The sequence below is a fragment of the Hevea brasiliensis genome, unplaced genomic scaffold (assembly GCF_030052815.1).
Source record: "Hevea brasiliensis isolate MT/VB/25A 57/8 unplaced genomic scaffold, ASM3005281v1 Scaf53, whole genome shotgun sequence".
Lineage (NCBI taxonomy): Eukaryota > Viridiplantae > Streptophyta > Magnoliopsida > Malpighiales > Euphorbiaceae > Hevea > Hevea brasiliensis.
Genome location: NW_026615062.1, coordinates 82,627 through 154,715, shown reverse-complemented (window position 1 = coordinate 154,715; position 72,089 = coordinate 82,627). Strand labels below are relative to the sequence as shown.

The window sequence follows — 72,089 nt, the reverse complement described above, 5'->3', positions numbered from 1 at the left end:
AATTTACTAAACATTTAATGCCATTTCAAATATATACAAGTAACTTTTCAACAATATAAGTCAAAAGCATAATACACATTTCATGCACTTTGTAAATGAATTTTTAAAGAATATTGATGTTGTTCACAAACCTTATACGAGTCGCCTCTTGGCCTTGGCTCGATGTTTCAGGTTCTTTCCCGGTATTCTTTTCCACTGAAACACACAGTTTCACAGTGTTTCAGTATCACAACTTATCATAAATCCAAAAATGAATTCAAATCTACTTATACCAAGCTTAAATATTATAAACTTAACGTTCTTTAAAATTTGTATTTCGGGGTTACTATTCACGATACTATTCAAGTCAATTTGTTGACTTTCTAAGGCTTAATAGGTATGGAAATTCTAATTTCACCCACATCCCACATTTTAGTTACCTAATTTGTTGGTTTTGGTTCTTTTCTCAAATTTTAAGTCTTTTAGGCAAAATTTCAAAATTTCAGTTTTGGTGTCCTGTTTTGTACTGTTCCATTGGTTATGTTGCTGTTAGAATTTGGTTGAGTTTTCTTCATAGAAGTTGTTCCTTATTGCCTTAAATTTATTTCCCTCTTTGAACCACTCTATTTGGAGTTTTGTAGCCTAAGTTATAGCCATTTGAACATGGCTAGCCGGATTGATCTAACCCAGATTTTTTTGGCACTAATTTGGTTATGGCAGTTTTAGGTCACTAATTTTGGGTGGCTAAAGGACTTGGTTAAGGGCATAATTTGGACTTGTGTTCTTCATAAACATTGTAGGTCTATGTCTTAGATTTCTACTGGTAAATTTCAGGACATTTGGACCTACCTAGCCCATGTTATGGCTAAATGAACAAATACTGTTCATTTGGTCATTTTTGTACAAGTTAGTGTGCCCAATTCCGGATTTAACCTAATTGTTTACTAAGTTATGGTCATTTTCTAGGCATGATTCCTAAATGAAAAATGTGTTATTTTGTGTCTAGTTTCATTCCCAATTGGCGTCACACCAATTGGGTTCATAAATTTTCAGTTTTGGTCCCTGAAAGTGACCTTGGTCATGCTGCCTACAGAATGACCATATCCAATCTGAATTTCAATTTGGTTCTAACACTTCCTACACATCACAATTGGTCATACATGACCATTTTTCAACTCAAATAAGGCCAATAACATCATTTGGTCAATTCTCAAAATTTTCTTCAATTTTTCACATGTTCAAAACCCTAGCTACATATAAAGTTCAATCTAATGCAATTTAAAGTGTGTATTCATGTTCTACACACCTAATTCACCTCAAATAACCATTCAAAACCACCAAACTCATTCATATCAAACCCTAACCCTAGCTGGACGAATTTCTATTTGGTCCCTCAATAATTGTTTTTGTTTGAATTTAAGTTAAAATCTAAGTTAACTTAACTAAGAACATAGAAATTTAACAAAAGAATTCAAATTTACATACTAACCTTTGTTTGATTTTCCAATCACTAATTTTCTTCCTTTTTTCTTCTTTCTTGCTTCTTCAATCTCCTCTTCTAGTTGGTCTAACAAGTTCTTATGGTTTATTTTGGGGTCAAAGTGGGTTGAAGTGGTTGAAATCAAGCTTGGATGCAAGCTTTCAATGGAGTGACTATGGTGGTTTAAGAGAGTGGGGCGGCAACTAGGGAAGAAGAAGACTAAAAATGATTTTTTTTTCTTTTTTTTTTTTATATATTTTATGTCTCATTTAACAAGAATTGACTTGGTCAATTATGTAGGGAAATTAAAATGGATTTTGATGTCATGATGATGTCATCTAATAATGTAATAAACTTTTTCTTTTTTTTTTTTTGCATTTATTTTTCTTTAGTTCTTTAATTTAATTCTTGATCCCGAAATATTCTTTTCTCCAATTTTATCAGACAGTTAGGTCAGGAGTCAGCTCTAGGGGTAAATTGACCAAATTGTCCCTCGCTGGTTCGATCCGATTTGCAAGTAATTTAATATTTCTTCCGGATCCCTGACCTAATTATTTGACCTGCTTAACAATTCTTTTTCATGATTTTCTCTTTTCCACTGTGTTCGCAATAGTCCTAAGCACTACGGCGTCATATTTTACGATTTGAAATTTGAGTTTAAATTGACCTCGCAGTCCTTTCCTAGTAGGTCACCCATTGCTGTGACTCTAGGCTCATTTAACTTCTTGTGTTCTATTTTTCTTATTTATACTTAACTATTTGACAAATACTAATTATTTGTTTTCAGGGCTTATCTAGTTGTCTTAGATGTGGTTCTAATCCCCTTAATTATCCGGACCGACAACGGTCACCGGAACAGTAAAATATACCAGGCTATACAAATAGGGGTGTTACATTAAACACTAGAATGGTAAACTTAAAATGAAGTAATCTATTTTGGAACAATTCTGGAATTAAGATTGCACACCTGAATCTTGCTATGGATGTTACCTTATTTATTTACTAGTTTTGAGATCGTTTACCTTGATGGAAATCAGTCGTAAGGTATCCTAAGTCCTCTCTCAAGGTACCTAGGGTGTATTCTAATTAACTTAAACCCAACTTTCGTGGCAATCAGATTAATTAAAATCCCTTAAGGTCTTTGACTAATTTTGAAGTTCCACAAAGGTATCAGCCTATGTCTAGGTCAGAATTCCTAGGTCCAAGATCTTGATTTTCTAATATTAATCTTCACCTTTTAGTCCTTCAATTAATCTCTACAATTAATACTAAGTGGGTACCAGCACATAGCATGCATTAAGATCACAAGAAATTAAATCAAGGAACAAATCTCAAATCCAATAAATAAAATTTAAGGTTTATCCATAACAATTATTATAAGCATTACTCTCCCAATTCCAGGATATAAAAACTACTCACTCTTGGTGAGTTCAACAAACATCATGATAAAAGGTAAAAACAGTAAAAAGAAAATTTTGTAGAAGAAATAAAGCAATAAAAATCTATCTAGGGAGATGAAATGAAGGAACCGAAGAGAGTTTACAGCTTTGATCTTGTGGAGCTTCAGCTGGAAAACTTCTTTTGGTATTGATGTTCTTCTCCTCAAGATGGCTGGAGAGAGTGCAGAATGTGAGTTTCTCTAAAACTCCTAAAAGTGCTGTCGAAAGATAAAAGAGAGAGAGCCAGCCCCTTTTTCTGATGTTTCCTCTTCTATTTATAACAGTTGCTCTAGGGTTAGGTCATTTTGAGTCCAAAAGGCTTTAGGAGTCTCATTTGAATCAGAAAACAAGAGAGGGAATTCGAGTTATAAAACTGGCTGCTGCATAGTACACAACCAGTGTGTCACTACACGGGTCTCGACATATAGGGCCATGTAACTTACTGGAGTGGAACTGCAGAGTCTTGCATTGGCACAAAGAGTTACATGGGTCTGTGCCAACTACACGGGCCTGGTTACACGGGCTGTGTACTTTTGTTCCCATAAGGTTCTTCAAGCTTACGCCCAGTAGAGACTTACACGGGTCCCTGCAGATTACACGGGTCTAATTACACGACCCATGTACTTTTGTTTCTCCATTGGCTATCTGGCTTTCTCCTAGCAGAAAGTTACATGGGTCTGGGGCTTGGCTTACGCGACCCGTGTACTTTGTATCAGCAACAATACTCAGTCTCTTGGCCTCTCCAAGCTTCCTTTTGCACTCCTATACTGTAGGGCTTCACCCAAACACCTGAAATGATGCGAAAAACATGGAATTAAAGGCTAGACAATAGAAATTACAAAAACTAATGAAATCAATTGCTATGCATGAAAATACTTGCCTAAATGCTATGAGATAGTATACAAACATGCTTAAAAACATCTATACAATTCAAGTGTATCAGTATGGTTGTCAAATACATTCTCCATGAAAAACTTAGGGGAGGCAACCTATATTCTTAGAATTCACATCTATAGAGATAGAGTAAAAAGAATAATTGATTTATCCTAAAGTCTATACTTGGAAAAGGTGTTAAAGAGGTTTAACATGCTTAATTCCAAGAGAGGATTGTTACTAGTGAGACATGGTATCCACTTTTCTAAAGAGATGTCTCCAAAGACAACTGAAGAAAGAGATAAAATGGCCAGGATTCCATATGCTTCGGCTATTGGAAGTTTGATGTATGCAATGATGTGTACTGTAACACCCTTATTGGCATAGCCTGGTATATTTCACTGTTCCGGTGACCAGTGTCGATCCGAACAATTAAGAAAATTAGAACCACATCTAAGACACTTAGATAAGCCCTGAACGCAAATAATTAGTAATTTCCAAATAGTTAAGTATAAAAAAGAAAAACATAACACAAGAAGTTTAATGAGTCGGGAGTCACAGCGATGGGTGACCTTTTCGGGAATGACTGTGAGGTCAGTCTAAACTCAAATTTCGAACCTTAAAATGTGACGCTGTAGTCCTTAGGACTATTGCGAACACAGTGGAAAAGAGAAAATCACAGAAAAGAATTATTAAGCGGGTCAAATAATTAGGTCAAAGATCCGAAAGAAATATTGAATAACTTACAAACCGGATCGAACCGGTGAGGGGCAATTTGGTCAATTCACCGCTAGAGCTGACTCCTGACATAACTGTCCAATAAAATTAGAGAAACAAAATTTTTGGGATAGAGAATTAAATTAAAGAACTAAAGAAAAAAAATAAGATGAAAATTTCAAAAAGAAAGAATATTATGACATCATGCATTACCTAAGCATGATGAAATAAATTTTAAATTTTATAATTTGAAAATTAAAGGATAATCATTTAAAGAGACAATTTAAATAGATTTGAAATTATTTTTGGATTTATGATAAATTATGATACTAAAACATTGTGAAATTATGTGTTTCAGTTGAAAAGAATACCGGGAAAGAACCCGAAGCATCGAGTCAAGGCCAAGAGGTGACTCGTATAAGGTTTGTGCATAACATAGAAATTTCTGTAAATTTTCTTCTGCAAATTGTTTTGAATGAATTGTGATATTAAATTGTGACTTAATTGCATTGAAATGTTTATTATGCTTTTGACTTAAATTGTTAAAAGTTTACTTGTATGTGTTTGAAATAGCAGTAAACATTTGATAAATTGATAAGATAGTTTTGAAACCACAGTGTCATGACCATATATTTGAATGTCTCACTAGCATGACTAGTGGGACAAATTAGTTTTGAATTTTGATTCCTTCTCTGGTTGAAGTGTTGAGGTGTGTGCCAGTAGAAGAAGAAATTTGAATGGATATCCATATATTTGAGCTAGCTAGCCTTGTGAATTCTCATAAGCCTTTGGCTATTAAGATGAATATGTTTCGAATGGCATGATATAACTGTGTGTTTTTATGCAATTGATTTGAGAATTCCTAAATGAAATTGTTTGGACTAAAAGTTTATAAATCATGTTTTGCATCTGCCTTTCATTTTCAGTAATGTATTTGAATAAATGTCATTTAAATTATGCATAAATATTATTTTAGTATGTTGTGCACCACTGAGTCATAGTACTCAGCGATGGCTGTTATTGCTGTCGCATATATAGAGACTAGAGGAGCAGCAGAGTGAGCTGCTGAGGATCTTGGAGCCACCTTTCTTGAAGTTTGTCGGGCATATTTTATACCCTGATTGTAATATTTATTTTGATGTATGTAAATGTATGTACATGTATAAACTGGTCATGAGCAGTTGTATAGAGTTTGTAATAATATTAGTTTAGATTTTCTCATGTATATTTTGGATGATGAATGTAAATTATTTTTACTTTAATAAAAAATGAATGGAATTATTGAGTGTTATTTTTAATGACAATTGAATTGAGAATTGATGTTGAAAAGTTTGTTGAGGTAGTAGTGAGTTTGATGAAAAAGAATTATTAGAAGTATTTTTACAGGTTTTTGAAGAACTATTTTCTTAAAATACAGATAGCACTCTGCCGAAATTTTTTCAAAATTTGCGGACAAATAAAAATGGACAAAAATTTTAACTAGCTTTTAAACTTCTATTAAATGTAAGAAAATGCTCACCACTTCCAAAAAGTAAGAAAATGGTTTTAAAATCCCTTATAGGGTACTTAATCAGTTATCGATAGGTAAAATTCGGTAGCTCATTAGGTATTCTACGGGATCATGTTATGCCTTACAGAGGGGTAAGGTGTGATATGTTTTAGTGGTATCATAGTAAATTTTTTGAAATATGTTTTGACATGTGAATTTATGTCTTTTCTTTGATAAGTACAACTGCTCAATGTCCTTATTTGTTACATACAGTGCATTACATCATAAATATGAACTGACAAAGAGAAATCTCCTTGTGTTATTTGTTCAGGAGATATCCTAATTCAAGACTGAAATGGAAGAAGGGATCGCTATGTTGAGCAGTCAGTAGAGGCTGAGGCCCAAGGGGAAGCCCCAGCTCTCCAAAATGTCAGTGGGTCGGTGGCACCAGCCCCACAAATGTCGCAGTTTCCTACACTGTTCACCCAGCAAATGGCTGCGATATTTCAACAAATGGTTGGGGGTATGCCTACTCAAGCTCCACCCCAGACTTCTATAGTGCAACCTCAAGCTCCACTTAGACAATATGACAAACTGTTGAAGTATGGGGCGACAGAATTCAAGGGTATAGTAGACTCTTTAGAGGCAAAACAGTGGCTAGAGAGAGTGGATAGAGTGTTTAAAAAGCTGCACTGCCCAGATGAACTAAAATTTGAATACTCAGTGTCCTTGTTGCAAGGGGATGCATATGACTGGTGGAAGACCATCCCCCATAGCTTGGATGAACCGCCAATATTGACCTGGGATGACTTCATCAGAGAGTTCAGACAGAAATATGTCCCATATGCATATGTGGATTAGAAACTACAAGAATTTCTGAGTCTAAAGCAAGGCAACAGATCAGTGGCAAAGTATGAAAGGGAGTTCTCCCACTTAAGCCACTATACTGGGAGTCTCCTGTCTACCAGCAAAGAAAGGTGCAAGAGATTTGAGACTAGTTTGAAGCCTAGTCTGAGGATGCAAGTAGTCGGATTCAGACACAGTAACTTCTCAGAGCTCATCTCTCAAGCACTTGAGTTAGAAAGAATTGAATTAGAAGCAACACCAGTGAAAGAGAAAGCAGAGAAAACTGAGAAATCAGAGAAAGATAAAGGGCAAAAATCAGTAGAGAAAAGTGCCAGTGGTATATCTGGAAAGAAGAAAAAATTTGGGAGACCAAGCAGAGGTAGAGGTGGAAGGTTTGGAAGGGGCAGATTCTCTAGACAGAGACCCCCTAGATCTGGTCAGCAGTCGACCAGGGGTTCATATCCTCCCCGCCCCTGTGAGACATGTGGTAAGATTCATGGGGGAGAATGCTATTGGGCAACAAGAGCTTGCTTTAACTATGGAGGCAAGGACCATCTTGCTAAGGACTGCACCAGTGCCCCTAGATTTGGTCCAGGTTCTACTACTGCAGAAGGTTCTATTCAGAGTCCTACTACCAAAGGTTCACAACCGGTTAGCAGAGGAAGAGGCAGAGGTAGAGGCAATGCTTCTGGCAATCAGGGTACTATTAGCCAGCCAGCACAAGGGAGTGCTCCAGCCAAGGTTTACATGATGAGACAGCTGGAAGAGGCTGAGACTTTCGATGTTGTAGCCAGTACATTCTCTATCTCATATCAAGATGTATTTGTACTGTTTGATCCGGGTTCAACTCACTCATATGTTAGTGCTAGCATAGTCAGTTCACTTGCTGTTTCATGTGTCAAAATGGGTTTTGAAGTGCTAGTAACTAGTTTGTTAGGACAAGAGGTCCGGGTTAACAAAATCTATAGAGACTGTCCTTTGGTGATCCAAGGACATGTTTTTCTGTCAGGTTTGATTGAAATGCCCTTCAGAGATTATGATATTATCTTGGACATGAATTAGTTAGCCAGGCATCACGCTATGATTGACTGTAGACTGAAGACAGTTACTTTTGGTCTCCATCTATACGGCGATGTGGTAATACATGGGGAGAGGCAGTTACTGCCATCAAACATCATTTCGGCTGCACTAGCCAGAAGGATGATCAGAAAGGGGTGTGAAGCATACTTGGCACATGTGTTAGACACCCAAGTGGGGAGTCCAGCACTGAGGGACATCCCTACAGTATGTGACTTTCCGGATGTGTTTCCTGATGAATTGCCAGGATTACCTCTAGAAAGAGAAGTGCAGTTTGAAATTGATGTTATACCTGGTGTGGACCCAATCTCCATAACACCATATAGAATGGCACCAGCAGAATTGAAAGAGTTGAAAGTGCAATTGCAAGAACTACTTGATAAGGGCTTTATCTGCCCTAGCGTGTCACCTTGGGGAGCGCCAGTGTTGTTTGTTAAGAAGAAAGATGGCACTCTCCGCTTATGTATTGACTACCGGCAGTTTAATAAGGTGACAATAAATAATAGATACCCATTGCCTCTCATTGATGACTTGTTTGATCAGTTGAGAGGTGCAGTTGTGTTCTCCAAAATTGACCTGAGATCAAGTTATTATCAGTTGAAAGTACAAGAGCAAAGTATTCCTTGTGACACCCCTTACCCGTCTATAGTATAGCTGAGTAAGATATGTCACACAGTGTATCGGAATACCCTATTTTATTTCAATCATTTTTATCCTTCCTTATTTATTTTTATCATAGTTATGAAGTACAATTTGGTGAAGTATAATTCATTTAAGTCATTTATAGAAAACATCAATTTATTTGAGGTTCCACAAATTTTATAGAAAATCCAGCAGAGTACCGGCTAAAAATAGAGAAAACAGTTCTTCGGAACCTGTGAAAAACACTTCCAAAATTTTCAATCAATCCCAAACTCCATTCCATCAATAAAATCTTAATATTTTTCAACAACATTTCCATTTCTCAATCATTTATCTCATATGATATTCATGTAAAAGTCAAAATTAAATATTCACTTTTTCATTCATAAACACAATTTCCACTATTTACATTAATACCAAAATACATTACATAAGTTTTAATTACATATGAGAAAATAAAAGTTAATTACCCAAAATGAAACCTAGTGTCCTACCAATGCACTGACGTCGGTGAGGTGACACGGATACTATGCAGAGCTGCAGATGACCTCACCCAGTCTGTGGTCTACTGGGTTCTCTATCGGTCTCTCCAGAACCTACGCGTGGCAAAAAGCAACGCGCTAAGCAATAATGCTTAGTGGTGCCAATAACAGAATAAAAAGAAATAACAGAAAATAAATATGCAGTGCATGTTCTGATATCTTATGCAGACTATTTTTCAATCATTATTGGTAATCTTATTTATTATGTACTTATTATATTCATAATTTCATTAAATTTATCCACTTTCATTTTTGGTTGCCCAAGTAACCTATACTGGACGACTGGACTGGATAAACGGGTAAAATGGCACTGGGTATCAAGTACCTCAGGCCGTCACACCATCAGTCACATATGTAGCTCCCGGTGTGCAACAGAACATCTAATAAGCTATAATAACATTAGGCACAAGGCCAAGTCTCAACACAATGTCAGAATGGCTAAAAGCCATAAAATCACATAATGGCATAGTGTCATGTGTAATACTGCTAACTGAACCCTATTGGCATGCCAACCTATCTAAACCAATCTTGCTAGGTGTATTAGGGCATGTTACACTTTTAAACTTTACAATTCTTGAAATTTTGGTTTAGGTGTTACTATTCATTTCCTTAGTCAACTAAAATGTTAACTTTTGCATAGACAATAGGTACATTGGTTCTAATACTCCCAACAAACCACATTTTGCATTCTAAAATTGTTGGTATTGGTTGCCAATACCATTTTTAAGCTTAGTGTTAGTTATTCAAAATTTTCAGATTTCAAACCTTATGTTTACTGTTCCATTGGTCATTTGTGCAGTAGGAATTTGGTAAAATTGTCTTCATAAAAGTTATTCCTTATTGTGTCAAGTTACATTTCCTTTATTGAATCACTCCATTTGGAGTTTTGTAGCCCACATTATGGCCTAAACACCATAACTGGCCGGATTGGACATAATCCAAAATTCTAGGAAAACTGGTTCTGCCAGATTAAGTTTGGTTGGCAATTTGACTAGGTTATGGTCAGAATTTGGATTTGTGTTCTTCATGAAAGTTGTAGGTCTATGTCTCTGCTTTCTGTTGGTAAAATTTCAGATCAATTGGACCTTTCTACACTGAGTTATGACCAAATGAATAAACACTATTCATTTGGTCATTTTGCCCAGTCAAAATGCAAGTCACTTGGATTAGGGAAATTTTTAGGTCAACTTGGTTTGGTTTTCTGGGCAGGGTTTCTTCACCAAAGTTGTGCCATTATGTGTCTAGATTCATGTCCAATTGGTCTTGCACCAATTGAACCTATACAACTCCATTTATGGCTACCCAAACTTGCTGGACTCACAACCAGTCTTGCAGGTCACCATGGTCAGCACACCATTTCAATTCCAATACCTCAATGGTCTCCAATTTAAGGTCAAAATTCATCAAATGGTCACTAATTGACCATTAGAATTTAATTTAAACATCTAAGTATTAAACCCTCAATTAAATCTCAAAACCCTAACCCTAACAATCCATCACTGTAACACCCCTATTTGTATAGCCTGGTATATGTTACTGTTCCGATGACCGGTATCGGTCCGGACAATTAAGAGGATTAGAACTATGTTTAAGACACTTAGAAAAGCCTTGATTGAAAATAAATAGTGATTACCAGATAGAAAAGTAAAAATAAGAAAAACAGAATATAAAAGGTTAAATGAGCTGAGAGTTACAGCGATGGGTGACCTTCTCGGAAAATGACTGCGAGGTCAATCGTAACTCAAATTTCTAACTGTAAAATGTGACATCGCGGTCCTTAGGACTATTACGAACACAGTGGAAAAGAGAAAATCACGAAAAAGAATTGTTAAGCTAGTCAAATAATTAGGTCAGGGATCCAGAAGAAATATCAAATAACTTGCAAACCGAATTGAACCAGCAAGGGGCAATTTGGTCAATTCACTCCTAGAGCTAACTCCTGACCTAATTGTCCAATAAAATCAGAGAAAAGAAAATTTTGAGATCAAGAATTAAATTAAAGAACTAATGGAAAAATAAATGCAAAAGAAAAAAAAATTAAAAAAATTTATTACATCACCTTTATGACATCGTCATGATGTCAAAACTAATTTTATTTTTCCTACCTAAATTGACCAAGTCAAAAGCAATTTTAAAAGACATAAAATACTTAAAAAAAGAAAAGAAAAATCATTTTCTTCTTCCTTAACTCAAGTGTGCCGCCCCACTCCTCTCTCCCTCACTTCACCTCCATTAAAGCTCATTTTAAGCTTGAAGAAACCCTAAATTCAGCCATAGAAATTGTAGGCTCCTTAGTTAAAAATTGTGTTTGAGCTTTGGAAAGAAGATTGAAGAAGGAATTGGGAAGGAAAGTGGACAGAATTGAAGATTTGGAATTCAAAGTAAAGGTTAGTGATTTTCCTTCAAATTCTTTCTATTTTTATGAGTTAGATGCATGAAATAAATTGAAATTGATGAAATTATGTAAAGAAACTTGGAAATTTATTCATGTATGGACTTATGGGAAATTTGGCAGCCATGGGAATAGTGGAGTTTATGGTGTTTAAGTAGAATTAAAGGTGAATGGGAGCTTGAATGAGTTGAGTGATTATGTTTATATACTTTGAATGAATAAAATGTAACAAAATTAGGGAGTTAGGGTTTTGGACCTAGGGTTTGGAAGACATGTAACACCCCTAAGTTCGGTAGTGCGTTCTGCTGCTCCGGTGACTAGTGTTGTCCGGACAGCTAGGATGCCAAGAACCGTACTTCAAAATGGGTGAGGAGACATAAAATAATGAAATACAAGAAAAGGAAATACAAGAAAAACAAAGGAAAAATCATAGCAAAGAAATGTAACCAAGTTAAGCTTAGAAAAACCTAGCGATGGGTGATCCTTTGGGAAGTCACGGCGTGGACCGTTGACTAGCCCGGATCATGGGAACCTTGGAAAACATTTTTAGGACATAAATAGAACCTTATTGAAGTATAAATCTCATTAGAAAGATTAAAGAAAAATTAAATAATTAGTACAAAGAAAAGTGAGAAATCGAAAAACAGACAAAATACGGTTTTACCGAAAAATCGGGAATGCAACCCGAACAGGGGCATTATGGTCATTTGACATCCCGAAGTATCTTTTGACCTAAATGTCCATTAAAAATAAATAGTATTACACTTAGAAAATAAAATGAAAAATTAAATTGGTGGTACCTAAAATAAATAGTGGAAATAATGGGTTAAATGTGGAATAAATGGGAATTTGGCTTATTATATTGTTAAATGGGTGAGTGGTCCACTAATGAATAAATTAAACATGTAATGGGGCAGGTGTAACTCAAAAATGCCATCTGAAATTCCATCTCCCTCAAATCCTCTCAAATGGCCGAATTGAAGAATCCTTGAAATCTCCATGAACGTTTTCTTTGAGCTTGATTTCCTCCCTCCATTTCAACTCCATTCACTTGGGTTCCTTCATGAAACTTTGTCTACTCATCACAAGGAAGAGTTTGATACTAAATTTGAGAAGTTTAAGCAAGGTTTAACAAGCTCCAAGCATAAGGTAAGTCCATAATTTTGAAGATAGCTTTGTTAAGTTTTGTGTGCATGTTATGGGTGTTGGTTTTGTGAAGGAAAATTTTGAGTTTGAAGAGTTATTGTTGTTTTCATTTTGGACAGCCATGGAGTCACGTTTTTTTATGAGATATTTATGCATATAATTGATGAGAAATAATGTTGATCATGGTGATTTAATATCCTAGAGGATTATTTCACATATATATGGTGATTTATGCACTTGGATGGGAATTGATAAATTGTAGGGCACTTTGATGTTGAAGAAGGTTTTCGGCAGCTTGGGGACCCTTGAATAATTGTATGTATTGATGGAAGTATTGGCAGAATGTTGACTTAGAAGAATTGATGAATGTGTATGTAAATTAGTAGTGGAAATTATATGTAATGATTAGGTGTAATTATGTACATATATTGCTAAATTTGGACTTTGTGGTTTAGGGTTGTAATTGATGTATTGAGAATGTTTGTATTCTGTCCAAATTGACCATAGTAAGAAGTGATAAATGAATATGGAATGGTATAACATCAGAATTGGGTATGGGGATTTAAGGTAGAGCAAGTTAAATGTGTGTTTGAATTGGGGTTTGAAAGACACATAGAGGACAGTGTGCAAATAGACCTATAACTTTAAATGTGTAACCTCAATTGGTATGAGACCAATTGGAGGTGAAACTAGGCACAAAATGTGCCAACTTTCATTGAGAGAACATACCAAAATTCTGCTTGCAAGGTGATGTGAAAAATGACCAATTCGGATTAGGTACACTTGAGACCTAAAAACTGACCATTTGGGCAGCAGTGAGTGTTTAGGCCATAACTCACTCAAAACAGGTCCAATTGACCTGAAATTTTAACCATGAATAGTTAAGACCCATACCTACAAGTCTTATGAAGATACCAAAGCCCAGAAATGACCATAAGCAAGTCAAAAAGCTTGCACAAGTTCGGGTCCAAAAACTGGCCGAACCAGAATTGACCAATTTGACCTAAAATTGACCTAAAATGGTACCACTTGACCAGCAATAGTGTAATGACCATAACTTGGTCTACTTAACTCGGATTGACCTGAAATTTTGCACCGCGTGCAATAAGACCTAGATCTACAAATTTGTAGTTTCGACCGAGACCCGAAAACAGAGGAACTAGATCGTCCGGCTAGGTCAAACCAGTGTCCCGGAATCCAGCAATTTGCATTAAAATGCACTAAGCAAGGAAATGACTTTGGTAAAACATACCAAACCTAAAACCCTATCAAATGTGACATATTAACGACACTAAAACCTAATTTACCTAAAACACAACGAGGGTCGGTATATTAGGTGATTAAGTGAATAATTGAGTTCAGTGCATTATTTACCAAACACCATCGATAGAGACAGTTTAAATTAGTACTGAAACACTTCAAATTGTGTTTCTCGATTACCAAAGACTCAGGAAAAGGAAGGAAACACTGAGTCGGATCAGGGGGATACCATCGAGGTTTGTTCACAACGGCTATTTCTTTTGAATTTTTCAATTGAAATGAATTATGACTATTGTACATTATTATTTTATATTGTGTTTGTACAACGGCTATTTCTTTTGAAATTTTCAATTGAAATGAATTATGACTATTTATATATTATTGTTTTAAATTGTGTTTGTGCACAACGGCTATTGCTTTTGAATTTTTCAATTGAAATAAATATTGAATATTTGTATATTATTGTTTTAAATTGTGTTTGTGCACAATATTTAATTCTTTTGAATTATTTTCAATTGAAATAAATTATGACTACTTGTATGTTATTGTTTTAAATTGTGGAAATGTATTTGAATGGATATTTATTGATTGAAAAACATTGTGAATGGTTTGAAACTGTGAAAAATTGTTTGAATGGTATTTGATGGATACTTATTGATTGAAAAGCACTGTAAATGGTTTTTGTGGAAATTGAAGTGAATTACGAATTGTGTTGCCATTTTGTGAATGAAATTATAACTTTGGAAATTTATTGGATTATTACGGATCATTTGAATAAAATGTTTGGAATTATTTTGACTCACAATTGGCATGACATCGATAATATGTTCCTCCTCCATTAATGGGGTGAGTGTGATTATTCCTCCCTCTTTGACTTATTAGTCCAGGGTGAGTATGATTATGTTCCTCCCTCTTTGACTTCCCGATCGAGGTGAGTATGGATGAGTTCTCATTATATAGCTAGCTTCCTCCTCATTGATTTCGATTATTGGGGTGAGCATGTCTTGTCGTGGTGTACAACACGGCATATATGGAAAAATTGTGTCATGGCCTAAATTGTGTTATAGATTGGCAACACTGTATTCTTCAGTTATTTGATCGAATTGTGTTATTATGTATTGTGAGATTGTGAAATTGATTTAAACTCTTATTGACATATCATCTATTGAATTCAACCATGATCGACTTATTGAAAATTATTGTGATATTAACAAATGGAGTTTAAATTCTTGTTGACATTTATTGTCTTGAATTTAACTATGGTTTTAAGTATCCACTATTGATATGATTTATGAATTGTGATTTAAAATTTGTATTTGGTTAATGTTGTGCACCATCGAGACATTGTCTCGTGATAGCTTTATTCTTTGTCGCAGTAGAGAGACAGAGCAGGCGGTAAATTTGCTAGTATCGCCATGAGAGATTTTGGGTATAGTGAGTATACCACATGTGGCATTTTGTATCAGTAATGTATATTCACTGTATGTATATTTTGTTCTTGGTTTTGGCGATTTGTAAATTTAAGTTGTACAATAAAGTTGTAAAATAATTATGAGTTATTTGGCTTGTAAAAATTGTGTTATATTTTTGTATCTTAGTCTTTGAAAATCACCGTGGATTTGACTTGAGAAATGTGTTGTGTTGATAAAAATGTTGGAGTTGAGATTTGAAAATATATTGAAGTGCTTTTACGAGTTTTCAAGAACTGTTTTGTCCAAAATACAAATGGCACCTTGCCAAAATTTTTGAGATACTCCAAATAAATCAAATGAGTTAGTTGTTTCACTTGATTCACCAAAGTCTTTCACACACTGTAAATAGTGCTCACCACTGTAAAAGAAGAAAAGTTTTAAAATCCCTTGTAGTGTATTTAATGGATTATCGATGACGGAGTTGGTAATTCATTAGGTACACTACGGATCATGTTATGCCTTACAGAGGGTAGGGTGTGACATGTTTTAGTGGTATCGAGCAAAGTTTTTAAATTCTGTTTTCTGTCATTTGAATATTCTTTCTTCACAATTACAAGCTCAATATCATTGTTTGATACATACAAGTACATTACATTATAAATATGCACTAACGGGAGAAATCTCCTTGTGTTATTGGTTTAGGAGATCTAAAATCCTCGCATTGACTATGGAAGAGGGTGATCGCTCATCGATCAATCTATTGAGGTGAGGTGCAAGGGATGCCCCATTCCTACATAATGTCGGTGGTTCAAGAGCACCACCGCTGATAGCATGATTCTACCTTTCGATTCGCTCGTGACGGCTGCAATGTTCCAACAAATGGATGGTAATGTGCCTACTCAAGTCCCAATACAGACACCGGTGGTACAACCACGATCTTACGCTAGACAATATGACAAATTGATGAAGTATGGGGCTCTGAGTTCAAGGGACGATAGATCCTCTAGGCGAGAACAATGGTTAGAGAGGATGGATAGGGTATTCAAGAAACCGCATTGCACAGAGGAGCTTAGATTTGAGTACTCGAGATCTTTGCTACAGGGGATGCTTATGGTAGTGGAAAACCATCCCCACGATCGATAGAACTGCAGTGCTAACATGTAATGACTTCCTCGGGAATTCAGGCAAAAATATGTCCTCGATGCTTATGTAGACCGGAAGTGCAAGAATTCCTAAGTCCAAAGCAGGCGGATCGGTGGTGAGTATGAAAGGGAATTCTCTCGCCTAAGCCATTATGCAAGAAGTCTACTTTCTACCAGCAGGAGAGATGTAAGAGGTTTGAAACCGGCTTGAAGCCTAGTATCAGTTACAAGTGGTGGATTCAAACATAACAACTTCTGAACTTATTTCTCAAGCACTAGAATTAGAAAGAATTGAATCAAGCGGCTCTTGAGAAAAAGAAATCGGAGAAGGCGAAAAAGAGGGAAAGTCGTGACGAGTTCTAGTGGTCCCTCCGAAAGAGGAAAAACTTTGGGGATACGAGGAGATAGTAAGAAGTCAGGTAGAGATAGATCTTTTGGACGTGAAACCACCTCGATCCGATCACCAACTCAACGAAACCCGTAAATGCGCTGTCGGATCGACTTTGTGAAACTTGTGGTAAACCACATAGTGGGGTATGTTATAGAGCCGTAGGAGCATGCTTTAATTGTGGAGAGACTGGTCATTTTGCTAAGGATTGTGTAAATCCAGTCGTTCTGGATCATTTACTACACCAAAGGATCAACCCAAGTTTCTACCCCAAAGAGTTCACCATCGGTTAGTAGAGGCAAAGGTAGAGGTAGGGGTAGTACACCTAGAAGTCGGACTCATCGTGAATCAGCCAAAACAGGTGATACTTCAACGAGTATACGCTATACTACGAGAAAAGAGTGAGACTTTTGACATCATTGCTGGTACTTTCTCAATTAGCAACCGAGATATATATATGTATTATTTGACTGGAATTTTCATATTTTTACATTAGTGTTAGAACTATATGTTCTGTTGTTATTCGCTTACAGAGGAATAAATTTTGACATTAGTGATTAGCCCTTAAGATAAGGATTGTGATAATAAGTGAAATTAGTTTTGAAAGAGTTTATCGTGAAAAGTATTTTCTAACACACCATAAATTATAAAGCTAATTAGTGAGCCTACTTAATGTAAGGCAAGAGGACGTAAAAGTAAGATGCGAGAATGGAATTGCTCTTGATAAGGGCAAGGAGGTTCTTGTTAGAAATTGCTAATGGATATTGTAATCGAATAAGATTCGAATATCGTGAATTCAAAAAGAATAAAAGATAACAAAGTTTGATCTATTGGGATGTATCGTAGTAACTATACAATGTTCTTGATGTTTATCTTTGTAAGTGCAGATTACGATTACTAACTTGAGATTATTGTGTAGAGCTACGTACTAACCGATAGTACACCTAGATGAGAATAGTTGCCAACGGCATACATTTTGGCATAGTTATGCGGGACAATTTAATTGTTAGAAATAAGTTTGAAAATCCTACTTAGGGATCTAAAACTCAAAAGTTAAAATATCGAAAGGTTATAGTTGACAAAGGAAGTAAGTTATAGAACATTGTGAGATAAAAAGAGTTATGGAAGTAGAGACTTGAACAGTTGATTCATATGTAACAAAGAAATATTCGAATGTGAGGAAGACTATGGACTAGAATGGTCGGAGGACCAATGCACGATGAATGATTCTAATATGACCTCAAGGGTCATTCAAGAAGGAACGTGAGTGAAATATTAGACAACATAATAGTAAGAGGAGATTGGTGTTGTCCAAACAAAGTAAACATTGTATTAGATTGTTAAAAGTCTTACGATCATATAGAAAGGAGAAAATAAACGTATGACTATTGTAAGATGATTACTGGGTAAAATTTCGTGGACGAAATTTATTTAAGGGGGGGAGAATTGTAACACCCCTAAGTTCGGTAGTGCGTTATGCTGCTCCGGTGACTAGTGTTGTCCGGACAGCTAGGATGCCAAGAACCGTACTTCAAAATGGGTGAGGAGACATAAAATAATGAAATACAAGAAAAGGAAATACAAGAAAAACAAAGGAAAAAATCATAGCAAAGAAATGTAACCAAGTTAAGCGAGAAAAACCTAGCGATGGGTGGCCTTTTGGGAAGTCACGGCGTGGACCGTTGACTAGCCTGGATCATGGGAACCTTGGAAAACATTTTAGGACATAAATAGAACCTTATTGAAGTATAAATCTCATTAGAAAGAAAAAAGAAAAATTAAATAATTAGTACAAAGAAAAGTGAGAAATCGAAAAGCAGACAAAATACGGTTTCTGAAAAATCGGAATGCAACGAACAGGGCATTATGGTCATTTGACATCCCGAAGTATCTTTTGACCTAAATGTCCATTAAAAATAAATAGTATTACACTTAGAAAATAAAATGAAAAATTAAATTGGTGGTACCTAAAATAAATAGTGGAAATAATGGGTTAAATGTGGAATAAATGGGAATTTGGCTTATTATATTGTTAAATGGGTGAGTGGTCCACTAATGAATAAATTAAACATGTAATGGGGCAGGTGTAACTCAAAAATGCCATCTGAAATTCCATCTCCCTCAAATCCTCTCAAATGGCCGAATTGAAGAATCCTTGAAATCTCCATGAACGTTTTCTTTGAGCTTGATTTCCTCCCTCCATTTCAACTCCATTCACTTGGGTTCCTTCATGAAACTTTGTCTACTCATCACAAGGAAGAGTTTGATACTAAATTTGAGAAGTTTAAGCAAGGTTTAACAAGCTCCAAGCATAAGGTAAGTCCATAATTTTGAAGATAGCTTTGTTAAGTTTTGTGTGCATGTTATGGGTGTTGGTTTTGTGAAGGAAAATTTTGAGTTTGAAGAGTTATTGTTGTTTTCATTTTGGACAGCCATGGAGTCACGTTTTTTATGAGATATTTATGCATATAATTGATGAGAAATAATGTTGATCATGGTGATTTAATATCCTAGAGGATTATTTCACATATATATGGTGATTTATGCACTTGGATGGGAATTGATAAATTGTAGGGCACTTTGATGTTGAAGAAGGTTTTCGGCAGCTTGGGGACCCTTGAATAATTGTATGTATTGATGGAAGTATTGGCAGAATGTTGACTTAGAAGAATTGATGAATGTGTATGTAAATTAGTAGTGGAAATTATATGTAATGATTAGGTGTAATTATGTACATATATTGCTAAATTTGGACTTTGTGGTTTAGGTTGTAATTGATGTATTGAGAATGTTTGTATTCTGTCCAAATTGACCATAGTAAGAAGTGATAAATGAATATGGAATGGTATAACATCAGAATTGGGTATGGGGATTTAAGGTAGAGCAAGTTAAATGTGTGTTTGAATTGGGGTTTGAAAGACACATAGAGGACAGTGTGCAAATAGACCTATAACTTTAAATGTGTAACCTCAATTGGTATGAGACCAATTGGAGGTGAAACTAGGCACAAAATGTGCCAACTTTCATTGAGAGAACATACCAAAATTCTGCTTGCAAGGTGATGTGAAAAATGACCAATTCGGATTAGGTACACTTGAGACCTAAAAACTGACCATTTGGGCAGCAGTGAGTGTTTAGGCCATAACTCACTCAAAACAGGTCCAATTGACCTGAAATTTTAACCATGAATAGTTAAGACCCATACCTACAAGTCTTATGAAGATACCAAAGCCCAGAAATGACCATAAGCAAGTCAAAAAGCTTGCACAAGTTCGGGTCCAAAAACTGGCCGAACCAGAATTGACCAATTTGACCTAAAATTGACCTAAAATGGTACCACTTGACCAGCAATAGTGTAATGACCATAACTTGGTCTACTTAACTCGGATTGACCTGAAATTTTGCACCGCGTGCAATAAGACCTAGATCTACAAATTTGTAGTTTCGACCGAGACCCGAAAACCGAGGGAACTAGATCGTCCGGTTAGGTCAAACCAGTGTCCCGAAATCCAGCAATTTGCATTAAAATGCACTAAGCAAGGAAATGACTTTGGTAAAACATACCAAACCTAAAACCCTATCAAATGTGACATATTAACGACACTAAAACCTAATTTACCTAAAACACAACGAGGGTCGGTATATTAGGTGATTAAGTGAATAATTGAGTTCAGTGCATTATTTACCAAACACCATCGATAGAGACAGTTTAAATTAGTACTGAAACACTTCAAATTGTGTTTCTCAGTTACCAAAGACTCAGGAAAAGGGAAGGAAACACTGAGTCCAGATCAGGGGGACAGTCATCAGAGGTTTGTGCACAACGGCTATTTCTTTTGAATTTTTCAATTGAAATGAATTATGACTATTGTACATTATTATTTTAAATTGTGTTTGTGCACAACGGCTATTTCTTTTGAATTTTTCAATTGAAATGAATTATGACTATTGTACATTATTATTTTAAATTGTGTTTGTGCACAACGGCTATTGCTTTTGAATTTTTCAATTGAAATAAATATTGAATATTTGTATATTATTGTTTTAAATTGTGTTTGTGCACTGACTATTTCTTTTGAATTATTTTCAATTGAAATAAATATTGACTATTTGTATATTATAGTTTTAAATTGTGGAAATGTGTTTGATGGACACTTATTGATTGAAAAACATTGTGAATGGTTTGAAACTGTGAAAAATTGTTTGAATGGTATTTGATGGATACTTATTGATTGAAAAGCACTGTAAATGGTTTTTGTGGAAATTGAAGTGAATTACGAATTGTGTTGCCATTTTGTGAATGAAATTATAACTTTGGAAATTTATTGGATTATTACGGATCATTTGAATAAAATGTTTGGAATTATTTTGACTCACAATTGGCATGACACTGATAATATGTTCCTCCTCCATTAATGGGGTGAGTGTGATTATTCTTCCCTCTTTGACTTATTAGTCTGGGGTGAGTATGATTATGTTCCTCCCTCTTTGACTTCCCGATCGAGGTGAGTATGGATGAGTTCTCATTATATAGCTAGCTTCCTCCTCATTGATTTCGATTATTGGGGTGAGCATGTCTTGTCGTGGTGTACAACACGGCATATATGGAAAAATTGTGTCATGGCCTAAATTGTGTTATAGATTGGCAACACCGTATTCTTGATTATTTGATCGAATTGTGTTATTATGTATTGTGAGATTGTGAAATTGATTTAAACTCTTATTGACATATACGTCTATTGAATTCAACCATGATCCGACTTATTGAAAATTATTGTGATATTAACAAATGGAGTTTAAATTCTTGTTGACATTTATTGTCTTGAATTTAACTATGGTTTTAAGTATCCACTATTGATATGATTTATGAATTGTGATTTAAAATTAGTATTTGGTTAATGTTGTGCACCACAGAAACATTGTCTCAAATGATAGCTTTATTCTTTGTCGCAGTAGAGACAGACAGGCGGCGTGAGCTAGGTCGCTAGTATCGCCAATGAGAGATTTTTGGGTATAGTGAGTATACTACATGTGGCATTTTGTCAGTAATGTATATTCACTGTATGTATATTTTGTTCTTGGTTTTGAGCGATTGTAAATTTAAGTTGTACAATAAAGTTGTAAAATAATTATGAGTTATTTGGCTTGTAAAAATTGTGTTATATTTTTGTATCTTAGTCTTTGAAAATCACGTGGATTTGACTTGAGAAATGTGTTGTGTTGATAAAAATGTTGGAGTTGAGATTTGAAAATATATTGAAGTGCTTTTTACAGGTTTTCTGAAGAACTGTTTTGTCCAAAATACAAATGGCACCTTGCCAAAATTTTTACAGATACTCCAAATAAATCAAATGAGTTAGTTGTTTCACTTCAGTTCACCAAAGTCTTTCACACCTGTAAATAGTGCTCACCACTGTAAAAGAAGAAAAGTTTTTAAAATCCCTTGTAGTGTATTTAATGGATTATCAGTAGACGGAGTTGGTAATTCATTAGGTACACTACGGGATCATGTTATGCCTTACAGAGGGGTAGGGTGTGACAAGACAAAATTTGGAGAAATGGTCAAATTGTGTGTTTAACCTTGTTTGAGATGAAAAATGGTCATTTGTGACCAATTGAGATATGTTGGAAGTGTTAGAAGTGAGTTTAAATTCAGACTGAAAATGGCCATGCTGCAGGCAGCAGGACCAAGGTCCCTTTGAGGAACCAAAACTAAAAATTTACAAGTCCAATTGGTGTTATGCCAATTGAGAATGAAAATAGACACAAAATGGAACATTTTTCATTTAGGAATCATGCCCAAAAAGTGACCAAAACATAGTGAACAAATTAACTAAATCCGGAATTGGCAATCTGACCTGTACAAAAATGACCAAATGAACAGTATTTGTTCATTTGGCCATAACTTGGGCTAGGCAGGTCTAAATGACCTAAAAGTTTACCAGTGGACAGCTGAGATATAGACCTAAAACTTTTATGAAGAACACAAACCCAAATTATACCCTTAACCAAGTCATTTGGCCACCCAAATTTGGTGACTTAAAACTGCCAGAACCAGTTTGGTGCCCAGAAATCTGGGTTAAGTCTAACAACAACATGACCAATGGAATAGTGCAACATAGGACACTAAAACTGAAAATTTGCAATTTTGCCTAAAAGACTTAAAATTTGAGAAAACAACCAAAATCGACAAATTAGGTAACCAAAATGTGGTATGTGGGTGAAATTAGAATTCCCATACCTATTAAGCATTAGAAAGTCAATAAATTGACTTGAATAGTATCATGAATAGTAACCCTGAAATACAAATTTTAAAGAACGTCAAGTTTAGCATATTAAAGCTCGGTATAAGTAGATTTGAATTTATTTTTGGAGTTATGATAAATGGTGATACTGAAACACTGTGAAACTATGTGTTTCAGTGGAAAAGAATACCGGGAAAGAACCCGAGACATCGAGTTAAGGCCGAGAGGCGACTCGTATAAGTTTTGTGCACAACTAACTATTTTGTTACTTTTCACTTCTAAATTGATTTGAAAAAGTTTATTTTATGATTTATAATTTTGCTGTGTTGAGGATTTTAATTTGTTGAATGAAATTGTATAAATTAAATGTAAATTTTCTTATGCATTTAAGGATTTATTGCATGATTTGAGGATTGTAAATTTTAAGTTTGATGTGTTGCGAACCTTGAGCATGAATTTATGATGATTAAATATGTTAATGATTTGCAAACACTTTGTAAATAGAAATTGTTTTGAATATGATTTGAAATCACAGTTGACATGGCAAAATATTTTGTGAATTCTCATTAGCTTGTCTAGTGAGATATCTCCTTCACTAGATGGGGTGAGTTCCTTCCTCTCTGGCTTGCCAGTTGGGGAAGAGTTTGAATGAGTATTCATATATACTAGCTAGTCTTTGTTCCTCCCTTTTAGCCTCGGTTATTGGGAGAGTATGAAATGTCATGGTGTACAACACGGCATCTATTTGAATTTTGGGTCATGGGTTCAACTGTGTGAATTGTTGGCAACGCCCTTTAAATTATGCATAGTTTGATAAATTGTGGTTGAAATAAATAATTTGTCAGTGATTCAAAATATTTTTGTATTGTTTCGGGATTTAAAAGAAATGTAGATAAATGGTTATTATTTGATCAAAATGTTATTCAAATGAATAATTTGCATGAATTTTATATTGATTTCTGAATGTTATGAATTTTGAAGAATTTAGAAATTTTAAATTTTTATTTGTTATGAATTGTCAATCATAACTTGTATTAAGTTTTAAATTATTAGTCTGTGCACCACTGAGTTCACCACTCAGTGATAGCTTTGTATGCTGTCGCAGGTGAAAGAAAATATAAAGCAGTTGAGCAAGATTACTAAAAGGCATAGTGAGACTTTCTTCGGGTATATCATAGGTATACCCTTGTACTTTATATTTTGATGTAATTATGTAATTGTATGTATGAAATTTACTTTGAGCAGTTGTACCAACTCTTTTGTAATATATTTTTGGATTGTAATGAAATACAAATTATTACAAAGTATTTTATGTCTTTATAAAGTTTTGCACTACTAAATTTTTTATGATCCCATGAATGTAAATATTAATTTTGTTACCTTAATGAGAGGTTTCAACGTTTGATTTAATTTAAACTGTGTATTGAGTTGCTTATGTTGATTTCTGAAATGAGATTGAATAATGGAGTTGTGATTGAAAAAAATATTGGGAGTGTCTTTATTTTCAGGTTTTGAAGAACTGTTTTCTCAAAATACAGACGGCACTCTGCTGAAATTTTTGTAAAAATTGCGGAGATTTTAAATATCTAAAAATTTAATTTATGTTTGGACTTTAAATAAAGGTTTTTAAAATCTGAAAAAAAAAAAATTTACCCACCAATTTAAAAATAAATGAAAATTATTTTAAAATCCCTTGTAGTATATTTAATGAGTTACTGGTAGAGGAAGTACGGTAATTCATTAGGTGTACTACGGGAGCATGTTACATCTTACGAGGAGTAGGGTGTGACATGTTTTAGTGGTATCAGAGCAAGGGTTTTAAAGTAAATTTTAAACTGTGAATTTGAAATATTTTTCGATAAGCACAACTACTCGAATGTTTGATACATATAGTACATTTACATCATAAATATGAACTAACGGAGAGAAATCTCCTTATGTTGGTTGTATAGGAAATAGAAAAAAAAATCCTGTGAATAGATATGGACAAGGGGGATAAAACGGTAGAGCAGTCTGATATAACTAATGTACAAGGAGAGGCCCTAGTTTCGCAGAGCGTTGAAGGTCCAACTGCACCAGTCCTTCCTATTCAAATTACTACACAAACGGCCTAGTAGATGGCCATGTTCTTTCAGCAAATGGCTGATAATCTGTCAACCCAGGCCCAAGTACAAACCCAACCCCCTCAAGAGCAGCATGAAAAAGAGAAAAGTGGGAAACCCATCGGTCAAAGTTCGAGTAGTAATTTGGGAAAGAGAAAAGATTTTGAGGGACCCCGAGCTCCTAAGTATGACAGAGGCAGATCTTCAGGGTGGAAACAATCAAGAACCATTCGTCAAAGAACCAGAAGTTCCTACCCTATCCGTATTTGTGACGTTTGTGGAAAATTACATGGGGGTATTTGCCCTAGGGTCACTAGAGCCTACTTCAATTGTGGTGGAATTGGACATTTCGTCCGAGATTGTACTAGCGCATGTCGATTTATGCCACATACTACACCAGAGGAATCAGTTCAAGATTCTGATTTTAGAGGCTCATTAATAGTTAGTAGGGGCAGAGGTAGAAGTAGAGACAGCATTTTGGGTAATTCTCGCACAATGGACCAACCCGAACAGAGGAATACATTAGAAAGAGGGAACGCCATGCATCGAGGGGAAGAAGCAGAGACTTCAGATGTAGTTACCGGTATGTTCTTAACTTGTGAAAGGAATAATTATGTACTATTTGATTCCGGCTCTACTTGTTTATATGCTAATGCTAAAATTATATATTCTACTACTATTCCCTTGCATGGAGATAAATTTTAATGTGTTAGTAATTAGTCTTTTAGGATAAGAATTATGATAATAAGCGTGATTGGAATTAATTTTGGAAAAGTTTCTAGTGAGAGACATCTCCTAGACTATGATAAATTATAAAGTTAATTAGTAAGCCTAATTAGGTAAGGCAAGAGGACCAAAAAGTAAGTTATAGCAATATATCTGCCCTAGATGGAAGTAAAGGTACTACTGTTGATAGATGTAAGTAAGTACCATAATCAAAATAAGTTTAAGATATTAGTGGATTTGAAAGAAATAAGACATATGGAAGTTTGATCTATCGGGATGTATCGTAGTAACTATGCAATATTCTAGATGTTTGTGCTGTAAGCTGCAGATTACAGTATTGACTTGAGATTTATTGTGTAGAGCTACGTACTACCCAATAGTACATAAGGATAAGAATAGTTATAAATAACTTTCGCTCTGGTATAAATATACCAGAATAGAGTTTTATTACTAGAACTAAGTTTGAAAATCCTAATTCGGGATTTAAAACTCCATAATTAGAATATCAAAAGATCATGGTTGCAAGGTTGTGAGAGTTAAAGACTCCGTTACCCTAGCATGAATTACAATACATCAAGAATTGTTATGGGACTAGAGATTTTAGCATGGTCAAAATTTAAAAATAATACCTATAGGGCTAAGTCATCCGTCTCCGATATGGGGTTTATAGTTGTTTTGGTATTGCAATGGTCTTTTACCCAAAGCTTAGTAAGGAACAGTATTCTATTTGTGTAGCAGTAAGACACAAAATATAATTTTGTTCCCCTAGAAGAGACAGGATGCTATGGATGACAATTATAACTTATAAAACAGTTAATAAATGATATTCTACTGATAACAGTAATTCGATAGGAACTAGTTGGCCAGATATTCTTTAGGAAGAGCACAATTTTATTGTACAGATCATAAGGATTAGATTAGAATTAAAGCGAAACTTTTGAATAGCATGGGAAACATGAGAGTCCGGTAGACCCCCTTCTTAAGATTAAAGAATTGTTTATGGTTGAAAAAAAAGGGTAATGATCGCAAACCAGCGAAAAATAAGCTATAGAATATTGATAGATAAAATAGTTGTGGAATTAAAAATTAGAATAGTTGGTGCGAATGTAATAAAGAAACGTTATGAATATTAGTTAAAGTGTTGACTAGAATGGTCAGAGGACCAAATCAAAGTAATATTGAAGTATAGTGGATTTATTAGGGATGATAAGAGGTGCTAAATTATGACTCGACAGTCAAGTTAAGGAAGAAGATAAGATTGAGGAATAAAATAAATAAAGTTAAGTTGTTGAATAAAAAAAAAAAAAAAAACACTAGATGAGGAATTGCCACCAAGGTAAACAACTTACTTAAGATGCGTAACGATATCCCGAACTATTTTATCAAGAAGGAAATAAGTTAAACAAAACCAAACAAGATAGTGCAAAACGGCACATAAGCCTTGGTCATAAATGGAGATGGTAAGATAATGGTTATGGACCTTTGGCCAAGAAAGAGATAAACAGTTCATACATTACCAACAAGGTCATTTAAAAAAAAAAAGACTACAAAGGAAAATAATTGTTAAAACAATAGCAAGAAAAGACTAAAATATTCTAAACTGAACTGAAGGTTGCATGAAATGATCAAGAGATTTGAAAAGAAAAGAGTAAAACTAAGTTTTCACCCATAGGATCATGCGAGGTCCTAGAAAGAGTGGATCCACTAGCACACATATTTGCTTACCTCTAAAATTGAAATGAATTTGAATCTAACTTGTGACAGAAGCTCATAAGAAACTTGGCACACGAGGTGAGCAATCGATGAGTAAATAGTATTGGTTAAAGTGCTAAGGAACCATCATTCAGGCTAGGACGCTACTTAGGAGCATGAATAGGACATGAGGAAACAGCACCCACAACTGTTCAGAGACTGATACCAGGTAAAATTTCAAGGACGAAATTATTTTAAGGGGGGGAGAATTATAACACCCCTATTTGCATAGCCTGGTATATGTTACTGTTCCGGTGACCGGTATCAGTCCGGACAATTAAGAGGATTAGAACTGTGTTTAAGACAACTAGAAAAGCCCTGATTGAAAATAAATAGTGATTACCAGATAGAAAAGTAAAAATAAGAAAAATAGAACATAAAAGGTTAAATGAGCCGAGAGTCATAGTGATGGGTGACCTTCTCGAGAAATGACTGCGAGGTCAATCGTAACTCAAATTTCGAACCGTAAAATGTGACACCGTGGTCCTTAGGACTATTACGAACACAGTTGAAAAGAGAAAATCACGAAAAAGAATTGTTAAGCTGGTCAAATAATTAGGTCAGGGATCCGAAAGAAATATCAAATAACTTGCAAACCGGATTGAACCAGCAAGGGGCAATTTGGCCAAGTCACTCCTAGAGCTGACTCCTGACCTAACTGTCCAATAAAATCAGAGAAAAGAAAATTTTGGGATCAAGAATTAAATTAAAGAACTAATGGAAAAATAAATACAAAAGAAAAAGAAAATTGAAAAATTTTATTACATCACCTTTATGACATCATCATGATGTCAAAACTAATTTTATTTTTTCTACCTAAATTGACCAAGTCAAAAGTAATTTTAAAAGACATAAAATACTTAAAAAATGAAAAGAAAAATCATTTTCTTCTTCCTTAACTCAAGTGTGCCGCCCCACTCCTCTCTCCCTCACTTCACCTCCATTAAATCTCATTTTGAGCTTGAAGAAACCCTAAATTCAGCCATAGAAATTGTAGGCTCCTTAGTTAAAAGTTGTGTTTGAGCTTTGGAAAGAAGATTGAAGAAGGAATTGGGAAGGAAAGTGGACAGAATTGAAGATTTGGAATTCAAAGTAAAGGTTAGTGATTTTCCTTCAAATTCTTTCTATATTTATGAGTTAGATGCATGAAATAAATTGAAATTGATGGAATTACATAAAGAAACTTGGAAATTTATTCATGTATGAACTTATGAGAAATTTGCCAGCCATGGGAATAGTGGAGTTTATGGTGTTTTAGTAGAATTAAAGGTGAATGGGAGCTTGAATGAGTTAAGTGATTATGTTTATATACTTTGAATGAATAAAATGTAACAAAATGAGTGAGTTAGGGTTTTAGACCTAGGGTTTGGGAGACAAAATTTGGAGAAATGGTCAAATTGTGTGTTTAACCTTGTTTGAGATGAAAAATGGTCATTTGTGACCAATTGAGATGTGTTGGAAGTGTTAGAAGTGAGTTTAAATTTGGACTAAAAATGGCCATGCTGCAGGCAGTAGGACCAAGGTCCCTTTGAGGGACCAAAACTGAAATTTACAAGTCCAATTGGTGTTAGGGCAATTGAGAATGAAAATAGATACAAAATGGAACATTTTTCATTCAGGAATCATGCCCAAAGGGTGACCAAAACCTAGTGAACAAATTGACCAAATTCGGAATTGGCAATCTGACCTATGTAAAAATCACCAAATGAATTTGGCCATAACTTGGGCTAGGCAGGTCTAAATGACCTGCAATTTTACCAGTGGATAGCTGAGATATAGAACTAAAACTTTCATGAAGAACATAAATCCAAATTATGCCCTTAACAAAGTCATTTGGCCACCCAAAATTGGTGACTTAAAACCGCTGTAACAGTTTGGTGCCTGTAAATCTGGTTAAGTCCAATCCGGCAGCCATGATTCAAATGGCTATAACTTGAGCTACAAAACTCCAATTGGAGTGATTCAAAAAGGAGAATAAAGTTAATACAATAAGGAACAATTTCTATGAAGAAAACTTAGCCAAATTCTAACAGCAACATGACCAATGGAATAGTGCAACATAGGACACTAAAACTGAAAATTTGTAATTTTGCCTAAAAGACTTAAAATTTGAGAAAACAACCAAAACCAACAAATTAGTTAACCAAAATGTAGTATGTGGGTGAAATTAGAATTCCCATACCTATTAAGCATTAAAAAGTCAACAAATTGACTTGAATAATGTCATATATAGTAACCCCGAAATACAAATTTTAAAAAGCGTCAAGTTTAGCATATTAAAGCTAGGTATAAGTAGATTTGAATTTATTTTTGGAGTTATGATAAATGGTGATACTGAAACATTGTGAAACTATATGTTTCAGTGGAAAAGAATACCGGGAAAGAACCCGAGACATCGAGTCAAGGCCGAGAGGCGACTCGTATAAGGTTTGTGCACAACTAACTATTTTGTTACTTTTCACTTCTAAATTGATTTGAACAAGTTTATTTTATGATTTATAATTTTGTTGTGTTGAGGATTTTAATTTGTTGAATGAAATTGTATAAATTAAATGTAAATTTGCTTATGCATTTAAGGATTTATTGCATGGTTTTGAGGATTGTAAATTTTAAGTTTGATGTGTTGCCAACCTTAAGCATGAATTTATGATGATTAAATATGTTGATGATTTGTAAACACTTTGTAAATAAAAATTGTTTTGAATATGATTTGAAACCACAGTTGGCATGGCAAAATATGTTGTGAATTCTCATTAGCTTGTCTAGTGAGATATCTCCTCCACTAAATGGGGCGAGTTCCTTCCTCTCTGGCTTGCCAGTTGGGGAAGAGTTTGAATGAGTACTCATATATACTAGCTAGTCTTTGTTCCTCCCTTTTAGCCTCGGTTATTGGGAGAGTGTGAAATGTCGTGGTGTACAACACGGCATCTATTTGAATTTTGGGTCATGGGTTCAACTGTGTGAATTGTTGGCAACGCCCTTTAAATTATGCATAGTTTGATAAATTGTGATTGAAATAAATAATTTGTCAGTGATTCAAAATATTTTTATATTGTTTCGGGATTTAAAAGAAATGTAGATAAATAGTTACTATTTGATCAAAATGTTATTCAAATGAATAATTTGTATGAATGAAAATATTGATTTCTGAATGTTATGAATTTTGAAGAATTTAGAAATTTTAAATTTTTATTTGTTATGAATTGTCAAGCATAACTTGTATTAAGTTTTAAATTATTAGTTTGTGCACCACTGAGTTCACCACTCAGCGATAGCTTTGAAAGAAAATATAAAGCAGCTGAGCAAGATTACTAAAAGGCATAGTGAGACTATCTTCGGGTATATCATAGGTATACCCTTGTACTTTAGATTTTGATGTAATTATGTAATTGTATATATGAAATTTACTTTGAGCCATTGTACCAACTCTTTTGTAATATATTTTTGGATTGTAATGAAATACAAATTATTATAAGGTTATCTTGAGATTTTATGTATTTATAAAGTTTTGCACTACTAAATTTTTTATGATCCCATGAATGTAAATATTAATTTTGTTACCTTAATGAGAGGTTTCAATGTTTGATTTAATTTAAACTATGTATTGAGTTGCTTGTGTTGATTTGTGAAATGAGATTGAATAATGGAGTTGTGATTGAGAAAAATATTGGGAGTGTCTTTATTTTCAGTTTTTGAAGAACTGTTTTCTCAAAATACAGACGGCACTCTGTCGAAATTTTTATAAAAATTGCGGAGATTTTAAATATCTAAAAATTTAATTTATTTTTGGACTTTAAATAAAAATTTTTAAAATCTACAAAAAAAAAATTTACCCACCAATTTAAAAATGAACGAAAATTGTTTTAAAATCCCTTGTAGTATATTTAATTGGTTACCGGTAGGCGAAGTACGGTAATTCATTAGGTGTATTACGGGAGCATATTACATCTTACGAGGAGTAGGGTGTGACAATCACTTTATCTAACATACCCAAATCAACATCTAGCTCAAATATCCTTATCAACAACCATTTCTAAGCAATTTAATTCAAACAAATCAATAATTTTCAAACTCCTCCCATGGCTGCCAAATTTCTTGGTGTTCATACACATATATTTTATTTTAATTCCTTACAATTTCTTACTCAATTTAAGCCTCTAACATGGAATAAAGCGTGAGAGATATGAAAATATGCACTAACCTCTTGTAGCTCAAATCCAAGCTAACCAAGACTTCAATTTTTTCTTTACTTTCTTACTCTTTCTTGGCTTCCAAACACTTCTCCTTGGTGTGGGTATAATTTTTAGTGAAGGAATCCTAGGGTTAGGGGGTAAGATTGGCTAGGGAATCAAGCTCATTTGGAGCTTTAATGGTGGTTGAGGGAGAGAATGAGAAGGCTGCCGAAATTTTGGGGAAGAAGAGCAGAAAATGTTTTCAAATTTTAACTCTTTTTTCTCCTTTTTAATTGATTTAAAGGTGCTTATTAAAAGATGATTGGTGGAGCTCTTTTTAATGACATCATATAATGTCATAATTAAATATTTTCTTTCATTTTCTTTTCTTCTTTTCTCTACTCATTTTCAATTCAATTTTTAGCAATATTTTTTCATATTTTAGATCATAATAATTATTTGCTTAACTGGACAAGTCGGTCAAAAATCATCTCTAAAGACGAAATGACCAAAATGCCCTCCGTTTGGCTTAACAGATAAGAATTATCTGCACATATTGAAAAATTTTTCTAAGCATCTTCTTGGCATTCTAATGCCATAAAACCCTCAATGACTCTTCTCTGGAGTCCCAAAAATTATTTTAAGAATTTTTTCCTGGGTCTAGGGCTTCTAGTTGCAAGGACCGCAACTTCCCACTGGGTTACCCATCGCTAGGGTACCGACTCATTTAACTTGGTTGTATTTTATTTCTAAAATTTTTTCTAAATTTTTCTTATTAATATTTGAGTTAATTATGGTTCTTCACTTTAGTTTAAATATTTTTCCGGACGTTCTAGCTATCCGGACCGACACTGGTCACCGGAACAGTAGAATGTACGGAGTTGCTACAGGGAGGGTGTTACATTCCTAAAACTACCTTTAGAACCCGCTATGGCCATTATGAGTTCTTGGTCATGCCATTCAGGTTAACTAATGCTCCAGCTGATTTTATGGATCTGATGAACACTATCTTCAGACTATACCTCGACCAGTTTGTTATGGTATTCATAGATGATATATTGGTCTACTCGATGAGTGCAGAGGAGCATGATAGACATTTGTAGATTGTACTGCAGACTTTGAGGGAGAAACAGATATACGCCAAATTGTCGAAGTGTGAATTTTGGCTGAAGAAAATATCCTTCTTGGGGCACGTAGTATCAGTAGAAGGCATCAAGGTAGATCCAAGTAAGATAGAAGCTGTCCTTAATTGGAGACCACCCAAAAATATCACAGAGATTCGTAGTTTTCTGGGTTTAGTTGGATATTACCGCCGATTTGTGAAAGGGTTCTCCATGTTGGCATCTCCATTGACCAAATTACTTTGAAAAGATGTGAAATTTCAGTGGACGGATAAATGTCAACAGAGTTTTGATGAATTGAAGAAATGTTTGACTGAAGCTCCAGTCCTTACTTTACCTACCCCGAGTTAAGAATACACAGTTTATAGTGATGCTTCTCACAATGGGTTAGGCTGTGTACGAATACAAGAGCAGAATGCCATTGCCTATGCATCACGCCAGCTGAAACCACATGAGAGTAGCAGCTATTGTGTTCGCTCTTAAGATCTAGAGACACTATTTGTATGGGAGAAGTGCTACATCTACACAGATCATAAGAGTTTGAAGTATCTGGGCACTCAGAAGGAGTTGAATTTGAGACAGAGGAGATGGTTAGAGTTGATAAAAGACTATGATTATCTGATAGACTATCAGCCAGGAAAAGCTAATGTGGTGGCTGACACCTTAAGTCGTAAGACTATGGCAAGTCTACGGGTTACTCCTTTATCTATGGTACATGAGTTGAGAGTATTGCATGCCAGCTTAGAGATTAATGATGAGAGGCAGACAGTAGTTGCATGGCATGTATAGCCAGTGTTGATTGATCAGATAAGAATGGCTGCTTAGAATGATCAGAGGTATCAAAAGCTATTAGAAGAAGTTATAATGGGTAAGAAACTAGAATTCTCAGTAAGAGATAACGGTCTACTACTACACCAAGGTAGAATGTGCATTCCTAATGATGTTGATTTGAGACAGATCATTATGAAGGAAGCACATGAGTCTCCTTTTGCTATGCACCTTGGTGGCACAAAAATATATAGAGGGCTAAAAGAACATTACTGGTGGATGGGTATCAAGAGAAATGTAGCAAAATTTGTTTCCAAATGCCTAACTTGTCAGCAAGTGAAAGCAGAGCATCAAGTACCAGCTGGTTTGTTACATCCACTACCAGTACCAGAATGGAAATGGGAGAGAATAACTATGGATTTTATGATGGGACTTCCGAGGACATAGAAGAGCCATGATGTAGTATGGGTCATTATTGACAGACTGACCAAGTATGCTCATTTTCTGCCCGTCCGGATGGACTACAGTTTAAAAAGATTGGCCAAGCTGTACATTGATGAGATAGTAAGATTGCATGGAGTGCCAGTATCCATCGTATCTGACAGAGATCCTAGGTTCACTTCTAGATTCTGAGGTAGTCTTCAGAGACCCCTAGGAACTAGATTGAACTTTAGCACGGCATTCCACTCACAAACAGATGGCCAGTCTGAGAAAGTAATTCAGATCTTGGAGGACATGCTACGGGATTGTGTGATTGAGTTTGAGGGCAGTTGGGACACACACTTGCCTTTGATTGAGTTTGCTCATAATAATAGCTACCAATCAAGCATTGGGATGCCTCCATATGAAGCTTTATATGGCAGAAAATGTAGAACCCCATTGTGTTGGTATGAAGTGGGTGAAAGAAAGATGATTGGACCAAAAATTATTTAGCAAACTGAAGAGAAAGTCAGATTGATCAGAGATCGACTCAAAGTTGCATCAGATCGTCAGAAGTCCTATAATGATCTGAAGAGAAGAGATATTGAGTATGCAATGGGTGAGAAAGTATTCCTCAAGGTTTGCCCTTGGAAGAAAATTATGAGATTCGGCAGAAAGGGGAAACTGAGTCCTCATTTCATTGGGCTATATGAGGTTCTGGAGAGAGTGGGTCCTTTGGCATATCGTTTGGCAGTACCTCCAGAGTTGGAGAAGATATATAATGTCTTCCATGTATCTATGTTAAGGAGGTACAGATTTGACCCATCTCATGTACTACCAGTAGAAGAGATTGAAGTGAATCCAGACCTCACATATGACGAAGAACCCATATAGATTGTGGCTTATGAGGTGAAGCAGCTGAGGAACAAGCAGATATCACTGGTAAAAGTGCTGTGGAACCATCATTCGGGCTAGGAGGCTACGTGGGAACGAGAGGAGGATATGAGGAGACAGCACCCACAGCTGTTCAGAGATTGATACTAGATAAAAATTTCTAGACAAAATTTATTTTAAAGGGGGGAGAATTGTAACACCCGTATTGGCATAGCCTGGTATATTTCACTGTTTCGGTGACCAGTGTCAATCCAGACAATTAAGAAAATTAGAACCACATCTAAGACACCTAGATAAGCCCTGAACGCAAATAATTAGTAATTGCCAAATAGTTAAGCATAAAGAAGAAAAACAGAGCACAAGAAGTTAAATGAGCCGGGAGTCACAGTAATGGGTGACCTTCTCGGGAATGACTGCGATATCAGTCTAAACTCAAATTTCGAACCGTAAAATGTGACGATGCGATCCTTAGGACTATTGCGAACACAGTGGAAAAGAGAAAATCATAGAAAAGAATTGTTAAGCGGGTCAAATAATTAGGTTAGGGATTCAGAAGAAATATCGAATAATTGCCAAACCGAATCGAACCGACGAGGGGCAATTTGGTCAATTCACCCCTAGAGCTGACTCCTGACCTAACTGTCCAATAAAATCAGAGAAACGAAATTTTTGAGATCGAGAATTAAATTAAAGAACTAAAGAAAAAAATAAGATGAAAAATTCAAAAAGAAAGAATATTATGACATCATACATTACCTAAGCATGATGAAATAAATTTTAAATTTTATAATTTGAAAATTAGAGGATAATCATTTAAAGAGACAATTTAAATAGATTTGAAATTATTTTTGGATTTATGATAAATTATGATACTGAAACACTGTGAAATTGTGTGTTTCAGTTGAAAAGAATACCGGAAAAGAACCCGAATCGTCGAGTCAAGGCCAAGAGGCAACTCGTATAAGGTTTGTGCACAACATAGAAATTTCTATAAATTTTCTTCTGCAAATTGTTTTGAATGAATTGTGATATTAAATTGTGACTTAATTGCATTGAAATATTTATTATGCTTTTGACTTAAATTGTTGAAAGTTTACTTGTATGTGTTTGAAATGGCAGTAAATGTTTAATAAATTGATAAGATAGTTTTGAAATCATAGTGTCATGACCATATATTTGAATGTCTCACTAACATGACTAGTGATACAAATTAGTTTTGAATTTTGATTCCTTCTCTGGCTGAAGTGTTGAAGTGTGTGCCAGTAGAAGAAGAAATTTGAATGGATATCCATATATTTGAGCTAGCTAGCCTTGTGAATTCTCATAAGCCTTCAGCTATTGAGATGAATATGTTTCGAATGGCATGGTATAACTATGTGTTTTTATGCAATTGATTTGAGAATTCCTAAATGAAATTGTTTGGACTAAAAGTTTATAAATCATGTTTTGCATATGTCTTTCATTTTCAGTAATGTATTTGAATAAATGTGATTTAAATTATGCACAAATATTATTTTAGTATGTTGTGCACCACTGAGTCATAGTACTCAGTGATGGCTATTATTGCAGTCACAGATATAGAGACTAGAGGAGCAACAGAGTGAGCTGCTGAGGATCTTGGAGCCACCTTTTCTAAAGTTTATTGAGTATATTTTATACCCTAATTGTAATATTTATTTTGATGTATGTAAATGTATGTACATGTATAAACTGGTCATGAGCAGTTGTATAGAGTTTGTAATAATATTAGTTTGGATTTTCTCATGTATATTTTGGATGATGAATGTAAATTATTTTTACTTTAATGAAAAATGAATGGAATTATTGAGTGTTATTTTTAATGACAATTGAATTGAGAATTGATGTTGAAAAGTTTGTTGAGGTAGTAGTGAGTTTGATGAAAAAGAATTATTGGAAGTATTTTTACCGGTTTTTGAAGAACTATTTTCTTAAAATACAGATGGCACTCTGCCAAAATTTTTTTAAAATTTGCGGACAAATAAAAATGGACAAAAATTTTAACCAGCTTTTAAACTTCTATTAAATGTAAGAAAATGCTCACCACTTCCAAAAAGTAAGAAAATGGTTTTAAAATCCCTTATAGGGTACTTAATGAGTTATCGATAGGTAAAGTTCAGTAGTTCATTAGGTATTCAACGGGATCATGTTATGCCTTATAGAGGGGTAAGGTGTGACATGTACTAGGCCGGATATCGCGTATGCTGTTAGTTTGACTAGCAAGTTTCAATCCAATCCAGGTTTGGAACACTGGATAGCTGTCAAGAATATCCTTAAGTACTTGAGAAGAACTAAGAATTTATTCTTGATTTATGGAGGTGGTGACTTACAGTTGGATAGTTATACTGATTCTGATTTCCAATAAGATATCGATGATAGAAATTTTACCTCTAGGTTTGTGTTCATTTGTAATGGAGGTGCAGTTAGTTGGAAGAGTTTCAAACAGAGTATGACTGTTGATTCCACTACAGAGGCTGAGTATATTACTGCATCAGATGCTGCAAAAGAGGCTGTTTAGATAAAGAAGTTCGTGTCAAAACTTGCAGTAGTTCCATCCATTGAGTCAGTAGTTCCTCTCTACTATGACAACAATGGAGCGATCATACAGGCTAAGGAACCTCGGTCTCACCAGAAATCCAAACACATAGAAAGGTGCTACCACATTATCAGAGAGATAGTTGGGCGAGGCGATGTAGCCATGTAGAAAATAGCATTAGCTGAAAATCTAGCTAATCCATTCACGAAGCCTATGTCACAAGCTCAGTTAGACCGACATCTTGAGAAGATGGGTCTAAGATATTGTAATGAATGGCTCTAGTGCTAGTGGGAGATTGTTAGTAGTATACCCTAGAGCATATCATTTAGCATGTATCTTGTACATATTTTATTAATAAAAGGCAATTTCACTTTTCTGTTTACATTATGTATTTATGTGTAATATGTCCATTGAAATTTTGTTAGAAATTCTATTCTTAAGTTGTTAAGAATATGAGTGATAGTATTTTTAGCACAAAGTATCATAAATTGGTTCACAATCGAGGATACTTCACACAGGACATGACTTATCTAGAAAGATTGGATTCATATTTGTTCCCAAGGTATTTATATGAGATATAAATACGATGGAATGGTGAGTCTCATGCCATATAACAAACATGATAGGCACTTATACATGATAAGTAGGTCAAACCAGTGACGCATATGACAAGCACATAGAGTTTACTCTTGTCAATGCATTGTCATATATCATATCAGTGTACATAATCCTTAGACCTGAGATAACACAGTTATCTTGTATATAGGTGGTTTGAGTTTGATACTGCTTTCATACTTGTACTGTGTATGGGTATATGGGCATGTGTTGGCTCCTACTAGTTATATATGGAGATAGGTATTGATCAAGATAGAATCTGTTACCCTAAGTAAATAGGGATAAAATTCTATATTCATTTAATTGTTCTTGATGTTTTAAGTTCCTGGCCAGGACAGACAGATTTAGCCAGAAAAGAGTTTCTGACAAAAAAATCTAATTAATCAAGAACTAGAATTGAAAGAGAATATAATGTTCATAGCAAATGGGGTTTGACATTAACCATGACTCCAGCTCGAGTTGGGATTTTGTAATAGAGAGATTCTAGTGCATGGTAACATATGATTATAGGTTCATTTAAGGTATTCCTTGTTACTGATTGGGTGGCCATGGCATGCTATGCTAGGTGTCAACCATAGTCTATGAGATGCCTAAAATGATTTAGAGAAATCATTTATGGTAAGAAAGAGTTCTGATGATATTAAGAGTTAATATCATATCTCATTGCCAACTAGTGATGAGCCTAGTGAGTCACACACATACACAAGTTAATCACCAAGTTAAATGTGATTTAATTGATTAATTAAAGAGTTTAATTGATTAATTAAATAGGTTTGATTTGCAATAAGATTGCAAAATCCCTAGCATGGCTTGAAACCAAATCTATGTTATTGGATGTATAGTATAAGTTAAATTTATATTTAAAGTGTTTAAATATGAATTTAATTATGAGAAATTAATTAATGGAGATTAATTAATTAATTTATATTTGATATAAATTGATTAGAAGAGGAGAAATAATGATTTTGGGTTGAGAACTCAAAATTAAAACATAAGGGTAATTTGGTCATTTCACATGGTGACATGTGGCACCATGAGATGGTGACACATGGCATCGTATAAGTTTGCCATTTGTCTTCCTATCATGCAAGGTGATCAAAGTCAAGATTAAGTCTAGCTTTGACACTTGGCTTAATGTGATTAAATCAATTAAAAATAAGATGCAATGTGGTGGTGACATATGGCAAAGGGTTTAAGTGATTATTTGACCTAATCATAAAAGGGAAAAGAAAAGAAGAAACACATACAACTTTCTCTTGCCTTTCAAGTGTGGCGGCACATTGCTCTCTTCCTCTCCTCTCAATTTCTCAACAATTCAAAGAGACATCATCCATTCCCTTTGAATTAAAATTGCTAGGATTTGTTTCTAGTGTCCTATATACACATATAACCTCTCTAAAAGCAAAACCCCAAATTATAATTGGTTGGCAAGGCTTGAGAACCAAAGTTGGGGGCTGCCCATTGGTGATCTTAGTATGGACAAGCTAGAGGGACAAAACTTGGGGTCCTAGGAGCTTCCTAAATGTGCCAATTGCATCCATAGTGCATCAAAGAGGTTAGTACCCAAATTCCTCTTTCAAACTAGAGTTTAATTGAATTAATTTGTTAATTCAATCCTAATACATATTAAAAGTGTTTTAATATGCAATTGAGCATTGAAATTAATTAGGCACATAAGAGATGTGGCATGATGCATGTAACCCTAAAAGAAAATTTTTGAACCTTCATCTGCATTAAACCTCTAGGAGAAGGACTCTCAGCTGAAGTTCCAAAAGTTCAAGGCTACAGATCTTTGTTCTAGGTTCTTTTATTTTATTTTTTTAGATTGTATTATGTTCTTTTATTTTAATTTCATTATGTTTGTTGAACTCACCATGAGTAAGTAATTTGTTTAATTCTAGGATTAAGAGAATAGCACTTTCAATTTCTATTATAGATATATGCTAAAGTTATTTAATAGATTTGAGTTTTGTTCTTTGATTTAATATTCTATGTTCTTAATGCATGCTATGTGTTGGTACCTACTTAGTCATGATATAAGATACTAACTGAAGAACTGAAAGCTGAACATTAATATTGAAAATCAGGAATTTAAACTTGGAAAATCTGACTTAGAGATAGGCTAAAATCCTTTGTGGAATCCCATAATTAATCAAAGAATTTAAAGGGTTTTAATTAAGATTGATCGCCATGAAAGTAGGGTTCGAATTAATTAAAATACACCTAAAGTGCCTTGAGAGAGGACTTGAGATATCTTAGGATTGATTTTCATCAAAGTAACAATTCTCAATTTGTTAAATAGGTATGGTTAAGTCCATAATAAGGTTGAAGTATGAAATCTTAATTATAGAATTGCTTTAGTTAATTGATTTCTAAATCTAAGTTTATTATTTTGTCTTCTTTTATTTTCACGTCTTTAGTTAGTTTAAATTTAATCTCCCAAATTCGATAGTCTAAACAGTCAAAATTATTATCTAGCTTAGTACTTATGCTTACAAATTCCTCATGGGAATGATACTCTACTCATTTCTATATTACTTATTTATGATCCGTGCACTTGTGGGGTTGTAAACTAGCAAACATTTATATATTTGGATTGTGTTTTAGAGCCTTGTGGTATGTTTTAGAGGTTTTGAGAGAGAATTTCTGTTGTTTTTTAAATTGGGAATTCTATAAATTCCTAGGTTCGGCTATCGAAAACCATTATTTCAATAATCGAAGCATGTAGTTTCTTAAGAAAGAATTTGGAGAAATTTCGGGTTCAGCAGCTAAAGTCCATGACTTCAGCAGCCATAGTGGCTGCTACCCTAAATGGGTACCCGATGTTCAAAGGTTCGGCAGCCAAAGTCTAAGACTTAAGTAACCGAACTTGGTTTTGTGAGCCTTAATTCTCCTTTAGTTTTAAGGTTCCATAACATGATTTTATGGTTCCTAAGGACCTAGAATAAGATGTTTGATATACGAGTAGAGTTCTAGAGCTTCAAATAACTCCTTAGGTTCCAATGTTTATAAGATCGAATTTGAGCAATTCAAGAAGCTAAGGATCCAAAGCTAGCTACCATTCATGTTAGGTAGTTGATAGGCTATAAGAGGTGAGTAACTCTAACCCTAATAAATGTAAATTCATTAAATGTAATTCATGATCATCCACGTGCATCATTTCATTCTTTACTAAGGTGTATATATCTATAGCATAAATTTGTTACATTTTTGCATAATTGTTATTGATGCATGATGGAATTTGGATGACCCACCAGTTTTCCTATGTTATGTATATGTTATGCTTATGATGTGATCATGCATAATCTGTGGTAGTAAGATCAGGTGAGGCCTAATAAGCCCCTAGTGCACTACTTTTAAGTGGAAGTCCTGAGGAGCCTCTGTATGAGCCGGGCATATTAGATCTGAGGAATCACTGGTGACAATTTCATCTTATGTCGAATGTTTATAATGTAAAAACTCATTTGAATGATGCATTGCATATGTATGAAATGAATGATATAATTAATTTATGTTGGTTAGTTTACTCACTGAGCATGTATGAGCTCACTTCTTTCCCCTAACCCCAGGTGTAGGAGTGCAGGAGTAGAAGAGTTCCTTAGAGTTTGAACAATAGGAGTAACTGTAGAGTTTTGATATGTATGTTGAATGTTTAGTGCACATGTAATATGTAAAGGAATAGTTACTATACTAGTATTCAAGTTTTTAATAGATGTTTTATCTCAAGTATAAGTGATGCAATTACATATGTTTGAAACCTCAGCTAACTCCTCATATGAGTATGTATATATGAACTAATTACACTTTTCATTTTATATATGTAAAAATTTAAATTCTAAGCCATTTCTATGTTATTTATTAATGAGAAAACTAAAGTGTGATGGTTTGGAGTATGCTTGGTTGTGACATACAGGGATATGTTCATGTTTAATAGGTTTTTAGGCTTGCTACGAGTTTCAATAGCCTTAAGCTGATCTAATCCCTAGCATCGGTAATGGCTGCCAGGCTGGTTTATTATAGCTTAGAACTTTATTATTATAAGAAACCATTATGAGTATATTTCCTATTGGAATGAGAATTAGCAATTCTCTCTACTTCTACTGTGTGAAGTATTACAATAGGGCAATACAAGTTGTCACCAAATAGGGGAATAGAGCCATATATAAATCAAAGAAAAAGAGCTGAAAAAAAAAGAGATCTATATTCTTTAACATAATTTTAGTGACACAAAGGAAAGAAAAATGGTCTTTTCTTTGTGGTTCTATATTGGTGTTTTTCCTTTGTGTGATTTTGATCCTATCAAGGTGATTTTGATCTACAATTTATTTGGGAATTATCTGCAATCTAGATACATTTAGACTATGGATTTTATATTAATTCATGGGTAACATGTGATTAAATATGGATTAGTGATACAATGTTGGTTATGGGTTAATATGTTTAATATAATATGGTTATGCCATATTGATTTTCTAACATTGGTATCACGGCTATTTTCTTGTTTTCCTAGTCTAAATATGTTAATTGACATGTTAAACACATGCTAGGGTGATTAGAATTAAATCTAGAATTTAATTTTGCAAATATGAATTTATTAAAACATGTTCAATATGCCTACTTTGAGCAATTATATCTCCCTAAGTTTTATCTATTATGCATGGTTTTATACCATTGTAAAGTAGACATGACAAGCTTTCCATAAATATATTATTTGTATTTTTTCAGATAAAATATGAGAGAGTTAGGTTTATTCAAAATTATCAAAAAATCACCCTAGATCTAGTATTAGGAAATATTGAAGGAGACTTTTTCTAGTGAGTTTTTAGTCACGATGAGAGTATGTGTGCCCAAAACCTTAAAAGAGGGTCCTTATTTATTTTGGAAAATACTTGACCCAAACAAATTAGAAATAGCATTTTTTATTATTTATTTAATAAAAAAAATTGAAAAATATAAAATAGATATTTTTTGAAAAAATTGTTTTTCATTTTCAATGGAAAAAATTCCTACAAGGTCCTTAAAATATTTAAAAAAAATATTAGTGATGAAAATTTTAATTTCTGAGACTTTTTATTTTATTATTTTTTGGATTTTTTGATGACTCTTTTAATTTTATTTTTTTAAAATTTACTTTAATCATCTAAAAATCATTTTAAAATGTCCAAAATTATTTAGATATTGTTTTAAATTATTTTCACTCGCTCAGAATATTTTTATCAATATTTTTATTGATGATATTTATTTTTGAGAAAATAAATATTTTATTTAGACCTTAAATTCTTTCTCTGTGTACAAAAATATGATTCGTCTTATTAGAACCCCCTATCAAGATCTTTACGGCTCAACAAAGAGCTAGAGTAGATGGAATAATTCAAGAGTTAATCTTTTTAGAGATGGATCCTAAAGATACTTCTAATGAATTAGAGCGTCTTATTAATCACATTGTAAGGGTGAATTCGAAAATGCAGCCAATTATTTGAGCAAGAGGTTTCTTGCAAGAGAGTGAGAGATATAGGGCACTAAGAGCAGTTTTACCTAACTCTAACTTAAGAGGAATTTTATATTCCACTTGGAAAAAGATGGATAAAACATTGTTGGGTGTTATAGGTGTCTAGTGGTGGAATTCATTAAGGAATACCAAAGCTGGATAGCTAGGAAGACAACATGTCTCTCACTTGGTTTATCTATACAAGATAGAAAAAGGAAATCAGTAGCCAAGAAAATATTGCCTAAGGTTGATAATGGACTGAAATTTGAGCTGAATAAAAAGTTGGAGGAATCTTTGCCAGTATCAAGGGTCTTCATCATCCTTTAGAATATACTAAGATTATTAAGGAATATTTTTTTAATATTCTTTATTATTATGAACATTTTATTTTAAAATAGTAATAAAAATATTTATTATTTATTTTATTATATAATTGTTTATTTCTTTTTTTATTTATTTATTTCCTATAGGATTTAAATATAAGTTAAGGAAAAACAATAAATTTATTATAATATAAATTTATTAGATTCTTAAATTAAGAGTAATTTAAGAATAAAATATTAATAAATTTATTAAGTTCTTAGATTAAAAGTAATTTAAGAATATTACCTTACATAATTAATGTTATTTTTATCATATATTTGGATTTTAGAGGATGATTGGAAACATAGTTAACTTTCAATTCTAAACCTAATTTAAGACAAATATTAGCATAACTAATTAGTGTAAATGTAGATATATGTTTATTAGTAAGTGCTAATAAATGTGCATAAAATATCCTAAACAAAAAAATGTCGCTAGTCGCGAAGAATGTTATAGCCAAGCTAAACAAGGGTAAGAAGCTTAACAGCAACAATTATGAAATCTGTAGTATGAAAATCCAGTATATGCTTGAGAAACAAGAAGCTCTAGAGGTCCCCAACCTAGTCATAGAAGTACCCAAAGAGGGCAACATGGCCCAGCATAGATGGGACCATGAAGCGTATGAAGCCTTAAAAAAGAAAAAGTCCATTGCTCACATTATGTTACTAAGTAGTCTGGATGATGATGTGATGCGAGAATTCAAGAAATATGGCAGGGCTAAAGACATGTGGTCTGCTCTCAAGGAAAATTTTGGAGGTATTTTGATCGCCAAACTTAGAGCTCTAACTATCAAATTTGACACTTATAAAAAGCGTCTTTATCATGACATGAAGAAACATCTAAGGTATAAGAAGCGTCCTGATCATGACTTGAAGAAACAGCTAAGGGTCATGAATAACATGGTCAATGAGCTCAAAGATGCAAATCATATTTTGACTAATGAACAATAAATCCAGGCTATCATATGCTCTCTGCTAAACAACTGGGAGAATATAAAGATGCACTTAATTCACAACACTATATCAAGACTTTGGAGGATGCTACATGTCACCTTGAACTGAAGGAAGAGCGCCTTTATTTTAGCAAGCTAATTACATATGTGTACATGGCTGGTTCAAGTTCCCAAGGGGAAAAAGAACGCAAACACAAAAACCAAGGTGGGAACTAGTAAGGTAAGGGGAATTGTGAAACAAATAAGAAACAGAAAACTGGGAAGTGAAAAGCTCCTCCTAAGAAGAAAAAGAATAACATTTCAAAAATGAAGTACTTCAACTGTGGCAATAAGGGACATTTTGCTTGTGATTGCATCGAGCCCAAAAAGACTCAAGAGCCGCATACCATGTAACGAAGGATAGAGAAGCCTTTGTGAAATTCTAACATCTACCTCATGGGATAAGATGGATATGTGTTGGAAATAACTCCAAAGTGGAGGTGAAAGGGATTGGCACATGCATGTTAGCCATGTGTGAAGGTCGAACCCTACTCCTGCGTGATGTCCTATTTACTCCAGAAATTTATAGGAATTTAGTTTTTGTTTTTGTTTTAGTTAAACTCGGTTTCACCCTTAACTTTTATGAATTAGGAGTAAACTTATTTTTAGGATCAAGTTTTTATTGTTCTGGATATTTTCTAGATGGTTTTATTGTTTTGGATATTATATCTAATTCTAATAATAATATTAACTTTTTCTTATTTACATCTTCTAATAAGTCTATGAATGATGTTAACATATGGCATGCTAGACTTGGCCACATAGGTCAATAGCGCATGCAAAGATTGGCTAAAGAGGGCCTACTATATAGTATTAATAAAGTGGAATTGTCTACTTGTGAATATTGCCTAATAGGAAAAGCATCTAGAAAACCATTTGGAAAAGAAAATAGAGCTGAATTTCCATTGCAATTAATCCACTTTGACATATGTGGTCTAATGAATATAAGGGCTAGGCATGGAGCTATTTATTTCATCACATTTATAGATGGCTTCACTCGATATGGTTATATTTATTTGATATCTCATAAATCTAAAGCTTTAAGTTGCTTCATTAAATTTTTGAATTTAGTTGAGAATCAATTAGATAGAAAAGTTAAGGCTTTAAGAACCGATCAAGGTAGAGAATATCTATCTGATCAATTCAAGGAATTGTGTGATAAAAAAGGAATAGAACTACAGTTGACTATTCTTGTGTCACACCCTACTCCTCGTAAGATGTAACATGCTCCCGTAGTACACCTAATGAATTACCGTACTTCGCCTACCGGTAACACATTAAATATACTACAAGGGATTTTAAAACAATTTTCTTACTAAACTTTGTAAGTGGTGAGCATTTCTAAATAGATATTAAAAACATTTAATTAAAGTTGGAAACTAGTTAAAATTTTTGGCCCATTTTATTTTTTCGCAAATTTTATAAAATTTTCGGCAGAGTGCTGTTTGTATTTTGAGAAAACAGTTCTTCAAATTCCTGTAAAAAGTACTTCCAATAACTTTTCTCAATAACTTCTTCAAAAGTCACCATCATCTCAAGATAATATTACAATAATTTGTATTTCATTACAATCCAAAAATATATTACAAAAGAGTTGGTACAACTGCTCAAAGGAAATTTCATACACATAACTACAGAATTACATCAAAATCTAAAGTACAAGGGTATACTTATGATATACCCGAAGATAGTCTCACTATGTCTTTTCAGAAATCTTGCTCAGCTGCTTTATTATTCCTTTCACCTGCGACAGCATACAAAGTTATCGCTGAGTAATGAACTCAGTGATGTACAAACTAATAATTTAAAACTTAATCCAAATTATGCTTGACAATTTATAACGAATAAAAATTTAAAATTTCTAAATTCTTCAAAATTCATAACATTCAGAAATCAATATTTTCATTCATGTAAATTATTCATTTGAATAACATTTTGAATAACATTTTGATCAAATAGTAACTATTTATCTACATTTCTTTTAAATCCCGAAACAATACAAAAATATTTTGAATCACTGACAAATTATTTATTTTAACTACAATTTATCAAACTATGCATAATTTAAAGGGCGTTGCCAACAATTCACACAGTTGATCCCATGACCCAAAATTCAAATAGATGCCGTGTTGTACACCACGACATTTCACATTCTCCCAATAACCGAGGCTAAAAGGGAGAAACAAATACTAGCTAGTATATATGAGTACTCATTCAAATTCTTCCCCAACTGGCAAGCCAGAGAGGAAGTAACTCACCCCATCTAGTGGAGGAGATATCTCACTAGACAAGCTAATGAGAATTCACAACAAATTTTGCCATGTCAACTGTGGTTTCAAATCATATTCAAAACAATTTCTATTTACAAAGTGTTTACAAATCATCAACATATTTAATCATCATAAATTCATGCTCAAGGTTGGCAACACATCAAACTTAAAATTTACAATCCTCAAAACAATGTAATAACTCCTTAAATGCATAAGAAAATTTATATTCAAATTGTACAATATCATTCGATAAGTTAAAATTCTCAACACAACAAAAATCATAAATCATACAATAAATTTATTTCAAATCAATTTGGAATTGAAAAATAACAAAAGAGTTAGTTGTGCACAAACCTTAAACGAGTCGCCTCTTGGCCATGACTCGATTCCTCGGGTTCCTTCCCAGTGTTCTTTTCAACTGAAACACACAGTTTTATAGTGTTTCAGTATCATAACTCATCATAAATCCAAAAATAAATTTACATTCACTTATATCTAGCTCTAATGTGCTAAACTTGACGTTCTTCAAAATTTGTATTTTGGGGTTACTATTCATGACACTATTCAAGTCAATTTGTTAACTTTCTAAGACTTAATAGGTATGGGAACTCCAACTTCACCCACATATCACATTTTGGTCACTAAATTTGTTAGTTTTGGTGGTTTACTCAAATTCTAAGTCTTTTAGGCAAATTTGCAAATTTTCAATTTTGGTGTCTTAAGTTGCACTGTTCCATTGGTCACTTTTCTGTTGGAATTTGGCAGAACTTCCTTCATAGAAAATGTTTCCTATTGTCTTAAGTTTATTCTCCTTTTTGAATCACTCCAATTAGAGTTTTTTAGCTCAAGTTATAGCCATTTGAACCATGGCTGCCGGATTGGACTTAACCCAGATTTTCTGGGCAAATTTTGGTTCTGGCAGTTTCAGGTCACCAAATTTGGGTGGCCAAATGACTTGGTTAATGGCATAATTTGGATTTAAGTTCTCCATGAAAGTTTTAGGTCTATATCTCATCTATCCACTAGTAAAATTTCAGGTCATTTAGACCTGCCTAGCTCAAGTTATGGCCAAATGAACAAACACTGTTCATTTGGTCAGTTTGTACAAGGCAGACTGAGATTTTCCGAGTTTGGTTAATATGTTCACTACGTTTTGGTCACTTTTTGAGCATGCTTCCTAAATGAAAATTGTGTCATTTAGTGTCTATTTTCATTCCCAATTGGTCTCATACCAATTGGACTTGTAAATTTTCATTTTTGGTCCCTCAAGGGGACATTGGTCATGCTGCCAGCAGCATGACCACACTCAATCCGAATTTAACCTCAACTCCAACACTTCCAACACACTTCATTTGGTCACAATCAACCATTTCCCACTTCAAACTAGGTCAAATATATCATTTACCAATTTCTCACATTTTTTCCTCTCAAACCCTAGGTGTCCAAAACCCTAACTCACTAAATTGTTGCATTTAACCAAATCCAAGCATCTCAATCTCACTACCACATTCATACAAGCTTGCCTAACATATTAAATTCAATCAAAACACAAGCATTTCCATCACAAACCCTAGCTGCTAGAATTTCTATCTAGTCCTCCAAATAAGTTTTCTTTTCATTTTATGTTAATTTCTAAGTTCTTGATGCTATACGTACATTAATTAAACTAAAAATTTGAAGTTTGAATTACTAACCTTAGGTGAAGTCTTTGATCTTCACTTTCTCTCAATTTTCTTCAATTCTTCTCCTTCTAATCTTCCTTCCAAGATTTTCTTATAATTTTTCTTTAAGAAAATTAAAGGATTTATGGTGGAATTAGTGTTTAGAAAGCTTAAAAATAAGCTTTCATGGAGGAAAATTTGAGAGAGAGAACTTGGGAGAGAGAGAGGCGGCAATGGAAGATGACTTTGTTTCTTTTTTTTTTTCTTTTCTTTATGTCTTTTGTCTTATGGAAGACCAAAAAAATCAATTTAATTAAATATATTAATTATAATATTTATGGCATCATGCATGATGTTATCTCCCTTCACTTTTTTCATTTTCTTTTTTTTATTTATTTTTCTATTAGTTCTTTAATTTAATTCCCGACTCCGAAATTTTCTTTTCTCCGATTTTATTTGACAATTAGGTCAGGAGTCAGCTCTCGGGGTCAATTGACCAAATTGCCCCTCGCCGGTTCAACCCGGTTTACAAATAATTCAATATTTCTTCCGGCTCCCTGACCTAATTATTTGACTAACTTAACAACCTTTTTTCGTGATTTTCTCTTTTCCACTATGTTTGTAATGGTCTTAAGGACTGCAGCGTCACATTTTACTATTTGAAATTTGAGTTTAAATCGACTTCGCAATCCTTCCCGAGAATGTCACCCATCGCTGTGACTCTCGACTCATTTAACTTCTTATGTTCTGTTTTTCTTATTTATACTTAACTAATTGGCAATTACTAATTATTTGTGTTTATGGCTTCTCTAGTTGTCTTAAGTGTGGTTCTAATCCTCTTAACTGTCCGGACTATCTCTGGTCACCGGAACAATGAAATATTCCAGGCTATACAAATAGGGGTGTTACATCTTGGAACTTCGCAACAAAATGGTGTTGTAGAAAGGCAAAATAGAACCCTATTTGAAATGGTTAGGTCAATGATGGCTTAAGCTAATTTGCCAATTACCTATTGGAGTGATGCACTAATAGCTGCCACTTTTGTAGTTAACCATGTGCCAACCAAATCTATTACTTCCACTCCATACAAGCTTTGGACAAAACGCAAACTAGACTTAGGTTTTTTGAAACCTTGGGGATGTGCTATGTTTGCTCATGATCAATGCCACATATTTGGAAAACTAGGTCCAAGGGGAAGGAAATGTTTCTTTATAAGATACTCTAAGCAGTCAAAAGGATATGTTCTAATAGGTGAGCAAGAAAATGGAAGTATAATTGAATTTAAATCATGAGATGTCACATTCTTAGAGAATGATTTTCCAAAGCAGGGTGAGCTAAGTCAAGACTTATCTCTATATAAAGCTCATGACCAGGATGCTTCCACTATAGAAATTCAAATGGATACACTTCCAAGTGGGAGCAATATGAATATAAACGAATATGTTCATCCGGATTCACCATTGCACCCTGAAATGAGTCTAACTTTGATGCCTGGTACGAGTGGGAGTAACATACCCATTGATGAGTTAATGAATCAATCTCAACTATAACGAATGAGTCATACAAGGGTTCCCTATCATTGTTTTGAGATCGAAGGGGAAGCATTTATAGTTACTTTTGATAAAGAAGAGCCAAGGAATATAAAAGAGGTTCTTTTATCCCTAGCTAAAGAAAAATGGATTAAGGCAATGGAAGAGGAAAAGGAGTCTATAAAATCCAACCAATTTTGAGAACTTGTTGAATTACCTAAAGGAACAAGTGGGTTCTCAAGATAAAGCGTAAGGCCAACGGCATTATTGAAAGATACAAAGATCACCTAATGGCTAACGGGTATACACAATAGGAAGGAATAGATTATGAGGAAACTTTTTCACCTGTTGTAAGATTTACTTGGATAAGATTAAAACCTTGATTAACATCAAATGGATGTGAATACTGCCTTTCTCAATGGAGAATTAGATGAGGAAATATACATGAAACAACCCATAGGTTTCATTAAAAAAGGCTAAGAACACAAAGTGTGTAAACTTTTAAAGTCAATTTATGGCCTTAAACAGTCTTTAGGGCAATAATATATTAAGTTTCATAATGCAATCATGTCATTTGATTTCACTATGATTCATGAGGACCATTGCATATATATCAAACAATCTAAAGATAAACTTGTAATCATATCATTGTATGTAGATGATTACTTATAGCCAGAAATTATAGTGAGCATCACAAAACTATCAAAGGATAGTTATCATCTAATTTTGAGATGAAAAACATGGGTGAAGCTGCAAATATCCTTGGAGTTAATATTTTAAGGGATTGCTTGTCACACCTTACCCCTCTGTAAGATATGACATGATTCCGTAGTATACCTAATAAATTACCGAACTCTACCTACCGATAATCCATTAAATATACTACAAGGAATTTTAAGCGAATCCAATTTATTTTTAAATTAATAATTGCCAAACAGTTGAGAAATAAATTAAGTATTGGGAAATCAAAGAATTTTATTCCATATTATTTTTCAGAAAATCTGCGTGGTGACCGCTATAATTTTATTAAATTCAAAATTTTAACCTGTTGGAAATCAATCTGTAATAAACAATATGCATAAATTGAACTCAATCAAAGCTCGAATCATTTCTTTTCATTCATTCGACATCAAGAAAATAAAATCATCTCATTACAATTTAAAAGAAATAATCATTCACAATTTTATAACTCAAAAGATATTTATTTACAAATTTACAAGCTTCAAAATTATAAAAATGTTATTACAACTCTTTTAATACAACTGTTCAATTGTCTCTTGCATACATATAGTTTTACTTTACATCAAAATACAATCTATAGTGGGTATACCTATTATACCCAAAGACAATCATACACAGCTCCAAACAGCTCACTCAACTGCTTTATCCTTTCCTTTACCTACGACAGCATAAAACAGCTATCGCTGAGCATTGAACTCAATGGTGTACAACTAATAATTTTAAAAACTCATTACAAACATATTTGCCAAATCATACATAAATATTTGCAAAATTCACATTTTCCATAAATCATGAAAACAATACAACATTATTCAATTATTAGCAAATCAATTATTTTCAATTACATATTTATCAAAATATTCACAAAACACAAGTGTTGCCAACAATCACATAGTTTAAGCTATAACACAAAATTTCACGATCAATTCTACGTTGTACACTATGACAAAGCAATCTCAATCCCATTAACCGTTATTAATGAGAAAGGTGGCTAACTAGCAATATGAGTACTCATCCGATCTCAACCTCAACTAGCAAGCTAGAGAGGGAGATAACATAATCAAATATCAAACCCCAATTAGTCGTTACTAATGGGGAATATCGTAAGGGACTGTCATGCCAACTGTGGTTTCAAAATAAATCTCTAAATAATTTTTCATTCAAAGAATCACAATTATAAATCAAATAATCACATTCAAACATCACAAATCCACATAAGTGGTTGGTAACACATCAAGTTCTCAAAATACTTCTAAATACATTCAAAACCAGCTCACCCCTTGCTACAATGAAATCAATCAGCCAACATCTGCCTTTCTACAATTATAAATCCATTTCACAATTCAAAGTTCTCAAAACAATATGTAAATTCTCAATTATAAAAGAAAACCATAATTGACTCATATAAAATCCACTCAATCCAATTCCAAAGTTTAAAACAAAAGAGAAATCTAGTTGTGCACAAACCTTCTTTCAATTTCCCTTTTATTAACTTAGTTCTTCACTTCTTTAGAAGTCTCCTTATCCACTAAAAATTCACAAATTCAAAGCTTTAATACTCATTCTAAGTTCTACTCTTAGCTAACCAAACAAATTTCTAATGAATTCAAAGTTATAGTTGATTTTGGGTTCTAGACAGTTTTGGAACTTGACGTTAGAACCCAAATTCAACTTAGTTCAGTCATAATTTGATAATGCAATCTTCAGTAAAGTTGCTCCCCTATGTCTTAGCTTTAATTCTCTTTTTGAATCACTCAATTTGAAGTTCTAGAGCTCTAGTTATGGCCAAAACACTAGGTACTACTCCTGGGTACCTAACACTATTCTTTTCTAGTTTTCCATATTTCCACCTAATTTTTGTATTCAATATCCGAGCATCTTATGCTCAGAATCTAAATCAAGTCCCTAAAACAATGTTTTAGGCCTTTCCCTTAAGTTTTCAAATCATTTTGAATTACCTAAATTAGAGTTTTTAGAGAAAGTTATGCCCTGATTGCTACCCGAAGGTCAAAGGGCAAAATTACTGAGTTGCAAGAAATTTTCAGTTTTCAAGTTCTAATTTACTTTAGTATTTCAGCCACTTTGCCCTTAGAATTGGGTTTAGGTCCAAGCATGAAATTTATAGTTCTATATCTTATGAGTATTTTGGCTCTAAAATCATTTAATTTACACCTATATAGCTCCAGTTATAGCTATTTTGCCAAAACTGATCGGATACCTAAATTTCCTAGAATTCAGGTCTAGTCCAGAATTAGGGCAGATTCTTAGACTTACTTTTTTCAAGCAATTTGATTAAGTTACGGTCATAATTTGGCTTTATGATCTTCATATAAATTGTTTCTCTATGTCTCAAGATTACATAGGTTCAAGAATTACCTAATTTGGAGTTTTCTAGAGTGAGTTATGCTTAATTGATTAGGTACTATTCATTAAGTCATTTTCCAGCTTCTGAAATTGCAAATTCCGGATTCAAGCCCTAATTGAGATACCCTATGGTCATTTTCTGGGCAAGTGTCCAACATAAAAGTTTGAGCATTATGTCTTAAGTTTTATTTCTAGTTAGTTTCATACCAATTGGAGCTATGTAGCTCAACTTATGAGCTTCTAAATACACTAGACTCAAGCTGTCTAGATTCAAAACCTAATGCACCATATCCAATTCATTAATTTCCTCACCAAATCAATATCATTTCTCATTTAATGCGCATCAAATAACCATAATTTAACATCAATAACCCTAATTGATCTTCATACCATAAAAACCTTAATTTCACCAAACCCTAAATTCTCATCTTCCCCTTCCAAGCAATTTCAAACATACAATTCATGCAAACACTTCATGCAACACTAGAATCCATGTTCAATCAAACCAAAACACCAAAACCCCTATCTTCCCACGCTGGCCAAAATTCATACACCCTAGTTCATGCATATTTTTCATTACTTCTCAAGTCAATTCTCCATATTTAACCTTAAATTCAAGCAATATACAAGAAGGGAGGCTTGGAAGATAACTTACCTAAATTGGTCAATTTCTAATCTCCCAAATCTTCCACTTTTCTTCAATTTCCTTTATTCTAGTCTTCCAATCATAGGCTAATTCAAAGTTTTCTAGTGTTTGTCCATGGAAATTTGTGGAGAAAATCAAGGTTTTAAAAGCTTAGAAGGTTAACAATGGAGGAAGGAAGAGAGAGAGAGGTAGTCGGCTTAAATGGAAGAAGAAGATGAAGTTTATTTTTGTTTTCTTATGTATTGGTCTCTTATTTATACTTATCCACAATTTAATTATTTAATATATAATTTTAATTATTATTATTTTCCTACAATTTTATCAATGCCTTCTATGTTGCATCTTAAATTTTCCTACATACTTTCATGAATTTAATTCTTTTCTAATGTTTTAATCTCAATCATTTTAATTTACATTTAACTCAAAAGTCAACTCTTATAGTGAATTGACCAAAATACCCCTCATCGGGTTATAGTCTATCTTTTTCCATAATATCTAATGAATCCTTAGGTTTTGATTCACTTATTTGTGCTTATTCCCTTTTCATTTCTTTGATTTAGTCATTCCAAATACTTCCTCAATCAACCCTTAATCAAGGATTCTATAGGGTTTCACATGAATTTAGGGTAGCAACTGAACTCACAGTCACTTCCCGGTTAGGTCACCCATCATCAGGACTTAAGCTCATTTAACCAATTGCACTCCATTCCTCTTAGTTTTCTCCAATCTCATTTGGTCTTTATTAATTTAATTTATGACTTCTCTCCGTGATTTAAGTATGGTTCCAGATATTCTAACCGTTCAAACAGGTATCAGTTACCGGAACAGTAGAATGTACGGAACTACTTATTGTGAGGGTGTTACATCACTGAAAGAAATTATTATCTCTCTCATAAGAGTCATATATCCAAAAGGTTCTAGAGTGATTTAATATACAAGACTGTAAACTCATAGATACTCCCATTTCTAAAGGTGAAGCTCTAAGCCGAAGACTAGGTCCTAAGGCTCCTCAAGAGATAGAGCAAATGAAAAATGTTCCTTATGCCAGTGCAATCAAAAGTCTAATGTATGCTATGATATGTACAATACCTGATATTTATTATGCTATTGGCATGGTGAGTCGATATTAATCCAATCCTGGGCAATTACATTAGAAAGTTGTATAGAGGATATTAAGGTATCTTAAGGGCATAGTTGATTGCTTATTGTGTTATCAAGGAAGTGGTCTATAATTGAAAGGCTATATAGATGTTGACTAGGGAGGTGATTTAGATAAGAAAAATCTACCTCTGGCTATGCCTTCTTACTAAACAATGGAGAAATATCTTGGTATACTAAGAAATAATCATGTATAGCTCTATCAACAATGGAAGTTGAGTCTGTAGCATTTTCAGCTGTTGTGCAAGAAGCTATTTAATTAAAGCAATTTCTAGTACACTAAGAAATTTCTGTTAGTGCTATTGAACCTGTGACTGTTTATTGATATAGTCAAGCAATAATAGCTTATACAAAAGATCCCAAATATCATGAAAAAACCAAACACATTGACATTAAGTGCAATTTTGTTAAGGATATGGTTGCACACAAAGAAGTGAACATGAAGTATATTTCTACTCATGAGATGATAATAGATCCATTTTACTAAGCCAATAGCAAAAGAAGTTTTCTATAGGTATGTAAAATCATTAGGATTGCATAAATGTTAAATGTAATAATACATTTTTTTATGTTTATATAAGACACATTATTATGGTAATGTTATTAGCACCTAATTGCAATTTGTTACAAAATATATATACATATTTTTATTTATGTTTAAGAACATAATTTTTTTTTACTATTAGTATGTCGGACAGATAAAATGACAAGCCTTCTCACATAGGTAGTCACCTTCAGAAAACAAAGATGAGACGGTTATAAGTTTTATATTATCTTTGAGATAATATTGAAAGCTTGAAACTTATAACATGCAAAGTCATCTCAAGAAGTCAAGATCATTGGGTCATTGTAATAAGTACATTGACATCATGTGAATATGTCACATTATTTGTGTTAAATGCCAGATGTGAGTTTTGAATGAACAGAGTAGATAAGGGAGCTCAAATTTGGGAATTAGGAGTGCCTAAATTATCTGTTATAACAAGCACACAAATCTAAGGAATACACACAATCGTATAATCACATAGTATCAGAAAAGAGAAAAAAAAAATAGCATAGGATTTATACAGTTCAACTATAAGGTCTACGTCCACAGGCAAGACAAGAGAAAAAGTTCCACTATGATAAAAAAAAAAATAAAAATAAAAAAAAAAGATAAAATCACTAAGAACTCTCAAACTCTAACTTTAGTATGTTTTCTGAATATCTCACAACTCTACCGCAAAGGGAAAAATAGTATAATATTTATACTAGTCCATACCATGGATGCGTTGCCCCTGCACCCCCACAGATCTCACTTTTTATCCCAATCAAGTTACAGTGCAAAGCTTTCGAGTCGAGTCATAATTTTGGTCCATGAAGACATCAGAAATTCAAGCCACATAAAAATAACAATTCTTCCCCTTGGCTTGAATTCCCTCCATCATCAACAAAATAACTACAAATACATTGTCTTGCCATATGCCCTCATAAGGGCACTACTGAGCACTATAAACACTAACCAAGTCTAGGAAATGCCTAAACTTGCTAACTGGGACTCTCTTGGTCATCATATTTGTTGGATTATTATGTATAGAGACTTTTTACACAACTGAAATACCTTAAGATATAATATCCCAAATGAAGTGATATCTAACATTAATGTGCTTAGTTTACTCATGGTATATCTTATTCTTTATGAGATGTATTGCACTCTGGCTATCACAAAACACTATTAGTTTATTTTATATCAACCCAATATCACTCACCAAATCTTATAACTATCAAGCTTCCTTTACAACCTTTGCTAAAGTCGTATATTCAGCCTCTATGGTAGATAAAGCAACTGTAGCTTGCAATGTTGCCTTCCAATTAATAGCACTTCCAGAGATAGTAAACAAATAACCTATCAAAGATCTCCTCTTATCTAAGTTCCTTGTAAAATCTGAATCCACATAGCCAACAACTGAATCATTCATCTTGGCCCTATCAAATGTTAGACCAACATCTGTAGTACCCTTTAAATACCTCAAAATCCATTTCACTACCTACCAATACTCTTTCCCAAGACATGCCATGTATCTACTCACAACACTAACTGCATGTGAAATGTTAGATAGGGTGCAAACCATAGCATACATGATGTTACAAATAGCACTCGAATAGGGAACACTAGACATGAGCTCCATCTCTTCATTTATTTTTGGTGACATGTCTGCAGATAACTTGAAATAAGCAACAAATGGAACAGTCACAGGCTTAGCATTATTCATGCTAAAACGCTTAAGCACTTTTTCAACATATGCCTGCTAAGACAAGAAAAGCTTCCCAATACTTTTATCCCTAGTAATTTTCATTCCCAATAGCTTCTTTGCAACACCCGATCCTTCATCTCAAACTCAGCACTCAACTGCTATTTTAGAATGCTAATCTGTGATATGCTTTTAGCAGCAATAAGCATATCATCCACATACAATAAAAAATAGACAAAAGAATTATCTAAAAGTTTCTTATGATACCCACAACTATCATATGAACTATGAATAAAGCCATTACGAACCATGAATGTATTGAATCTTTTATACCATTGCTTGGGTGACTGTTTTAGACCATATAAAGATTTATTAAGCAAGTAAACATGGTTTTCCAAACCTAGAATGACAAATCCCTCAGGCTTACTCATATAAATTTTCTCCTCCAGCTCAATATGTAAAAATACTGTCTTCACATCTAATTGCTCAAGCTCTAGATCATGAAGAGCAACTATAGCAAGTAAAACCCTAATAGAACTATGCTTCACAACTAGAGAAAATACTTCATTAAAGTCAATCCCCTCCTTCTAAGTAAAGCCTTTTGCTACCAACAGTACCTTATATCGAGGTGCTTTAACCCCTAAAGTGCCTTCCTTTTTCTCAAACACCCATTTGCAACCTGCCACTTTCTATTCCTTAAGTAATGTTACAAGCTCCTTAAGTCCAATTCTTGTGAAGAGATTCAATTTCTTCACCCATACCACAGACCCACTGATCTGCATCTGAATAAGAAATAACTTCTCTATAATTGTTGGGTTCATGCATATCAACCATCTCAGCAACTGATAAAGCAAATGCAACTAAATTTGCATATGCATATCTCTGTGAGGGTCTAATCTGTCTTCTCTCTCTACTAGTTGCAATGCTATATGATTCCTATTACTGTTTCTCAGGTGCATCCTCTTGTTGATCAAGATCTTGCACCTCATCTTCTGAATCACTGGACTGAACTGCTAAAGTATCAATCTCAAGCTTCACCTATTCTTTGACACCATGATTTAATTCTACTATTGACTTTTTCCTTTGACTATCCAATAAAGTAGACTCATTAAATGTTACATCCCTACTGATAATTAATCTTGGAGACTTTGGATCATTGCACCATAACCTATAGCCTTTCACTCCAGATGCATACTGTAACACCCTCACTGTATCCATTCCGGTGACCAGTGTCAGTTCAGACAGCTAAAACGTCTAGAAAAATATTTAAACTGAAGTGAGGAACCATAATTAAGTCAAATATTAATAAGAAAAATTTAGGAAAAATTTTTGAAATAAAATACAATTAAGTTAAATGAGCCGGTGCCCTAGTAATGGGTAACCCAGTGGGAAGTTGCGGTTCTCTCAACTAGGAGCCCTAGACCGGGGAGAGAATTCATAAAATAATTTTTGGGACTCCAGAGAAGAGTCATTGAGGTTTCTATGGGATTAGAATGCCAAGAAAATGCTTAGAAAAATTTTTCAATCGGTACAGACAATTTTAGTCTGTTAAGCCAAACGGAGGGCATTTTGGTCATTTCGTCTTCAGAGATGATTTTTAGCCGACTTGTCCAGTTAAGTAAATAATTATTTTGACATAAAATGTGAATAAATATTGCTAAAAATTAAATTGAAAATAAGTAGAAAAGAAAAGAAAAGAAAATGAAAGAAAATGTCAATTATGACATCACATGATGTCACTAAAGCACTCCCACCCAATCACATTGTAACACATGTCCATAAACCACTTAAAAAGCATAAAATGGGCTGAAAATTTGAAGAAACCAATATGTTTCTTCCCTTTCCCATTTCCATCCGTGACTCTCATCTTCCCTCTCCCTAGCCCATTCCTCCATGAAAGCTTAAGGCAAGCTTGAGACAACCCACCAAATCACCTCTAAACCCTAACTTCTCCTCATGAAAAATTGTCCCTACCACTAGAGCAAGCCTTGGATAGCAATTTGAAGAGGAAAAATAAAGGTTTTGGCAACCTTGGGAGTATCTCCAACAAGGTTAGTGACCAATCTCCTTCCATTCTTTTTTAATTCATGTTTATTAACATGAGATAAATGAAAATTGTAAGAAAGACAAAATAAAACTTATGTATATTCACCCTACAATTTTGGCAGCTTAGGGGTGGTTAGGGTTTGATGAATTTACTTGAAGTAAAGTGTTTATGAGCTGCCCATAGCATGAGAAGAGTGCTTGAACATGATTGTGTAAGTGAAATGCAAGTATAGTGCATGAATGAACTTCAGAACTTGGACATTTGCATAACATTAGGGTTTGCTCATGTAATGATATGTTAACCTTGTAATGGTCAATTAGTGACCATTTGAATGTGTGTGAGGAGGAATTAAAGTGAGTAATGATGTTGGAGTGGAACTTAGGCATGCTGCCCTTGGTGACCTGCAGGACTGAGTGTGAGTCCAGCAGGTTTGGGCAACTATAAATGGAGTTGTAGAGGTTCAATTGGTGCAAGGAATTTTGGACATGAAACATAATAGCACCAATTTGGTGAAGAAACCCTGCCCAGAAAACCAAACCAAGTTGACTTAAAAATTACCCTAATCCGAGTGACTTACATTCTGCTTGGGCAAAATGACCAAATGAACAATATTTATTCATTTGCTCATAACTCAGTGTAGAAAGGTCCAATTGACTTGAAAATTTACCAGTAGATAGCTGAGACATAGACCTAAAACTTTTATGAAGAAACCAAACCTAAATTTTGATCATACCATGTTCAAAAACTGACCTGAAGTCAGTGTACAAAACCTACAGAATTGGTTCTACCCAGAAAAATCTGGAAAATTACAATTCGGCCAGTTATGGTGTTTAGGCCATAACTTGAGCAACAAAACTCCAAATGGAGTGATTCAAAAAAAGAAATGTAACTAGACACAATAAGGAACAACTTTCATGAAGATAATTTTGCCAAATTCCTACTGTTCAAATGACCAATGGATTTGATTGTATTTTATTTCTAAAATTTTTCCTAAATTTTTCTTATTAATATTTGAGTTAATTATGGTTCCTCACTTTAGTTTAAATATTTTTCTAGACGTTTTAGCTGTCCGGATCGACACCAGTCACCGGAACAGTAGAATGTACGGAGTTGTTACAGGGAGGGTGTTACACATTGGTAGGACACTAGGTCCCATTTTGTATTTTGTAATTTTTGTAAGTTTTGTAATTAAACTCTTATCTTATCGTGTATATTTGAAATAAATGTAATATAATTTTGTATTAATGTAAGTATTTGTAACTTGTGATTATAAATAACATATGAGAATTTATTTATGATTTGAGCATGATGATGATGTGAAATGAATGAATGATAAATAGAGGAATTGTTAAAAAATTGTTGTAAATTGATGTGATACAAATGGAGTTTGAGAATGATTGGAAATTATTGGAAGTGTTTTCTACAGGTTCCGAATAACTGTTTTATCATTTTTAGCCGGTACTCCGCCAGATTTTTTATAAAATTTTCGAAACCCCAAATGAATTTATAATTTCAATAAATGAATTAAATGAGTTAAATTTCACAAATTGCACTTCATATCCATGAAGAAATAAATTAAGGAAGAATAAAAATTATTGAAATAAAATATGGTGTTTCTGTAACACCCTCACTGTAGCAATTACGTACATTCTACTATTTCGGTGACCGGTGTCGGTTTGGACAGTTAGAACGTCTAGAAAAATAATTAGACTAGAGTGAGGAGTCATAAATAACTCAAATATTAATAAGAAAAATTTAGAAAAAATTTTAGAAATAAAATACAATCAAGTTAAATGAGCCGGTGCCCTAGCGATGGGTAACCCAGTGGGAAGTTGCGGTTCTCGCAACTAGGAGCCCTAGACCCTGGAGAAAATTTATAAAATAATTTTTGAGACTCCAGAGAAGATTCATTGAGGTTTCTATGGCATTAGAATGCTAAGAAAAGGTTGAGAAAAAATTTTCAATCGGTACAGACAATTTTAGTCTGTTAAGCCAAACGGAGGGCATTTTGGTCATTTCGTCTTCAGAGATGATTTTTGACCGACTTGTCCAGTTAAGTAAATAATTATTATGATCTAAAATATGAATAAATATTGTTAAAAATTGAATTGAAAATGAGTAGAAAAGAAAAAAAAAAAGAAAAATGAAAGAAATTGAGAATTATTACATCACATGATGTCATTAACATGCCCCCACCCAATCACAACTTGACAAACTAATTAAAAGAGATAAAAACTAAATAAAAAGAGACAAAATGAAAGACCAATCTGCACTCCCATCTTCATCCATTGGGCAGCCAAAACGTAGAGAGAGAGAGGAGAGGGTTTCCACCATAGTTCAAGCTTCCAAACTTGGAAACCTTGCTTATCTTGCACCAAAAACCCTAGATCCCTTCAATAAAAATTACCCCCACACCTTGTAGGAGTGTTTGGCAGCCAAAAAAAGCCAAGAAAGTGAAGGAATTGCTTGGGAAAATTCTGCTCAAAAAAAGGTTAGTGCTAACTCTTACATTTTTCATTTTATTCCATGTTAGGAAGTTCAAGTGAGTGAGAAATTGTTAAGAAATTGAATAAAACACTTATGTAGGAGTATGTATGAATTGTGGCAGCCAAGAGAGGGTTAGGGTTTTGATGGTTTAATTGCAATTAAGTTGGTATATTAATGTCAATTAATGTATACATATGAATTGGAGTTTAATGGAGTTGAATTTTTTTGAGTTTGTATGAGAATGAGATTTGATCAATTAGGGTTAGTATGAAAATTGGAGATATTGTGTTTGAATGGTTAATTGGATTTTTAATGGTCAATTGGTGACCATTTGATGAAGTTTGACCCTTGATGCGCGCATTTTATATCATCATTTAGGTATAATTTTTGCACATAATTTACCCTTGTTCATAGCTATTATCATAGATATTAGTATATATTTAGTCAATTTTACAATTTTCACACTTCTTAGTTTAATTTTTAGAATTTATTTGTTTTGTAGGGTAAATTTGGAGAAATTTGATGTATTTGGATCAGAGTAGCCATTTGGAGGAGATTAAAGTCGAATTGCAAAAATTTTGAAGTTGAGTAAAAAAATGGCCGAGAGCGACACAACCTGCAGCACAACCGAATTAGCTTATGTCGCAGGTTGTGTCGATCGTCAGATATTCACGCCGAGAGCTACACAACCCGCAACACAACCCACGACACAACTGACTCGGCTTATGTCATTTTTACTGGAAATAATTGACGTGGCATTTCCGTTACTCCAGCTTTTTACCTCACTTTCTCTGGAACCTTCCCCCTTTTACCCATTCTAGGGCAGACCCTTAGCCTATATAAAGCCTCATTTTATCATTTTCTTTCCATAGAGAGCAAGGGAGGCATTTTTAGCAAGATTAGAAAGAGAGAAGGAGGAGCACGTCGCATTTTTTCCGACTGCAGAACTCGTTTTACGCACTTTTCTCAGAGAATCTGCTGCATATTTCTGGGTTTTTCTACCCTTTAGCCTACATTTCCATTATTTCTTCATTTATACATTTGGGTTTGTCTTTAAACAATGATTTGTGAGTAGTTGTTTGAGATTCTAGAGATGGGCTTGTAAATATTGATTTGTATTGTGGTTTTGAACTGATTTAGCCATTTAAATGGGATTTGTTACATTTTGATTTATTGCTTGTGAGCTTGTTGCCTTGCTTGATGAATGGGCCCTCATTAAGTTAAGCTTTAATCCTTAATAGATGGACTGAAAAGTGAATATTAGGGATAGATAATCTTGCAATAAACTTTATTTTCTTGGTGTTAGAGATAAGCTAAGAGGATTAAGGGGAATTTTCCAAAAATCAATTAGAGCTTTAAATGGGTTTTTGTTAGGTTTGAAATACCGTGAAAACAGGGTTTGATTTAATGAAAACCAATTTTTGAAATGCTTGAAAAAGGTTTCAAAAATTTAAGAAGTGATTTCCCTCAAAATTGCAATTCTCATGTGTTTGGCTAAATTAGGGATAAACCACATGCAAACAATAATGAAAAATCCAATCTCTAGAATCACTTTATTTTTTTATTGAATTTAGATTTAATTCCTCTCAATTTCATAAATAGAAATTTCAAATTAATTTTTGGTAATCTAGTTTAATTAATTTTAGTTAATTGTTTGATTTAGTTTTAATTCCTCAAATACCATTTTTAATTCCAAATTTCATTTTACATCTTTAATTTTTATCATTCTAATTAGCTTATACTTTTATTTCCAATTTAAGCACAATTCCCTGTGGGATCGATATCATTTTTTTTAAAACTATACTACTGTGACCCGTTCACTTGCGGATATACACAACAGTTATCAACCCTAAATTGGAAGTAATTGTGGCCTTGAAATTGAAAGTGGTATGCTGCCCCCATTGTGCCAGAATACTTGACTTGAGTCCAGTGTATTCCTAGGGTCATAACTTCAGCTATGTGAAGGAACGGAAGCGTGAAAAACACAAGATTATACCATTGAATTCAAAAAATTTTCACCTAGGGTCACAAGCACCATGCAAGATTTATTTTTATCTATTTGATTTCAATGATAAACAACATATTAAAACTCTTTTAATATGTTTTTGGATCTGTATTTGCCATTTAAGATTTTAAAATTAATCAGATTAATTTTAGAACCCTAGATTAAATCAAGAACGATTACACTAACCTCTTGATGTCTTTGCGGCGTGTCTGCGCCTTTGAGATCGTCTTGAGGACACGGATGTTGTCCCTCTAGCTTGTCCACACCAAGAACACATATGGCAGCCCTTGAACAGCTTCTAAAGCCTTTTCTATTAATTAGAAATTCGAGTTCTGCCTTTTAAGAGATTAGAGATGCAAACAGGACACTAGAAACAATTTCTAGTGTTCTTAATTCAAGAGATTGATGGCTAATCTCTTTGAATTGATGAGAGATGAAGAGAAATAGCTGGAGAGGCTCAAAGTGCCGTGACATATGAGAGGAGAGGCTGCTGGTTGTGTTTTCTTTTCATAACCCCACTTAAATAGCTAGGTTAACACATTAAACCCTAGCCACATGTCACCTTTTGATTAGCTCTAGGTTTAAGTGACCCAATCACATTGTGCCAAGTGTCAAACCTATATTTAATCTTGATTTTAATCATCTTACATGATTAAAAATATTTGGCAAGCTTATGTGTTATGCCATGTGTCACCATCTCATGGTGCCACGTGTCACACTGTGAAATGACCAAAATGCCCCTGTGTCTTAATTTTGAGTTCTTAACCCAAAATAATTATTTTCTTCTTCTAATTAATTTATATCAAATATAAATTAATTAATTAATCTCTAATTAATTTATATCAAATATAAATTAATTAATTAATCTCTATTAGTCATGTCCTTATTATATCAAAACATGAATACAATCTTTCTGGATAAGTCATGTCCTTATTATGAAGTATCCTCGATTGTGAACCTATTTATGATACTTTGTGCTAGAAATATTGTCACTCATATTCTTAACAACTTAAGAATAATATTTCTAACAAAATATCAATGGACCTTTTCTATTACACATAAATATATTATGTAAACGGAAAAGTGGAAATGCCTTTTATTAATAAAATATATACAAGATACATACTAAATGATATGCTCTAGGGCATACTACTAACACTATGTTACTCCAATTGGTTCAAGGCTAATTGTACATGAAACTAGACACATAATGGCACAACTTTGGTGAAGAAACCATGCCCAGAACACCAAACCAAGTGGACCAAAAGTTTGCCCTAATCCGGTGACTGCGATGCTGCACAGGCAAAATGACCAAAAGAACAGTGTTTGGTCATTTGGCCATAACTCAGTGTAGAAAGGTCCAATTGACCTGAAATTTACCAGCAATAAGCTGAGATATAGACCAACAACTTTCATGAAGAATATAAATCCAAATTCTGACCATAACCTAGTCAAATTGCCAACCAAACTTAGGTCACCAAATCTGGCAGAACCAAATTGCCTAAAAAATCTGGATACAGGTCACTCCGGCCAGTTATGGTAAAATGACCATAATTTGAGATACAAAACTCCAAATGGAGTGATTCAAAAAATAAAATTCAACTAGACAAAATAAGGAACAACTTTCATTGATCATTTTGTCAAATTCCCACTGTAAAATTGACCAATGGAACAATAAACACAAGGCATAAAAACTGAAAATTCTGCCCAATTAACATTAAGCTTGGAAATGGTATTGGCAACCAATACCAACAAATTTTGAATGCAAAATGTGGTATCTTGGAGAACTTAGGTTCAATAAATTTATTATGTATTAAAAAGTCAACAATTTGAGTGAATAGTAATGTGAATAGTAATACAAAGACACAAAGTATAATAACTAAATTGGTAGAGGAAATTAAGGTATGAAATTTGAAATCCATGAAACATTCATGGATTATTTGGAATAGAAATAGTAGATCACCTAAATGGCTTAATGAACATTTAAGTTATGTGAGTATATAGTTAAGATTTATTTCCATTACTAGTAGGTCTAATAAAACATAAGTAATACCACTTGAATATGAAATGACATTAACCTAAATGGATTGTTGAGTATAAATGGGATGAGGTTTACATTAGGATTTATGTTTCCATTACAAATAAGATAATAACACCTTGTATGAGTTATAAATTCATATAAATATTGTAATGAATAAATGAATCACATGAAAATATGAATGGAACATTAGTTTTCTTTATAAGAGAAAGGAAAAATGTTTTGAGTACAATGGTATATGAACACCATTGTTGTGAATTGTGATCAATATGAATGATATAAGGAATGTATGAATATTATGATGAATGTATAAATTATGAAATTTATCATAAAATAATAAAGTCATAAAACACAATATATTAATATTTAATGATATTATGTGCCCTTGTATTGCCTAGACATGTGTGTCAGATTGGATAGTTTGGCATGCCAATAGGGTATTATTTTAGCAGTACTACAAAAGGCTTTATGCTTGTATTCATGGCTTCATGCCCGTATTCATGGCTTTATGCCCGCACTCATGGCTTAATGCCCGATTATGTGTTATCATGGCTTTTTAGCCATACTGACTGCATACGTGGTTGACGTTTTGCATCCCATGGTATGACGGCCTGAGGCACCGCGGTGTCCAGTGCCAACGACCCGTTATCCAGTTTAGTCAGCCTGTCATAGGTTACTTGGGCAGTGAAATTTATTGAAATTATAACATACATATGAATGAATCGAAATAAACTGGACCGATATTAAAATTTACTTATTATGAAATAAACTGAGACAACCTAGAAAGTATTGAGAAAATGCTAAAAGATTAGCAAAGAAAATTATAACATACATAAATATTGCAAATGTGACTTACATAATAATATAAGCATAAATTTATTATTTTTAGATCATTTTTCTATGTACATTATTACTGTACATTGGCGAAATAAACAATTCCAAAGAAGACTAAATTAGGATAAAACTTATTAAATTTTAGAAACCGTATGTGAAGTATAAACAAATCTTAATTATTTGAATTATGTTTTATTTCTATCTTTATTTGTATATTATTTCCTTGTTATATTATCGCACCACTAAGCAGCAATGCTTAGTGCGATGGAATTGTTTCCTCGCGCAGGTACTGAAGGTAAAGCCCAAATAAAAATATTAAATAGAGATTTTGGAGTTCTGATCTGCAGAAGTGCCTGAAGTATTCAAGGTTATCACCTCCTCAGCAATGCATGTAGATAGGGCCCATATAGAACATATTTTATATTTTGTATAAGTTGCTTAGATATGGTATTGTAATGTATATTATGAACAGGTAATTGATAGGAATGCGATGTAAATTAATAAATTAGCTTTTTCATATGTAATTAATTTATATATCATGTAAATTATGAAATTTTGCAATTATTTTGTAAATTTTGTAAATTAAGGAAATTTGAAAATTTTGCTTATGTAATTTGAGAATGTTTACATATGAATTGAGTATGAATGGAAATGTATAAAAATGATTATGAAATTGAAATGTATAGATGAGATTATACTTAGAAAATATTGTGAATTTCAAACAGGTGAATATTGAAATACGCCAAACGATAATAAGATAGGGGAAACTCCACTAGTTTATCCATCGAAAAATAATTGATATTAAATTAAATGAATTAAAAATTATATAAAAAAAAAAATAAAGTAAGATAAGTTAGGGTGCTCCAGCACCGATTGTAGCATGCCTTGCTCGACTACACTATAGTTGGGTGAGGGGTGTTACAATTTTGGTACACTGTGTGGCATATCTTGCTCAGCTACACTGTAGACGGGTAAGGGGTGTTACATTTAGTGGTATCAGAGTACGGTTTAGGCGTTTCTGGGTCTAGATCGAGTCCATACCATGCATTGAATTTGTAAGAGTCGAGGTGACACTAATGCAGATCTGTTTGTCTTTATTATTTTGAATAGGATATGGATCCCACATCTCAGAGAGCACTAGATGAGGAAGTGGAGAGTCGTGCTCCACCTGCAGCTGAGACTAAGAGCCAGGGAGAACCTGCTCCGCCAGCACCAGCAGTGTCTGCACAGCCTCCACCGGCTATGTTTCAGCAAATAACTAAATTCTATAGACAGATGGCTGGGGTTATGCCACCACCACCACCTCCATAGCAGAAATCCCATCTGGAAAAACTGAGAAAATTTGGGGCTATGGACTTCATTGGTAAGAAAGAAGATGACTCGATGGCGGCTGAGAATTGGCTAGATCGCACCATAAGGGTATTGAAGCAACTACATTGCACCTCAGAGCAGAACTTAGAGGGTGCTGTGTCCCTACTTCAAGATGATGCCTATCAGTGGTGGGACACCGTATTTAGTGAGGTCCGGCCAGAGTTGATAACTTGGGATTTCTTCCTCGCTGAATTTAAGAAGAAGTGTGTGGGAAGTGTGTACCTGGAAGACAAGAAAAGAGAGTTTATTAGTCTAAGGCAGAGGCAGCAATCAGTAGCGGAGTATGAGAAGGAGTTTGTCAGACTAAGCCACTACGGGAGAGAGATAGTCCCCACAGAAGCAGAGAGGTGCAGAAGGTTTGAAGAGGGGCTAAATGACAACATTAAAATAATGATCACTGCCTTGGGGATTACAAACTTCACGAAATTAGTTGAAGCCGCACTGAAAGTGGAAAGGGTCAGAGTAAGTGAATAGAATAGGAAAGATAGGCAGCGTAAGAGGGAATTTGGACCAGGGCAGTCAAGTATACCGACTGATAGTAAGAAGCTTAAGGGTTCTGGTTCACAAGATCAGACACAGGGCCAAAGAGGCCAGATTGGGATATCTATAGCTAGCTCCCCAGGCACAGTAACAGGGGAATTAGCCCCAGTGCCTGAATGTATGCACTGTGGTAGGAAACACAGAGGGGAGTGTCGACTGTTAACTGGAGAGTGTTTTAAGTGTGGGGCTATGGATCATTTCATAAGAGATTGCCCTCAGAGGAGTGGTTCAATAGCTCCGATACAAGTTGATAGACCTGCCCCTACAGTTCAAAGGGGTAAAAGATCAGGTAGAGCAGAAACAGCTGACATTTCACAGAAGATTATTTCTGAGACAGTTGAAAGGCTCGAAATCAGGATGGCACCACAGGTATATGCTATGGAAGCTCAGGAGGAGCCAAACCCAGACACTGATGAGGCGATACAAGGAAGTGAAGAAACAAGGAGGTAGCAACTCCACGATTACTTAAGTCAGGTAAATTTTGAGGATAAAATTTAAATCATAGGGGAAGAGTTGTAACACCCTCACTGTATCCATTCCGTACATTCTACTGTTCCGGTGACCAGTGTCAGTCCGAACAGCTAGAACATCTAGAAAAATATTTAAACTAAAGTGAGGAACCATAATTAACTCAAATATTAATAAGAAAAATTTAGGAAAAATTTTTGAAATAAAATACAATCAAGTTAAATGAGCCGGCGCCCTAGCGATGGGTAACCCAGTGGAAAGTTGCGGTTCTCATAACTATGAGCCCTAGACCAGGGAGAGAATTCATAAAATAATTTTTGAGACTCCAGAGAAGAGTCATTGAGGTTTCTGTGGCATTACAATGCCAAGAAAATGCTTAGAAAAATTTTTCAATTAGTACAAACAATTTTAGTCTGTTAAGCCAAACGGAGGGCATTTTGGCCATTTCGTCTTCAGAGATGATTTTTAGTCGACTTGTCCAGTTAAGTAAATAATTATTATGACATAAAATATGAATAAATATTGCTAAAAATTAAATTAAAAATGAGTAGAGAAGAAAAGAAAAAAAATGAAAGAAAATGTCAATTATGACATCACATGATATCACTAAAGCATCCCACCCAATCACATTGTAACACATGTCCATAAACTACTTAAAAAGCATAAAATGGGCTGAAAATTTGAAGAAACCTTTCCCATTTCCATCCGTGACTCTCATCTTCCCTCTCCCTAACCCATTCCTCCATGAAAGCTTAAGGCAAGCTTGAGACAACCCACCAAATCACCTCTAAACCCTAACTTCTCTTTATGAAAAATTGTCCCTACCACTAGAGCAAGCCTTGGACAGCAATTTGAAGAGGAAAAAGAAAGGTTTTGGCAGGCTTGGAAGTAGCTCCAACAACGTTAGTGACCAAACTCCTTCCATTCTTGTTTAATTCATGTTTATTAACATGAGATAAATGAAAATTGTAAGAAAACAAAATAAAACTTATGTATATTCACCCCTACAATTTTGGCAGCTTAGGGGTGGTTAGGGTTTGATGAATTTACTTGAAGTAAAGTGTTTATGAGCTGCCCATAGCATGAGATGAGTGCTTGAACATGATTGTATAAGTGAAATGCAAGTATAGTGCATGAATGAACTTGAGAACTTGGACATTTGAATAACATTAGGGTTTGCTCATGTAATGATATGTTGACCTTGTAATGGTCAATTAGTGACCATTTGAATGTGTGTGAGGAGGAATTGAAGTGAGTAATGATGTTGGAGTGGAACTTAGGCATGCTGCCCTTGGTGACCTGCAAGACTGGGTGTGAGTCCAGCAGGTTTAGGCAGCTATAAATGGAGTTGTAGAGGTTTAATTAGTGCAAGGATAATTGGACATGAAACTAGACACATAATGGAACCACTAAACCAAGTTGACCTAAAAATTGCCCCAATCCGGGTGACTTGCATTCTGCCTGGGCAAAATGACTAAATGAATAGTATTTATTCATTTGGTCATAACTCCGTGTAGAAAGGTCCAATTAACCTGAAATTTTACCAGTAGATATCTGAGATATAGACCTACAACTTTTATGAAGAAACCAAACCCACATTTTGACCATAACATGTTCAAAAACTGACCTAAATTTAGTGTACAAAACCTGCAAAATTAGTTCTGCCCAGAAAAATCTGGAAAATTGCAATCTGGCCAGTTATAGTGTTTAGGCCATAACCTGAGCTACAAAACTCCAAAATGGAGTGATTCAAAAAAAGAAATGTAACTAGACACAATAAGGAATAACTTTCATGAAGACAATTTTTCCAAATTCCTACTGTGCAAATGACCAATGGAACAGTAAACTTAGTGCTTGAAATCTGAAAATTGTGAATGACTAACACTAAGCTTTGAAATGGAATTGGCAACCAATGCCAACAACTTTGGAATGCAAAATATGGTATGTTGGTGATATTTGAACCAATATACCTATTATCTATGAAAAAGTGAACATTTTAGTTGACTAATGAAATGAATAGTAACCTTATATATAAAGCACAAATATTCAAGAAATGACTTTGTAATATGCCCTAGTAGGCCTAATGTGATTGGTTTGGATAGGTTGGCATGCCAACAGGGTTCTGATAGCAGTACTGCATATGATGTATGGCTCCATGCCATTCTTTGATGATATCCTATGGCTATACTGATTATGATGTTATACTTGGCTTTATGTCTTATTGCTTTTATGGCTTATTAGCCATTCTGTTTGCACACTGGGAGACACATTATGACCGATGGTGTGATAGCCCAAGGTACCTGATACCCAGTGCTAGTTTACCCGTTTATCCAGTCCGGTCAATTTGTATAGGTCACTTGGGCATGGAAAAGTATAACTATAATTGAACTGATTATTAAAGAAAATAAGGAAATGAAATATCAAGATAAAGATCAAGAGTGATTACAATAAAATATAAAGAAGCTCAAAATCATCAAGAAAACAATTAACAAAATGCATGAAGAAGTTAATATCATAAAATGTAATTAGCCTTCGACTAAAAAATAAGTTAGTAAATATTCATTTCTTATGAACACAATAACTAGGAAATTTTTACTTTTATTTGCATATTATATTTTGTTGTATTATTGGCACCACTAAGCTTTATGCTTAGCGCGTCACTTT

At 34.0% G+C, this 72,089-nt stretch overlaps 1 protein-coding gene across 1 annotated transcript; it reads right to left on the bottom strand.

Annotated features, from left to right (window-relative positions):
* Window positions 1-57,167: 57,167 nt before the first annotated feature.
* Window positions 57,168-58,624, bottom strand: LOC131177521 (secreted RxLR effector protein 161-like). The gene is made up of 4 exons (XM_058142537.1): window positions 58,579-58,624; window positions 58,397-58,477; window positions 57,513-57,598; window positions 57,168-57,401 (listed from the first exon to the last, which is right to left on the bottom strand). The coding sequence occupies exons 1-4, from the start codon at window positions 58,622-58,624 to the stop codon at window positions 57,168-57,170; spliced, it is 447 nt and encodes a 148-aa protein (XP_057998520.1).
* Between the last annotated feature and the right edge of the window lie 13,465 nt (window positions 58,625-72,089).

Excerpts from the sequence above, each read along its gene's own strand:
- LOC131177521 (XM_058142537.1), bottom strand. The coding sequence starts at position 58,624 with ATGAGGTGCAAGATCTTGATCAACAAGAGGATGCACCTGAGAAACA. Across the intron at positions 57,599-58,396 it reads TGCAGATCAGTGGGTCTGTG|ACATGTCACCAAAAATAAAT; the intron begins GTATGGGTGAAG and ends AGTTATCTGCAG. Across the intron at positions 57,402-57,512 it reads GTAACATCATGTATGCTATG|GGTACTACAGATGTTGGTCT; the intron begins GTTTGCACCCTA and ends AGGTATTTAAAG.